Genomic DNA, 70686 nt, shown 5'->3' on the forward strand with positions numbered 1-70686 from the left:
GTAAGACACTGATGATGCTTTACAATAACTAATTGTAGCCAACTGTTAAAATAATGGCATCATGCTTCCCTATGTCCACACACCCCTTTGCAACGCGGCCTTGCGGTTAAGAGGCTAATGTTTCCCCACCTCCTGAATCTGGGAGGACTTGTGACTGTCTTGACCAATAGCATGAGGCGGAAGTGACATGGTGTAACTTCCGGGGCTATCCTGCTACTTCTGCTGTTACCCCATGCACGTATACACACACACAAATATACCCAAACACATACACACTTACACAGAAGCATATATGCATACATTTATACACACATAGGCACACATACACATGTGAAAATATCCAACCATGTATATATGTGTATATATATATACACACACACACACAAATATATGTACACATACATACATTTACACATGTGTATACACAACATACAGACACATACATATACACACACAGAGAGAGATTCATGCCTGGATATAAACATGTTTTCTCTTTTAGAAGGAAAAAGGAGAACCCGTTACAGTTGTTGGCTTCAGCGGGAGACAGAGGAGAAGTAGGGTGGGTGGTGGTTTCTATTTTCAATGCTACACTGCTTGAATGTCTAACACTGTGCATACCTTATTTTAAAATGTCTACAGGGACTATTTTTGCAGTGGGTTAATGGGTCGTTTCTTGTTTTCTTCTTTATATGGATCCTTATGAAATAAAAACCAAACTATCACAACCTAAAAATAAAATGTGTTGGAAGCCAAGACTGCATGATTGGCTGCAGCCAGTGATTCTTTTTAATTTCTTTCTTTTTTTCTGCCTCCCCCCTCTTTCTGCAAGTCTGATTGCTCTTGTAAATCTGTCACTGAGTAAAACACATATAGCCCTAGCTGAATAGCCTGGCCCAGGCACGTCCTTGCCTGTGAGACTGTTTAACCTCGCAGCTGTGACCTCTCACATTCCTCAGGCTCCAAGGACTGACAAGAGCATCTGCTATGGATTTATTCAGCCTTGTGACATAAGAGCTTTATAACAACAAATGACTGTGTAACAAGTTTGAACACAAAGGTTTGCTATTCTAGATGGCTTCATGCTGGCAAATTCAGGGCATTTTCCTTGTGATTTTCTCATTTGTGGTAAGAAATGACAAGAGTTTCACAATTCCGTTCAGGAAAAAACAAAACAACAAAACCAAAAACAACTCCCCCAAGAAACTCCCCCACTGCACCCCTTTGAATCCTTCTGGATCTATGTAACTGAGATTAGAACCAGCAGCTGTTTAAAAACTGTTACCAAGTCACAGGAGCCAGGACATTGTTGAAAATTGAGACCAGCTCATTTGACAACCATTAAAATGTTAGAGAAAAATACAATAATGAGAAGATTTTGGAAATAGAGAAAAAAGAGAACACATCCATGGAATGATTTCAAATATATGCATTCAGTTTGTCAGTTTTTTAGACGTTATGATTCTTTGATCATATACAAGCCTTAAACATTTTTTTAAGTTTTTGCTTTTTTTTTTAAATCTCCAAATACAAAATGCAGGTACCACTGATCATATATAAGCTTTAAAATTCAAATGTATCAAGCTTGCCCTTCATAGCTTCTGAGTTTTGTTCTTCCGCTTAGAAAAATATTTCCCCCACTTCTAAGTGCATATTATTTTGGGGGGTGGGGAGGTAATTAGGTTAATTTTATTATTATTATTTAACAGAGGTACTGGGGATCAAACCCGTAACCTTGTGCATGCTAAGCACGGCACTCTACCACTGAGCTATGCCCTCCCCACTAAGTGCATGTTATTAATTCACCCTTTTTTTTTGGAATGCTTGATGGCTTCCTGATTTGCATTTACATTTTTTTCTATTTAACCAATGTTTATTCAGCAATTATTTTTTAACTGAAGTATATAGTCGATTTACAATGTGTTAACTGCTGGTGTACAGCACAGTGATTCATTTGTGCATATATATTCCTTTTTATATTCTTTTTCATTATAGGCCATTACAAGGTATCGAATATAGTTCCCGTGCTAGACAGTAGGACCTTGTTTATCTGTTTTATGTATAGTAGGTCATATCTGCAAATCCCTAAATTTTTGATCCAATGAGATTTCAGCAGAAGGAACATAGAAACCCAGCTTTTATCCCCTCACTCTCCAAAGAAAGGTTTGGCCACTTCGTCCTTGTCTTGCCTGCTGAGTTGCAACTCTGTCTTCATCAAAATGAAAATTCTCATGCCTGGGGGCGTTAGCTATCCATAATGCACTTTACTGTCAGATAGGGCTTCCTCTTGCCCACCATATATTGTGCTTCTTTGTCAAAGTTTCTCCATTACTCTCATGTGGTAACAATTTTTCAATAGCTTATCTTGCACGCCTATATTAATCTCCAGGAGGTGGACAAACAGCAGTGGGAAATTCCATTTTATAGTTGTTACTGACTCTCAGCTGTTAACATCGCTTAGCCTGAAAGTCAAAGTCACGGGGAGGCAGCCAGCCCCCTTCCACCACAGCACGTGATCACACCTCACTTGTTATACAGTCACTTGTTTTTATAGAACAATTACTCAGGGACTGGAGCTTTTTCACAGCAGCTGAGCCCGTGAAACTTACTTGTCATTGAGTGGAGCGTGACAAGGCATGTCCTTTGCAGAAATAGTTGGTAGAGTTTTTCACACATGGACGTGCCCCTACCAAAAATGTTTAAAAGCTAACTACTGTCCACAGGCATACACCTTCCAAAACAAAGACGCTTTATAAGTAGTGCAAATATTTGTTTAGAAATGGCAGGAAACACTTCCAAGAACAGCAGAGAAATCTGGTTAACTTAGCAATATCTGCAAATGTGGTCTGGGGGTAATTTCACTTAAAAAAAAAAACTACAATTTTTTTAATGCAAAGAAATATAGGGAAAATGAAAAATTTCTTAATTATTGTGCCACATCGGCATTCTAAAAAATAATGTGTTTTCAAATGTGAGAGTTACAGAGAGGAATGTAATAAAGCCTGCTACCCACACCCCTTCCACTCAGTTCCCCACCAATTTGTTTTCAAATTTGTTGTTTTTCCTTCCAGGAAAAAAATAAAAGAATTGTTGCATATACTACCATTTGTAACCATGTCATTTTTTGAGGGGGTGGGGGGCAACGGGGAGGTAATTGGCTTTTATTTATTTATTTATAATGGAGGTACTGGGGATTGAACCCAGGACCTCGTGCATGCTAAGTACGCGCTCTACCACTGAGCTATACCCTCCCTGCAACATCACGTTTTTCATTTACACAAAGGTGATCCCATGGGTCCTACTGCACCTTGGTATTTTTCACTTAAAATATTCGCCAAGTTGGTCTACATCAGCAGGAGACAACTAAGCGTTTCTTTTTAATATCTGTAGAGTGTCCCATCCTCCCACGACAGTGCCCCAGTTCATTTAATTGGTTCCATACTGATGGACCCTTGGATTACTTCTATTTTTCACTCTTACAAACCCTCCCCTTGAATGCTTCTTGAATGAGTACGTTGGCATATACCTGAGACTAAAACTGCTAGAAGCTGGTTCCCTGGAACCCAAAACAAAAGTCACTTTGAAAATTTGACGGCTATTGCCAAATGGGCGTTGGACCGGTTCACACTCCCAATAATAGTGAGTAATACTGTTTCATCACACCCTGGCCAGCCTGGAGTATTACACAACTCTTGTGAACTTTTGCCAATCAGATCTGTGGAAAATGGTACCTCGTGGTTGTTTTCCAGACTCTCGGCTCTATTCCATTCATCTATATGTCCATCTTAACCTCGTGACTGTTACTGCTTTGCGTTTGATTAGTGTGAGGTTGAGCATCTTTCTATGTCTTTACTGGCTGTGGGTGTCTGTTTTTTGGTAAACTTCCAATTCTGTTCCTTGACCATTTTTCTCAGGAATTGTTCCTCTTTCTCTTGATCATTTACAGGAGCTTTCTGTAAAAGGAAGTATGAAACCTTTGTTTCCCCAAGTTTGTCACTATCTTTTGACTGTCATTTTTTTCTCGTATACAAAATTTAACTTTTCTGTTAATCACAGTGGCTAAGAAGCCGGTTTTCTTTGAGGGTTTTGGGTTACAGGAGACTGGAATCCCAGCTTTAGCCCATATTCACAAGAGGGCAACCAGATCTCTGCACTCTGCAAATTCACTTGGCTTTGAATAGCTTCCTCCCCTCTAAGATGATCAATTATGAACCCATCTTTCCCTCTATTAACTCTTACAATTTTATTTTATAAATTTTCAAGTTTTATTTTTTTAATGGAGGTACTGGGGATTGAACCCAGGACCTCTCTCCTGCTAAGCATGTGCTCTACCACTGAGATAAATCCTCCCCATCAATTTATACATTTTTGAACTGTCTGGAATTTATTTCAGTGTAGGGAGTGGGCTCTGTTTCCCCAGTTAGCTTGTTGTCCCAAGACCACTTTCTGAATAAGTCATCCTTCCCACAAGGATTTGAACCCTCACAACAGTAAACAGTACTCGTAGATTGAGGTCACTGATTCTCCCATTCTTCGGTGGGTACCGAGCTGTTTTAATGATGGCCGGCTGATCACACAGTTGAGTATTTATCAGAGCCAATCCCCTTGCGTTACTGACGTATCTGTTTTCTCGTTGTTTATTTCAGATTTTTTTTCCTCCTTAGTCTCCTATGTTGACATTTTCAAAAACAGCTCAGCTCGCACTCATAGAAGATGCTTCCCTTAAGCACAACGGAATCTTGGAAAAGCGGAGGTAAGTAATTTTTGCTTCAGAAGTTCACTCTTGAATGTTCTGTGACTGCTCACGTTTCTTATCCGAGTGGGAAAGTCATAGGGGAAACACCCAGAACTTGCCTTGAGCATGAACGTGGACTATAATCGTTAACGTTAGCTACACATTCACTGTTGTTCCAGAACGTTCTCACTGAGGTGGGAGCCCCAAGGCTTTGATTTACTTGAGCGTGACTAGACTTGTACACTCTACAAGGCCTCTTGCTTTTCCAGTTTTGCAAGAATGGAAGAGCCCAGGCTGGAATTTTAAAAAACTGACCCTTGGTTCTAAAAAAATAACTCTTCCGTTATTATGTTCTTGAAGAAAACAAACACTTTAATTTGTCATATTTTCATTGTTTGTACCATTCCCTCTCATCAACTCATGGGCTTAAACATAAATGAAAACCAACCTGAATGAACTGTTTTGTAGAAAGTTCACTTTGTAATGTAGTAACAGGAGTTGCAGAAGCAGGCAATTAAGATGCCGAATAGCTTTTTTAAAATTTTGGGGTTTTTTATTTTTGTTTTTTAATTAGAAGAAGCTTTGAGGTTATTTAGTCATTTTCTCTTCTTCTATTTCTGTAAATGGGGAACGGAATGACTCTATTGCTCATTTCACAGCACACAGGTAGTTTGTGTCAGATTTATGACCATGATTCGCATATTCTGACCTTAGTCAATGCTTTGTTTCAGTATCATTTTTAAGAAAAGTTGTGTCTTCACATTTTATCTGGAAGACCACATTCTTCCAGCCTTATCAGTATCAAATAGCTGCTAGGTGGTTTAACTAAAACTTAGTTATAAAAGAAAAATAAAATTAAGTTCTGACCAAAAAAAAAAAAAAAAAAAAAAACCTGACCCTTGGGAAGCGAAAAACTTTCCAACCAAAAACATGTTGATTAAAACACTCAAATACACATCTAAAGATGACAGCCAAAGCTTTCTTCCAAGATCTGCGGCAGAGTTAGATTCCCTGGCAGCGAGGGGTGATGTGGTTTCCACATCTAACATGTGTCTGGCTTTGTGGTTTGGTTTTTTTTTTTAATTCAGGGGAAAGTATAAAGAACTCCCACTGCACGCCCCTCAAAAAAGGTCTGTCATCCAGATGCTAGATTTTTTACTGCTTAAAAAATTTTTTCTTTGAAATTCACATGACATAAAATTAACCATTTTAAAGTGTATAATTCACAGGATTCAGTAGATTCACAATGTGCTCCAACTACCACCTCTATCTAGTTCCAAAACATCTCTATCACCTCAGTAGGAAACCCTGTACTCATTAAGCAGTCAAACCTCATTCCCCTCCCTCCAGCCCCTGACGACCACTAATCTACTTTCTGTCTCTACAGATTTCCCAATTCCGGACATCTCATATAAATGGAATCATACAATATGTGGTCGTTTGTGCCTGGTTTCTTTCACTTAATGCTTTTGAGGTTCAGCCACATGTAGCGTGTATCATGCTTTTTTAGGCTGAATATTGACTCCTTAAAAAAAAAACCAAACCAATATGAGTGCCTGGGTAGAAACTGACAAAGTACAGGAAACCAAAATAAACCCTGAAGGCCCCCCACCTTGCATCCCTTCCACCTGCCCTCTACCCTGTCCCTCACTCCAAGGGCAATCACCAAAACCAACCAAACAAAAAACCCTATACCTTCCTGAAACAAATTTACCTGTATGCATTAACAATGTATTATTATACCTTCTTAAAATATTCAACAAAAGGGATCGTAACGTATCTTCTTTGCAGCAATTTGTTCACTAAAAAGTATGGATTGGACAGAAACTTCGGGAAGGTATAGCTCAGTGGTAGAGTGCGTGCTTAGGATGCATGAGGTCCTGGGTTCAATCCCAGTAACTTCATTAAGTAAATAAATAAACCTAATTACCTCCCTCAAAAAAAAAAATTAAGAACTTACTTCTGCATATGGGACTGAGGTGGGGGAAGGGTGAGGGATGGGCAGGGCTCTGAATAGAGGTTGCGGGGCAGGGGGCGGGGAGCCTTAGGTGTGTCTGGGGGCCCGTTACACAGGTGTGTTCCATTTGTGGAAATGCATCCAACTGACCACTTAGGATACACTTACTTTTCAATAAAAGGTTTTAAAAATATGGCTGGCATTCAGCACTCAGATCCACTTCATTCTAGCAACTACATGGTGTTCCTTTCTGTGGTGTCCCATAACTCATTTAACCACTGTTTCCAGGTTTCCCCCTCCCTTTTACAAATCTGTTATAACAGCATCCCTGGTATATCTCAGCACATTTTGATGAATATATTTTAAACCTTGATTACTAGAATCATGTTGCCCTCAGAAAGATGTACCAATTTCCATGCCTTTTAAGAATATCCGGGCACCTACTTTCCCAAACCCTCACCAGCACTAGGAGTCCCTAAACTTTTGCATTTTTGCCAAGTTGACATGTGATTGTTGAGATCACATGGCTGTTTGGCCTTGCACTTACTTTAATCATTCATGAGAGAGGTGGGAAGTGTAATAGGGAAGAACAAATCTGACTCCATACTGGGTTTTTCTTTTACTTTAACCTTTGTATTCTATTGCTTTTGCTACAAGTTAATCACTAAAGGGATATTGCCTACAAGCTTAAATTATACATAAGGGCCCACCTCTGGGAACCCTGCCACCCTGGTAATGAGTGTTAAGCTAAAATACCTTTGTTTAGCTCACAGGAATCATCCTAACCAGGCCCCCCTGTTAATGGATGCAGGAAGGAAGAAATTAACACCTCCCCTGCAGAGGCTGACCAGCAGCAGGAAACGTTTGACTTTGCTCCTCCTCTTAGCATAAAGGAAGCCTGAACTCTAACTTGGGCAGGGTGGTTCTTTGAGACATTTGTCCACCATCTTCTTGGTCGGCTGGTTTTCTGAATAAAGTCGCTATTCCTTGCCCCAACAACCTGTCTCTTGATTTACTGGCCTGCTGTGTGGCGAGCAGCACAAGCTTGGACTCGGTAACAGAAGTAGTGTGGCGTCCTGCTTAAAAGCCTGTCTTGCAGACCAGGGTCCAAATCTGGGCGCTACCATTTGCCAGCAGAGTGACCTTGGTCTGGTTATTGACCTCTTAGGGTGATGAGTTTCCTCACCTGTAAAAATGAGGACAAACATAATAGCACCTCCCTCCTCATTTTATTTTAGGCTTAAATAAGTAGATATTAGCAAAATGCTTACAAGAGTGCTTGGCACATTGTGTTATGTAAACGTTTGATAAATAAGTCAACCCTTTGTTGGCTTCTTGTTGTTTTTTTTCTGTGAATTTCCTATTGAGATCCTTGCCAGACTGTTTTATGTTTGTCTCTCCTTTGACATGTACAAGCTCTTTGTATATCGAGGTAATTCATCTTGAATTCATCCTACTCATGGTAAACATGTTCTCCAGTTTATTGTCTTTTGACTTTGTGGATTTTTTTTTTCCTTTGTAAGATTTAAATGTTTATATTAATCAGGTTGATTCATCTTTTCCTTCATGACCTCTGGGCTTTGGGTCCTTCTTAGAAATGCCTCCTGCTTCTGGAATCATAAGTAACATTACTCCTGTTTTTATCTAAACATTTCTGATTTCTTTTTTATATGTACATCTTCGATCCATCTGGAAGGTATCTGGGCATACAAACAAGGAAGCAGAGAACCCAAATTTAGTTCCTTTTTTCCAAATGGCTGGCCAGTTTTCTAAGCACCAGCTATGCTTAGAAAAACCCCTTTCTCCACTACTAATTTAAATAGCACCATAGTCAGAGTCTAAATTCTCAGATGTATAAAGTTCTACTTCTGAGCTCATTATTCTGTCCCACTGCTTTGCTGGTCTATTTCTTCAGCATAAACGAATGAAGGGATAGCGCAGCTTCATAATCCACTTCACTATCTACTAGGACCCACTTGCCCACGTTAGTTTTCATTTTCTTGAATGTTCTGGCCATTCTCAGAGGGCAGCAGATTTTAAATAGTTTGCCTTTATAATGTCAAGATGTGGTTCGGTTAAACCAATCCAGGCGCCGCTGACCAGTCAGGTATGGAGAAATCTGTTTCATCTTGAATCATTAACATCCTTTAATAACTGAGCACCTTCCCCTCAGAAATATCAAGGTCACAGGATCCAACAGGAAAACCCATTTCAAAAGCCCCTCAGGGCTGGAAACATGTTGCAGTCTCACCCAGGACCAAGCAGCCTCCAATCGGCTGTCTCAGCCTCCTGACCTTGAACTGAATGTAACTTCCACGTGCAGAGTTTTATAAGAATGGACGTGTCAGGCTTCAATTTTAAACAGAGAGCCATGCCGGGCTGCAAGAGTCTTAATCCACAGCAAGTTGTTCGGTAAACAGGCTCAGAGAGCGGGCGGGAGCTGGCTTACCACAAGATGTAAAACTGCACACAAAGTGCATTAAACCCTGTTGGTGGTGTGGCTTTAGTGTTCAACATTACTATGGTTTGGGCTGTAAATTATTCAGTGCATTGAATTATAAAGATGAACATAAAGTCACTCTCTTTTAAAAAAATTGTTTGTACTGAGGTATTATTTACGTTAAGGGAAATGCACACATTCCAAGTGTGCAATTTGGTGAGTTTGGACATCTGCGTACACCTGTGCAACCACCACCCTGAACACAGAGCATTCCACCACACCCCCTTGGGACCAAAGCCCTTCCTCCAAATGAAGCAAGCACGGGTCTGATTTTCCTCATCACAGATTATTTTTCCTGTCCTAAAAATTCTTATGTCATGCTATGGACTGAATGTGTGTGTCCCCCTAAAATTCATATGTTGAAATCCTAACCCTCAAGGTGATGATATTAGGAGGTTGGGGCCTTGGGGGGATGATAAGATCATGAAGGTGGAGCCCTCTTAAATGGGACTAGTGCCCTTATAAAAGAGACCCTAGAGATACCACTAACCAGAGGACACAGGGGAGTCCGCTGTCTGTAACCTGGAAAGGGGTCCTCCCCAGAATCACGCCGGCATCCTGATCTCGGATTTCCAGCCTGCAGAACTGTGAGACATAAATTTCTGTTACTTACAAGCCTTCAGCCTAGGGTATTCTGTCCTACCAGCCTGAAATAAGAAAAGTATGTATACATATTTGCATCTGGCTTCTTCCCCTTAAAATAAAGCCTTGAGATTCGTCCATGTTGTTGTGGGTATCAGTACTTCATTCCTTTTAATATTGAGCAATATTCCATTGCATGGATGAACCACTCCTAGGTAATCCAAGAGAAATGAAAACATATGTCCACATAAAAGCTTGTTATGTGAATGTTCACAGCAGCATTATTCACAATAGCCAGAAAGTGGAGACAGCCCAAATGTCCATTAACTGATGGCTAATTAAAACCTGCACAGCCACTGTACTTCTAAATGAATTAAAATACACATGCTTACTTTTTATGTGTTATGTACCTTTGGGGGGATTGTGTGGTCACCCCTACTCGATACGTGTTTCCATTATCTTCTCATATGATCACAATTTTTCAATAGCTCACTTTGCAAACCCAGGATACATGGAGCCAGAAGCTTGAAAGCGAAGCTGCAGGTGGTCTCATAGCGGAGCTGCTAAGTCTATTTAACTGCTCCTTACTTTCCGCATCCAAATGGCAGAAGCCACAGAAGAAATACCAAGTCTTACACCAGGCGGGCACTAAGAGTGTCCCAGTATCATGCAGTCATGCTGAAACCTGCCACGCATTCTTTTGCTGTTACGTGGTCATTAGGACCCAATGGACCTGCAAGAGCCCTGCCTGATGTTTCACTGAGTGGGACAGATGTGCTGTGTAGACCCAGGACTCCTGGGGCCAGTTTTACAAGCCTGAGTGTGCCCTGCGGTGAGCTCAGACACAGATCCACACAGCCCTCCAACCTTCTCCATCACCCATCCCATTGAAAAAAGTGCAAATCTCTAGGCAGAGGTGGATAGAAAAAATTACTGTGGAGGCACAAGTTCATCTCACTGCACTGGCTCATGTCTGGATTGAATCATGTATTTGTCTGGGTGCTTTTAAAATGTCTGTGGTGGTGTATTTTTTAGTATCAGGGAATAAAAAAGAACAAATTTTGTATGCCGCATAATCCCACCACTCAAGTAGCATCACCAAATTGATATTCTGTAAAAGTAACACAGGTTCACCAGTTTTCTTTGAAAATATTAGTTGTGATTGCCAAATACCAATAAAAACTCCAGAAAGTTGGCATCAACTTAAACAAATATGCTCTATAAAGCTGCCTTTCCCTAATTGCCAAGAGGGAGTATGTACAATGTAAGAGGTTTGCCCATTAGGTGAAAAATGCTATCCTGTTTTGATTTGCACTGACTGCAGATTGAGTGCAGGGAGCTTCCTTTTTCACATAATTTATCAGTCATTTGTAATATTTTCCCAGTGAATTGCCTGTTCATATGCTTTGCCCATTTTTCTATTAGGTTGCTCATCTTTTGCTTACTCTCACTAAACAACTATCTCTTTACTCTGATATATATTAGAAACATTTTACAAACATGTCATTTGTCTTTTTTTTATACTAACATTTGCCACAGGTTGATTTTTAATTTTTGTGTTGACGAATTAATTTTCTCCCTTGGTTTGGCCCCTAGGGTTTGAAACCTGCTTAGGAAGATCTTTCCGATGCCAGAATGATGGACAGATTCCCTTGTATTTTCTTCCACAACTTTTGTAGTTTTATTTTTTTTAGTATTTTATTCTTTGATGTATCTGGAATTTATTTTTTATAAAAGGAAAATGCCCTCTCTTCCCACTGCTGCCCAACACCACGTGTTCAATAATCTCTCTTTTCCCACTGATTTGAAAAACCACCAAACAAAATTTCCCAAACCTGTGTGTCTACTTTTCGATTTGCCTATCTGTTCTACTGCACTATCCGTTATTGTGGATTCATAATATATTTTTATAATGTCTTTTAATAACCCACAAGGCCCATCCGCTTTCCTGGCCTGTTCTAGAATTTTCTTGGCTACTCCAGCTGTAAGAAGGTTAAACTGTTCACCCTGCAATTACAGGAAATGCTCCAATTAAGCAGATCTCAAGGCTTGGAAGGAGAGTGGTAGATTTTGTTTCAGCATTGAATTAACACTAACAACTGCTCACATTCCCATAAACAAAGGGTCTTAGGAGAACACCTCAAATTTACAACACGTACCAGATTCACATATCAGGCCAGATTATGCCGGCAAAATCTGTTCCAGGTTCACTCATAATTATCACAGTGAAACTGGAGCCCACAGGTGGGCTGGAGAGGTTTCTGCCATGTGGTCAAGCTTCTACAATTTTGCAGAAGAGGGCATACTGGGATTTTAAAATCAAGGCAGCACGATGGAAAACACTGTGACAGTTGCTCAAAAAAATTAAAAATCAAATTACCATATAATCCAGCAACTGCACTTCTGGTATATACTCAAGAGAACTGAAAGCAGGAAGGCAGAGAGATATTTGTACATCCTTGTGTACAAGGTTGCAAGCAGCACTATTCGCAATAGCCAAAAGGTGGAAGCAACCTGGGTGTCCGTCCACGGATGAATGGGGGAATGCGACGTGGTACACACAGGCAATGGAATATTATTCAGGAAGAATAATAATATCTTCCTTTTTAAAAAGAAGAAAATTCTGACACTTGCTTTAACGGAGATGAACCTTGAGGACATTATTCTAAGTGAAACAAGCCCAGTCACAAAAGGACAAATATTGTGTTTACACTTATTTGAGGTACCTAGAGTAGTCAAATTCATAGAGACAGAAAGGAGAACGGTGTTTGCTGGGGGCTGGGGGGAGGCAGCAATGGGGAGTTATTATTATTTAGAGTTTTAGTTTTACAAGATGAAAAGAGTTCTGTGGACAGATGGTGGTCATGGTTGCACAACAGTGTCAATGTCCTTAACGCCACTGGACTGTACACCTAAACATGGTTAAAAGGCTAAATTTTATGTTATGTGTATTTTGCCATAATTTAAAAAAAAACCAAAGTAGCACAAAGTTACCAGCTTACCTACCCAAGGCACATTTAACACAATGTCAAATATTATGTTCTCATCTCAAAGGATAATCTTTACTCCAAAGCCTCTAGAAAAAACAAGTTACCCGGGCAACCTGAGTCAACGTGCTTTAGTTTACAGAACACAAACACTGGGGAGGAAAAAAATGGCCTCTCATGCCACCTCCCAGATATCAGCTCTACTGATATTTTACAGAAGCAAAGAATTCACATGCAAGGCTAAAAATACAAAAGGTACCAAAAAAGGAACAAAGTGAAAAACAAATTCTCCTCCCCTAACCTCCTAGTCCCTCTCCCCAAAGACAACCCCGTTTAAAATATTTACTTTTCTCCTAGTGATGGTGTTTATCATAACAGATTTTAAAGGACCCACAGCCTGACCCATTACTGTAGATTGTCTCCCACCTTGGGAGGGCTCTGAGGTTGATGCCTATAAGCCCCATTTTACAGATAAAGAAATGAAGAACAAGGGACTGGCCCAAGTCAGAGAGTGGAGCTGAGATTCAAACCCAAGCAGGCTGTCACCCCTACCCACTCCTCTCGGCAGTGTCCTCCCTCCAGCCCCGTCCTGTGGCCCACACTTCAGGGTCTCTCCAAGCCTTCTCTCCAAGCTGGAGGCCTAAAGATTTGTCCTGAATTTCTACGGGAGTCATTCATTAACAATTTTGTCCTCTCTGCACCCCTTCCTCTTGAAAACCAGCTCCTCCCTTCTTCCACTGATGTCCAGAGGGGCTGGCTGTCAGTCAAAGCACCTACACGCCCTGTCACAGGGACATGTGACCCAGGCCGGCCAATCAGGGCACTGTGCTCCTACAGTCACTTCAGTTTGGAGCTAGACACATTACCCAGTGGGAGCCTATCAGAAGTCTACCCTGGTGGGGTGGGGAGGGATAAATTGGGAGTTCAGGATTTGCAGACACCAACAACTATATATAAAATGGATAAACAACAAAGTCCTATTGTGTAACACAGGGAACTATATTCAATACCTTGTAATAGCGTATAATGAGAAAGAATATGAAAAGGTATATATATATATATACATATATATATATATATACATATATATATATATATATATATGTATATATATAACTGAATCAGTATGCCGTACACCAGCAATTAACAACATTGTAAACCGACTATATGTCAATTAAAAAAAAAAAAGAAGTCTTCCCTGGGACATTGACTGGGACCATCGGAAAACACATCTATTTCTACTGGTGCTCTAAGGATCAAACTTTATGGGCTGGCAGCTACCTTTGTCACCATGGAGAAGCTGGCCTGAGGATGGAACCAACTCAGAGAACAAAGTTTAGAGTGGCAGGCGAGCCAGATTCCTGAGGCTTCTCTTTGAGCAGCAGGTTACAAATGTACCTGAAGCCACTCACCGAGTCTATGCAGCCAGATGATGAAAAATGGAACACTATCCAAGATATGTTCCAAGATACTTTAGGTTAAGAAAAATGTGCATAGTATTCTACTTGAGTGAAAAAGGAGATGAGAATATATCTGCATGTGAATGCTATAAATCTACCTACGGAGAGCTTCTCTGGAAGGATATAAAAGAAACTAGTAAACCTCTGGAATCTAGGGTGGAAAGGTGATTTAGTTTTCATCGTATGCCTTTTTGTAGTTTCATTAATCAGGACAGTTTCACGTATGAAATAAGCTAATTCAGGTTGCTGGAGGAGGGGAAAGAGGGGATGGGCAAAAGAAAGAAAAGAAAAAATAAGGTATTTATTGATTCATGTAACCCAGAAATCCAAGAGTTCTGGCTTTCAGGCATGGCTGGAGCCAGCCTCTCACACAATGTAAACAATATTCTCTCTCTCTCTTCTGGATCTGCTTTCCTCTGTATCACCTTGGGTTCAGAAAGTCAATCCTCTCTGACCTCTCTTCCTGCTATTTGCCCTCCTGCTCACTGTGCTCCAGCTGCACTGGCCTCCCACACACAAGAAATACTCCTGTCTCAGGGCCTTTGCACTTCCTGCCACATGGTGGCAAGATGGCTTCCATCAGTAGCAAGCTTCCCTTCTACTATTAGTTAGGAAAGAAGAGAGTGGAAGGAGGGAAAGACAAATCAGCTTGGTGGGCTGAACTGCAGGCTGTTTTTCCAACAGTGGTAGAATTAAAGTGGTAAAATCCCCTATGTTTGGGTTTTTACTGACTCATGAGTGATGGCCAATGGCTTGGCCATATGGTCAGGCAGGAAGGCACTGGAAATCTGGCCTATTAAAGGGACACCCATGTGGGATACATGTGGAGATCCCTAGGGGAATTTGAGACAGGCATTCAGTGGGACATGCCACTGTCTCACTGTCAGAACTCCCAGGTTTGGAAGGTGGCTGGAACCCACAAGCAGAAATCCCCACATGCTCCCTTGAGATGGTGTCTGGGGTCCAAGGGATGAGTGAGTACAGGGCACTGTAGCAGTGCTGAGATGGGCTGAATCTAGACATAGTCCTTCTGCACCCTGAGGCACAAAATGCCAGTGAGAACTGTATCTGTCAACAAGAGAGACAGGGGCTGGCCGTGTGGGCAGTTCTCTGTTGGGAAGGCCCTGAACACTGCTGGCGTGAGACTGACGCTGGCAGCCCTGGGGGCTCCACACGGGTCTTGATGGGAATGGACACTGATTCTAGACTGGGCTTTTCCTACCCAGTGTCAGACACAGATGCCCAGGGTCCTGTAAAAGAACCAGAAGACACTGCACCGGCTGGGGTGCCTGAGCATCCCTTCTTCAGATCAAGGATGACACTTTACCACCCACAGGTCCAACAACGGGCAGAGAGAGTGCCTCCTTGGAGCCATGGTTTGGTGGAAAGTGGGAACGGGCAAGGGAGCCTGTGACAATCTAAGCAGGATCACATCTCTTTCATGGCTCCTGACTCACTCAGATTAAAGTCAAAGCCCATCCATACAGAAATATCTCCCTTCTTCCCCACATCCCTCCGTTCCTCACTTTTTCTCAGACCAGGCACCCTCCTGCCTCCTTTCATACTGATTGTTCCCTCTCCCCAAGACGCTGTTCCATTGGCCAGCCACCTGTATCACCCTTCAGCTCCTTCAGATCTGTTCAAACGTCACCGCCTCAGAGAAGCCCTCCCTGACTATATAGAACAGCCATCTCTCTCTTTCTCTCTCTGTCTCTTGCATACACACTCACCTTGACCCTCCCTGCATCACGTCTCACCGCAGTACTTAACACCCCTTACACACCATCCTATCTCTGTATGTGTGGTCCACCTCCCCACAAGAATGTCAGCTCCAGGAGCACAGGACTGTCTGGTTCCTGGCTGTCCCCTGGCAGATGCTCAATAAATTCTGGCTAAACGAAAGCACGATGAATGAGGAAGCTTTACCTTCAAGCCCTCCTGGTGGTGGGCACAGCCTCTCCTTGGCACCTCTGGCTGGGCCTTGCTCCGAGGCACAGCCTGGAACAGAATGCCACCCCGTCCAACAAGTGGCCTGGGGGTTTCCTTGGAGAGCTGACCTGTACCCCCACGAAGCCCCATCCCTGGATCTCCCCCAACTAGGGGCCAGGTCAGCCTTTCACCTTTACTGATGGACTGGGTATAACTACAGGGAAGGAGGGTTCGTGGGAGTTACTTAAAGATCTTGGCCAAATATGGCTTTTCTCATAGAGGCGCAGAGGAAAGGACCCAATAAATAAACCTTTGACCTGGGTCTTTATGTGTGTGCACTCCAGGGCCTATTTAGCTCTCCTGTCCTCAAAGTCCAGCTTCCCTTGGGTCTTCTGTCCATCAGGTGACTCAGGCAGTGGCTGGCGCTGGAGTCCTGGTTCTGGAGTCCCTAGCAGGGGAGAGGGAAACTCAACTCAGTTTTTAGCTGACAGCCCTCAGCTTCTATTTGAGAGGAAGACACAGTTTCATCTACCAGCTGCTTTAAAAAATAAACTAGCATTTTCAGGTAATTCACATCACCAGTTACCTGTTCTAGAAACTTCTGGAAACCCCAGGATCTGTGGGGGAGTCTTTCACAGTGGTGGCAGGCTGTATAGCAATGAGGACAGACATCTCGATGGCTTCTTCTCTCACAGAAAACTGACGACCCTTGTAGCTTGAACCCAGCTCTGACGACAGCCCACACAGGGCTGGGAATCTAGGACAGTGTGTGTTGTTCAGTGGGGGGGACCCTTTTCTCAAATTAAATAGTCCAAGCCACTTCCATCTATAAGAGACTCGACAGATACTTAATTTGGTAAACTTTATTTTATAACACATACGTTACACTTACTAATCATGATGTCAGTGTGTTCACACAATGAAGCCCTAATGGACCTGATTCTGAAATCAGGAACTGGAGAGCCACAGGCATCCGTCACCTTGAAAATCCAATTCACTCCTGAGTTTTCTTTTGCTCAGACCCAAGTAAAACCATGATGTACACAGATGAAGGGCTACAAATAAAAACCATTTCTTTCTTCCCTGCATCCTCAGATTCATCCAGGATTTTGAAATGCATTGTCACGAGAAATTTGTTTTCAAAGCTGAATCACTAACAACATCTAACAACTGTTCACATTCTTGATCATAAAAATCCAAGTCATAAGAGAGACCCTGAAAACGCAGAGGGCTGAAACTCTCTCTGATAGACTGATTACTATGTGCCGAGTTGATGTATTTACTTCTATCACAAATGAATATCACAGCAGGACGAGAGCATGTGAATTACAACGGGAAACTTCTTTCCGAGAGTTATATGACAGGGCGTGCGCAGGGCCTAACTCCTCCCACTTCAAACCTTTCCTATTGGTTGCATTTACAAGAAATTCAATCATACGCAAATAGATGGCGGAATCAACAGATCGGACACCATTACCAAACAAGTTCACTTCTGAACGTGAGGTAATGTTCGGTAGTCTCTGATGTGACAGGTTTGGCTTACGACATATTCAAGTAGTCATTTTTCCCTCTTTTTTTTTTTAAATACATCAAAAAATAGACTCGGATGATTTCTTTGAGCACTCCTTGGGCCTACCCAGGAAAACAGTTTGGAAACCACTGATCTCAGGCAACCGGCCCCTCCCCTGCCTCCCACACACACAGGAGACATGGTGTACTGTCAATCTGGAGGGCAGAAATTAACAGCTAATTTTTTAAAGAGTATTCTCCCCTCTCTTCCTATGTGAGATGTGGTCTTCAGCCTCAAAGATGTTGAGAGCTTGGGGGCACTGGATAGAATTAGAAGTGGGAAAGCAGGAATGTCAGTCAGAGTCCTTCCCGACCAATCACTCCTCTTGCCTGCAGGTTTCCTGCAAGGGTCTAACCCCACCTGGGAATCTAAGTACCATTTTTATTAACAGAACCTAAAACTGAACACTTCAAGGCCTAAGTGGACATTCTTTTTCTCCAAAATTAACTCTTGGAACCTTACCACCCTCTGGTGAGATAACTGGAGGATGGACATTGCAAACCAGTAGAAGCAAGGAAGTCAGATCTGCAGCGAAGATCTTGGCTTAACTTACTAGGTAGTGGAAGCTCGGAGAGCAAGGGAGGGAGAAAATGGCCCTCCTGCTCTTTAAAACGCCGGGCCCTGCAGAGGTTGACAATCCAGAAGAGGAAGCAGTGGATGGGGAGAAAGGCTGAACATGGATGAACCTGAAAATGACCTTGACCACGTTTAAAGGTGAACATTCTAAAATTTTCCCAATCCGCTTAGTGACCCTCCAACCTCTGAAGGCGCATCTGAGAGGAGGGGAAAAAGCAGGCCTGGCAGGGGAAAAGGCATAGGGGAACACCTCCCTCCCCGACTTCCCATCCCAAGATCTCATCTACCCTTTACCTCTGAGAACCGGATCCCTACAAGAGTCCAAAGTCATTCGGTGACTAGAGAAACTTGGTTCTCGACTTGGAACTTCTTCCCTGGTCTTCGTTCAACTCCTCTGGTATGGGTGGTCCCCCATATTAGAGCTTTCTGGGTTCTGTGGATAAAGGAGAACAGCTCAAGAGGGGGAGGGGGGAAGGGTGTCACTGGAAAGTGTTTTCGCGTCCTTTAACTTTCCATGTCCTTGAACATTCCTACCTCCCAACCAGGCCTCCAGAAAACCCCACCCTCAAAGCCACCCACCCTGATCAACACTGTAACCCCAACCGATTCAGTTCTTATTGAGGGAGGTGGGTTGGATGAAGCAGCGGAATGACTGGAGAATACCACAGAGACACTTGTCAACAAACGACAGGTCAGTGGGTTTGCTCTGCCACCTCCTGCCCCTACAGGTGTCCCCATTGTCGGCCTTCCCTGGGGCTCTTAGGACTGGGGAGGGGAACAGGGTTTTCATCCTCTAAAACCTCAACTGATGTGTCACCCGCCTCCTCCATGGTGCTGGGGTCCTCCTCAAGGACCATTTGAACCGCCGCCCCCTCGGGTTCCTCTGGCCCCACCTGCCCCTGCTGCCCCTCCCCTCGCATCCACTTGCTGACACAACTGCAACACCTTCTGCTGTCATTCTCACCATTGGAAGTGTGAGGGGAGCCTTCTGGCTTGGCCTCTGGACCCTGTGAGGCGGAGGCAGGCGACTCAGCGGGCCGTGGGCCCCGAGGGGCCTTCTGAACCGATGTATCCCTTCGCAAGCCTGGCCCTTTCTTTGGAATCACAGGCTTCTTCTTGGTGTCTTCCGAATCAGCAAGGACATAAGAGACAGGGCCCAACCTCACCTTCTTTTTCTTCCTCACGGGAGCAGGGCTCTTTGTGGAGGCCCAGCCCACGGCCTTCTTCTTGGGTGGGCCCTCGGGACCACCATCTTGGTCTGACTCAGAGGCAACACCAGGGCGTGTGGCTTCCACCCGGGCAGTGTCAGGTGGGGTGCTGGGAGACTTCCAGGCACATTTGGCTATGGGCTTCTTCAAATCCAACTCCTCCTGCTTCACTTGGGGTTTTCTGTTGCTCCTGATACATTCAGACATCTCCATGTTTTCAGCATCACCAATCTCAGGATCCTCCAAAGAAGCCAAGCTGTTGGAATGGCTGCCTTTGGATTTCTTCCAGGCCGCTGGTTCCTGCTTGGGAGTCTTTTTCTGCTTCTTTCTCCTGGAGCGAGTCTTAGCTCCAGCCTTTCGAACCAAAGGTTTGGGAGGGTCACCATCGTTTTCCATGTCATTCCAGCCATCCAGATTTTCCATCTTCAAGGCAGAGCCTACCTCCACAGCCCACCCTGGCTCCTTTTTGACCTTCTTCCCTGCTGCTGAAGCCAAGGATGCTACTGCCTGGGCCTCAGCAGCCTCCTGAGCCCTCACTTCCTCCCGGCTGCGGTTCTCAGCATTCATGTAGAAGACAATTTGCACCACCGCCCCCAAAAGCACCCCCAAAGCTTCTGCCCAGTTCTCTGGAGGCTGATTCTGGTTCTGGGGTGGTGGGGAGTGGTTAAGCTGGAGCAGGCGGACCACATCTTCCCAGGTGCGGCCCTCTGCATCCAGGAATTTATTCAGGTTTTTAAAAAACTCAGCATCCTGGGTGGGGTCCCTACAGACCACTCGCCAGACACCCCCTCTTCCTGGGAACTCCCGGGGTATAGCCCTCAGATTCACTCCCTCACCGACCTTAACGAGAGCAGCTTTGGTATTCTCTTCTCTCAAAAAAATCTTGTTGAGCACGAGGTACGGGCCCAGTGGAGAGAGGACCCCATTCAAGGTCTCCTCAATTTCCGCTTGGACACAGTCCTCTGGGATGCCTGTGACCAACAGAGACCTGTGGATGTCCACTTCCATTCCCCGGCACCAGTCCTCCAAAAGATTCACCGCCATGGTCGTGGACACCTGTGTACTGAAGAGTCTACCAGGTGAACCAATGCTGCAGCGGTCCCTAAGTATTAATCCTGTAAGGTGACAGGAGAGGAGGGTCAGATTCCCGGGAACACGGCAAGGCTCAGAGATCTCAGTTGACCCCTGCACGGCTGGCCTGCAGGAGGCCTCGCGCTTTCCCAGGGCCTTCCTCCCCACAGGGCCCCGGGTGCTCACACGTGTCCTGGATTCGGCTCCTCCCCGGGGCCTGGCTCTCCGCCCGCCCGGCAGGGATCTGGCAGCCCCGCCTCTGACCGCCCAGTTGGGCCAAGGCGAGGCCGCTGGGATGGGCCGCCGGCCAGACGCCTGCTCAAGCCACCCCCGCGCGGCTGCTCTGGGCCAAGGGCCGGGACGCCAGCGTCCAATCCTACTCCGGCCCCGGCGTCTCGCCCCGACCCGGGCAGCTGCGCGCAGCCAAGGCTGGCGTCGCAGCGCGCGCTTGCGTACTTGCTCCCGCGCGGCCTGGCTGCGCAGAGCCCGCGGTCTCCATGGCAACCGGTGGTTACCTGCGAGCGCGTTAGCCGTGCTATTGGACCTGGGTAGCCTGGTGGGAGTGTGACTGTTTAGCTGTTTCCCAAGCCAGGGGCCTGCATGCTCTCCGACTGCCCCTCCAGACGCAGTCTTTCCACCTGTCTCTATTCAACGTGGAGCTGGGATGGCGGTGGGGGTTGCTGACTTCTATGGCTGCACCAACTAGCCCTCTTCCCCTCTACCTTCCTGTTGGGTTCAGCCAGCAGGACTCTTGGGAGACACCGGAAATCAGACAGTGAGACGAAAGAGCAGCTTTAATAACGAAAGCCACAGTAAAGAAACTCGTAGATGATTCTACCCCCAACCATTCATTCAGCTTCGGTTCTTAGGTTACAGAAATTTCCAGAAGCTTCTAGAAACTTTTAAGTCCCTACCCTTTCACGTTTGGGGATAGTGCTTCACCTTTCTTTCCTCAACTCACTGCCTACAGACAACACCTTTGTTGACAGTTAAGAAACACTCCTCAGGGAGGGGGTGGATATAGCTCAGTGGTAGAGCACGTGCTTAGCATGCATGAGGTTCTGGGTTCAACCCCCAGAACCTCCATTAAACTAAAAAAAAAGAAGGAGAAGAAGAAGAAAAACACTCCTCAGTGTCTCGGTTTGAGTTGTCACTAATACATCTAGCAATACCGCTTCCTAACTGTGATCTTACACAAGTAATCTGAGCTGTCTGAGCTCCTTCCTCTCCTCCACAATAGGAATACCAATAAAAAGTTTCCTGATCTGGACATCTTGAAGATTCAGGGAGATCATGTATGAAAGATGCAGTGGATCTGGGTATTCAACCAAAATCTGTTATTTGAATTCCATTTTGGAATTCCTTTGCAAGGCCAGATAGCCAAACATCCATTTCACTGTCATCTCTGGCATGCCTGAACTTGACACGATCAATATCTGTGTGATTGATTGCCCAAGTTCCCATCATATTTTGATGACATTCAAATTGTTCAGTCTGAATATTCACATTCCAGTAAACACTCTAGCCATAACTAGAGTTTAAAAATCCCATGTGTTTTACATGTTGAAATTCTATGAATCAGCTGAAGAATGAATGTGTATCATTATGCAGTGATTTTAAAACATAGCAATAAAATCGTTGACAAACCTCCTATGGAGAGATGAAGATCTATGTCCCCTCCCTTTTGAATCTGAGCAGACTTGTAACTGCTTATAAAGGAGAGTGTGGTAGACAGGAAATGATAGAACCAATAAGGTATCTTGGAAGGAAAGGTATGTGACTCTTCAGGCTAGGTTATAAAAGGCCATGCAACTTCTTCCTTGTTCATTGGGACAGTTTCATTCTTGGGTTCTTGAGCTTCCAAGTAAGAAGCACAATTCTCCTCTGGCTGCCATGCTGTGAGGAAGCCCAAGCCACATGGTGAAGCCAGATGTGTGCTCCAGTCAACAGTTCCCAGCTGGGCTCAGCCTTCAAGTGACCTCAGTCCAGGTACTGGGACATGGGAGTAAAGAAACTTGTAGATGATTCTACCCCCAACCATTTGAGTCACCCCCCAACCATTTACATCATCCCAGTTGAGGACTAGACATGGTGTAGCAGAAACAAACCATCACTGCTTTACTCTGTGTAAATTCCTGACCCATAGAATCAGTGCCTGTAACAAACAGTTGTTCTGTGCCACTAAGTTTTGGGTTGACTTATTAAGCAGCCATAGATAACAGAAAGATATTGCAAAGGGAAAGTGCAGCTAGGATTGTTGATGATTGACATCACTTCAAAAGACAACAAGAGCAACAATCTCTAGTCCCTGAAAATATTCCCCAAAGTAGCTTTTTCTAGCAGTGCACAAAGTTTCACTTCATGGGTTTGTTTCAATGAAATAGCGTCATTGCCATCACCTAGATCTTCTGGCTTGTCAGCTGAAGAGAAGATAAATCTATTTTTGTCAGTTACTTTTAGCAAGGAAGGAAAAGTTGATAGTTTGGTGACAGGTCATCATCAGCAAGCAGAGCTCGTCAAATATGTCTTGTTCCTTCGTCAGCCATTTAGTGTCATAAATGGGCAGTAGAGTAGCCAGAGGAGCAAGCTAGTAGCTGACTGTGTTACAAAATTATACTGCCAAATGTTAAAAATTGGCTACTAAGTTAAAAAAAAAAAAGAATTGTGATAAAAATTTTAAAATTTGATAGAATTTCAGATTTTTTCTTACATTCCCTAAAGTTCATTTGATGATGGTGATTTTTTTTGCCTGTGACCAAATACTCAGCATTCAATATTTTGTAAAAAGAAAAATATGTATTTGGTCCTGACACATAGTAAACTATTATTATTGTAAAGACAAGAGTTCCAGGGGCCCTTCCGCTGCTGAGTAACATTCCTCTTAAACCATCTTTCCCATGACCTGGAATTTGTTCTGGGATGCTTGAACTATTCCATCTAGGAAACTAACAAGAAGACTGGTGACATAATTGCTGCCCGATGGGATGGTCTTGTTAGAGGATTGTAGCAAGTTGTACTGAAATCCAGTGGTAGCTCAAAGGAGCTGTTGATATTTGCTGATTGAAAATGGATAAAATGAAAAAGTCAAAAAAATACAAAGTTGGGAGGAGGGCATAGCTCAGTGGTAGAGTGCATGCCTAGCATGCACGAGGTCCTGGGTTCAATCCCCAGTGCCTCCATTAAAAAATAAATAAACAAACCTAATTACCTCCCCTCTCCAAAAAGGAAAAAAAAGTGTTTTGATCAGATGATCAGTTGGAACGCTTACTGAAACTCTTTCGCTATATCAACTAAAGCAAAGCATATGCAAACCCTGCAACTTAGGAACTTCACTCCTAGCTACATGTGTACCCAACAGAAATGTGTTCTCTAAAAGCCATGGGCAAGGATAGTCATTGCAGCACTATTCCTAATAGCCAAAATCTAGAAGCCACCCAAACACCAATCAACAAAATAATGGATAAATTGTAGCACATTCACACAATAAAATACTAAACAATGAATGATCTACAACCACTCAGAACAACATAGATGAATCTTGAAAAATGTTGAGTAAAAGAAACTAGAAGCCCAAGAGCACATACTGTATGATTCCTTTCATATGAAGTACAAAAACAGGCAGAATTAACCTAGTTGTTAGAAGTCGCGAGAGTGGTTTCCGGTGGAATGTTTACTGACTTGAAATGTGTGACTTCCCTGGGGCAGGGAGAGCTGGTAAAGTTCTATTTCTTGTTCTGGATTACAGGTGTGTTCTGACTGTGAAAATCCAGCACGCGATATGCCTATGATAGGTGCACTTTTCTGTAAATATCTTATACTGCAGTATTTTTAATATAAATACCCTCCTTTTGCTGTTTTTGCTGATGGAATAGGATGTGAGGCACAAGGGAAACTAAGCAAGTATGACCTCAGGTTTCTGGGGTTAGTAACTAAAAGGAGGGTGATGGCACTTATTTTGATATGGAGAAGGTCTGATAAAGAACAGATTTGGGGATGAGAGGAGAGGGCGCGTCAGAGGTGTAGTTTGGGCCATGCTGGGTTTGAGATGCTGTGTCAAGACCACCCTTCAGGTTCGATGATTTTCTAGGAGTTTTCACGGGACTCAGAAAAAGCATTGCTGTTTATTAAAACAAAAGGATGCAGATTAAAATCAGGAAAGGGAAAAGGTGCATAGGGCAGAGTTGGGGGGAAAACCAGGTGCGAGCTCTGCTACCCTCTCCCAGTGGAGTTACATGGACAGTGCTTACTTTTCCCAGCAACAAAGTCTGACCACACATACAGAGTACTGCCACCTAGGGAAGCTCACCTGAGCTGTAGTGCCCAGGAGGTTTTTTTTTTCCTGGGTCAGTCACATAGGCATGGAGTACCTGTGTGGTTGACCTCCAGCCCCTCTAAGAGGTGTAAGTGATACTGCATGGCCCGAGGCCCCCAGCATAAATTACATCATTGGTATGGGATACTCTAAGGCTCAGAGTTTATCCAGGAGCCAGTCAAGGGCTAATCAGCTCTTTAGAATGTACAGGGTTTGGACAACTCAGGTCTGTTACCTCTTTCTTCACTGCATGGATGCCTAAGAGTGTTTCAATCAGGGTTCAATCAGAGAAGCAGATCCAACGTGCTTACAAGATAAAGAAATAAATACTTGAGGAAATAAAACCTTTAAATTTGTTCATATATATAAAGGAATATATAAGTATATATTTATACACATACGTGTATATGTATGGATATATGTGTGTATATGTGTGTGAGTGTATGTGTGTAAATGTGTAAGCAGAGTCAGCTGCCTGCCCCTTTTCCTGTCACTGAACCACCATGATTACCAGTGGATCTAAAAATAGTTTTGAAGCATTCTTGATCGGAGACTGCACTGTGGTTTCCATGACAACACTTGGAACTGCAGTTTCCATAACAACACATCCCTGCAGCCCCAACCCTTCCACCTACATCTACACATTTGGGTTACCTTTGCACCTTCTTTCTCTATGTATCACCTTTAGGTGTTTATTTGTCTTCCTGTGTATTTTAAATGAGAACCCACAGTATTCCGTGAATATTAAACACAAAGAAGGTCCAGGAGCTCGGGGCTCCCACCCAGATTCCCTCTCCTGAGTAAGTTGTAATAACCCACCGTGCTGGTTCTGTGACTCATCTGGCTTATTCTATCCAGTTTGTGCAGTGAGAGCTCCTTCTTGGTCCAGTTTCTTCAGTTTGTCCTTGCTAAAGTCCCAGTGACACGGCTTTTCCCCTCACCGCTAACCCCTAGATTGCCAAGCTCAACATCTGGTGTGAGTCACAGAACCAGAACGGCTGGAGTAGAAAACTGCTACAGACGGAGGTCATTATACTATTCTCTCTACTCTTATTTACATTTTAAAATTTCCATAATGAAAAACAAATTTTAAGGAAAGAAAGAAAATGCCTTCAATATTCGGTATTTTTTTTTTTTTTTGCTAACATGGTTTACAGAAAGAGTAAAATGCATCCCCATGGGATTTTATGGTTTTAATCATAATTGTTCTCATAAAATATCCTCTACTATAACCTTTAAAAGGTAAAATTCATCTTGTTAACTGGTAAGCAAGAGGCACCCTTTCCTTCTTGTTTTATTGAAATTTTTAACCAAATGAATCTGTACCATGATCTCTATTTAAATAATTATTCTCATAATCTTAAAAAAACTGTCATTATTAAATACTTAGATATGTGAAAAAGGTATAAATAATAATAGAATGAGTGCTTACATGCCATCCCAGCTTAAGAATCAAAACATCTCCCTGTTCACTCAAGTTTTTTCCAGCCATGATCTTCCATGATTCTCATCTTGGGATATTTGCACTTGCCGTTCCCTGCATCCTTCATGTGGTTTCATCCTTGTCATTCAAGCCTTGGTCCAAATGTCACTCCTCTAAGAAGCCTTACCAGACTCCACCTGTCTACAGTAGTTTCCCCCTCACACACATTCCCAGATACCACTGTCATTTCACGTTGGCTTATCAGCGTATTAGCATCACTGCATAACAAGCAATCCCCAAAGTGTTTGAATGATAGTCCTTACACTATCTAGAGTTGTATTCCCCATGACAACATAAGCCCCCCAAGGCTAGGCACCTCCCCTGTCTTGTTCCACCACTGTATCCCCAGAACCTAGACAGTGTTCACCACAGAGGGACAGTTATTCATTCTTTGTTGAATGAGTAAATGAGTGTGTCCGCTGAGTGTCCTGGGTTGGAAACGGAGTGGGTCGCTTGAACAACCACTGTAACTCTGAAGTCATAAAGTGAGACACTCCCTTTAAAAATAAATAAATAAGAAGAAAGAAAGAGGGTTTTCTGTGTCTGCAGTGCTGGGAAGGAAGCCAGCACACAGGAGAGCTTATTCATCAGTGTAGACAGGTACATAGTAAACTCCACATGAGAGGCTCCCGCCCTCCTCTGCCTCGGAGGGAGACTTTTTTCCCCTATGACAGTCAATGAGGCCAGTCACTCCAGGTGGCCATAAATCCTGTGGGTGGCCATTCCTGGGAAACTTTCCAATCTGCACTCTCTCTGCCTCCTCTCTCTAGGCTCAGGTCCCCCAGTCAAACTGAGGTAGGAGTATTCACAGCTCAAGTCCCTTCTCCCCTCTCCCCACCACCATCATCCCACACACATACATTTTTTTAAAAACTCCACTGCTTATAACAGGCCTTACCACAAAAATGTGTTTTCTAGCCTGACAAGCTTTCCCAGGAGACTTCTGAAATTCCCTCTCCCTGATGGTCCAGTTAAAAGAATCACCAGACACTAGGAGCCAATAAGAACCATATTCTATGACAATCCCTGTAGACCTGGCTGCAGTGCACGCTGGAAGGGCCAGAGGTAGGGGGTGAACTCAAGGATTGGGCTGAGGGCTTGAATATACCAAGGGACTCTTGTAATAATTACCACCATCACCATTATTATATTAATATAATATAAAATCACTATTATGATTATTATTATTAAGCATGGTTCTAGCACTCTTTATATAGCAGGGGACAAAACAGACAAAAATCTGTGAGCCTTGCAGCTAGGTGGAGTAAAGTTTTTCCAGACAAGGAAAACAGCCTGCTGGAGCTAGTGAGATGTCTGACGAGCAGCAGGGAAGCCAGTGTGGCTGGTGCAGGGTTGGGGTTGTGGGGAGAGGGTAGGAGATGTGATCAGAGAAGGGGGATGAGGGTCTTGGGAAGACTTGGCTTCCTCTCAGAGGAATGTGGGAGACACTGTGGAGATCTGAGTGAAGGTGTGATCTGATCTGAATTTAACCCTCATAACAGGCACGTGGAATAGAGACTATCAACCCATTATGCAGATGAGACTTCTGAGGCTCAGAAACCACACATCTAGTTTGTAGGGAAGCCAGGACTGTAATTTACATCTGTCTGGCTTGCTGTGCCAGGGTCTTGGACCCCCAGCAAAAAGGATCATGGCAGCCTGGGGACCCTGGCTCTAGAACCTAGCAGAGGAGGCTGGGGAGGACAAACATCCACAGGGCTCCCTGAACAGGGCTGGGCCTGGCCAAGACTGCCAGCTGCTCTCATCAGAGACCCTCCTCTGTTTCACCACCTGCCAGCCAGAGACCAGACCTTATGCCCAGTACTGAGATACATGATTATCCAAAAGCAGCTCTGGCAAAGATCTGGAATTTTCCCTTTCTTGTTCAGCTTGGACTCCTTCACTCACTGAAGGTTTTTCTAGACTTTCTCAAGTGCCCTGGGCTTCTTTCCGCCAAGCCTTGGTCACTCTTGACCTGGATCACACCTCCTTGTCCATCAGGTTTCAGCCTCCTCCAGGAAGCCTTCCTTGACTGCCTAAGCTGGATCCACAGCCCCCTTGAGGCATCTTCATCCCACCTCTGCCTACTCTGGCTCACCACTGTCTGGAGATGGGTCTGTCTCTCTTACTGGATTGTGAACCTAGGAGGTCAGAGCTGGGGCTATCACTGGTCATTGCTGTGTCCCCAGCACAGGCTGGACACAAAGGAAGGGCTCAGGGAATAGTCTGATTGAATGGATTTGCTATAAATTCTCCAAATACACTAATGCAAGAGAGGAGGAGGTTTAAGGTGATGGTTATGACAACTCTGATGGATCAGGCTCAGGTTCCTACCCAGATTCCATGACCTCAGAGCTGGGAAACCTTAAGCACATCACTCCATCTCTCTGAGCCTCAGTTTCTCTGTTTGCAAAATGGGGTGATAGTAGAATTCTGGGGATGTTGCATATGAATCAGGGACTCAGAACACGCCTGCTTTCATTATTATTCTCAGCCAAGATGGGGAAATGAATGCTTTTCCCCACAGGAGGGAGGTGGTACAAGTATGATAAAGCATTTATACCTGGTTGTGGAACACCAAAAAGAGCAACATATATCTCATATATAGAGCCGAGAAAATACTGAAAAGTGGACAGTAAAAATCTCCCACAGATTCATGCTGCATGGAGAATCCTGTTACCATCTTTTTAAAGGCAAGATATTTCTTTTCTTCTTTTCTATTATATTTATTTTATTTAAACAATTTTTGGAGTGTATCTGTGTGTTTACTACCATCAGAAGTTCAATTAAATAAATTTTCACTGTTTTTTTGGGGGGGAGGGGCATTACTATGATTTGCATGATTATTCCCCAAAACAGTTTTGTTGAATAGACTTTGGGGGTATTAAAAGTGATCTGCTCAGGGAGGGTGTAGCTCAGTGGTAGAGTGCACAAGGTCCTGGGTTCAATTCCCAGTACCTCCATTAAAAAAAAAAATATCTGCTCTGGGTATCAAACACACAAGGTTCACCACCATGTCTATTTCATTTATATTTTCAAATTTATAGGCATTAAATTGCTCATAATTTTATCTGTCTGATGTCTTCAGCACCTGAACTGATTCCCTTTTCATTCCTGCTGTTAGTTATTTGTGTCATCGCTTATTCTACAGAATTGACATTGGCTTTGTCCTCCCTTTCTCTTTGGTATGTTTGCTTTGTTTCATTGATTTCTACTGTTCTCTCTTTTCTAGGTCCCCATCTCCTTTTCCGAACTTTTTGAAATGATGCTTAACTCATTAATTTTTCTCTTTACTAATAAATACATTTTAAGGCTAAAACTTCCTGCGGGTTAGAGTGTACAGTATTTCCATTGTCTTTTAGCTCCAACTGTTTTCAAATTTCCATTATTATTTCTTCTGTGATCTATGGTTATGAATATAGTAAAGATAAAATCTTAACGCTCATACACCGATAAAATGGACATGCGCCAAACGTTCTACTAAACTCATCAGATAACTCAGTAAGATAGTACAACCAGTTTAAAAGGAAAAAGCCACAGGGAAGACACACAGGTAGACCATTAAGAAGGCTGAAATGAATTACCTACATACATAGAAAACTGGCTTTTCCCCCAGTGGGAGAGGGAAGGAATTTGTCCACCAGATACTTAAGTATCTATGGGCAACGACATTTGCACTGCTGTTATGTGCAATTTACAGAGGAGTAAAGAGCTCAGATTCTGAGACGCCATGAAATTGGAAAACATGAAAAGGGGAGCTCGACAACCCCGAATTTTCCAGCAAAGACTCTAGTCATTTTTTTAATACACTTCAAGGTCTTTCACAATTTTCCCCAACAGAATAACAGAATACAAACTATCCGAATTCATTTTGTGTAGTAATATGTTTTATGAAGCTTTATTTTCTACTGTGTGTGTGTGTGTGTGTGTGTGTGTGTGTGTGTGTGTGTGTGTGTCCTGGGTCACAGTAAAATGTATTTCTTACCGTGGATCATGGTCAATGACCTGTGACAGCTGCTGAAATCAGTTAATTATCTCTTCCCCTGTGGATGGATATGTGGATGGATTTGTTTTTTGCTGATTTTTGTTGCTATTTCAAAGGAAAAGCTGAGAAGAGTTGGTGTGTGGTGCCCTGTGGGTTTCCACGTTGGCTGGATTCAGATGTGACTTCTCAACTTGTTTGCAATGATGCTGATTTTTCAAAGACATAGTGTCTGGTTTGTTTGGTTCATTGCCCAGAACAGGAATCCAAAACATAGCCTCAGGCTTCAATACCACAGGCCTAGCAACTCTATCCTCTCCCAGGCCATTCTGAACTCTCTCTCTCTCTGGACATAATTGACAAAACCTCAGGGATTATGCAGAAGGAGAAGAGATGTGTTCTCATCTGAGCTGGGGCTCAGGTTACAGCCACCAGCTGCAGGCCCTGAACTTTCTCCTGACCGAAAAAAAACACAAAAAAATTGGGCAGCTGTCTCCACCTCTCTTCAGAGAAGGAACAAGATTCCAAGTGAGGAAACGTGCCCAGAAACTGGGAGGCCCACGTCCCTTTTCTTTGCTTAATTTATTTTTCCTATAAAAACAACCACACAGCAAAATAATCCATGTGATAAGATTGCATTAATATAACGTTCAAAAATAGTCAAATCTATAGCGTTGAGAGATGCATAGTTTGGTAATAAACATACAAATCTACAGAAAAGCGGGAAGTGTTTATGACAAAACTGGATATTATTCCCCCTTGGGGAGGGAGGAGTTTGTGATGAGCAGACACTGTTTCTTGATGGGTCATAGCATCATATATTTATTTGTTAAACTGTGTTTGGGGCACAAGTTGTATGCATATTACATATTCCACAACTTAAAAAAAAAAGTCACAGATTCGGGGTACAGCAGTGAAATCAATGTTACATCTATTTTCTAGAATGTTCCACGCATGAAAATCTGAACTGAGCGGTGCAAGTGTGCATTAAAAAAAAACACCTCATCACCTAAAGGCACAACACAGTCACGTGAAGGCTTCTCTCTTGTGTGTTGTGGAGGCTGATCGTATTTCTTCCTAATGTCTGGAAAGGGTCACGTGGTGAGAAAAGTCCTGGCTGGTGACTAATCCTGTTTTTTTTTATCGGAATCCCTTAACCAAAGGAAAAAACAGAGAGAGAGAGTGAACAATTTTATTTATTTTTCTAAAACAAGAAATGTATTGTTGTCTTTGAATTCTTTGAATTCTCAATGTACGTTGATGTTCGCCAAACGTTATAAATACCTACTGGAAGATGGCAACGTGGCGGAAAGATAACTGGTAAACCAAACTGAAGCTACAGTATGAAGAGAGAGAGATCATATTCTCTTGTGGGCTTGGAAGATATCACGTGGAGGGAACAAAAATCACAGATATGTAAGCCCTAAGTGCAAGGAACTGGGATGTGGAGGACATTAAGACACAGGAGTCACCCTGATGAAAAATGTACATCTGGCCCAGGACTAGAGAGATTTTATTTCAACTGAAATAAGGTTTATGCAGGAATGAGGCTGCTCTCTGGGGCCACCCACTCACACAGCAGGAAGGTTTTTAGCTTAGAGGTTGAAGGGAAAAGTGAATCATTTGTACATCTTTCTTTTCTTTTTTTTTCTTCTGGCTAGAGCTGGCGTTTCCATTCAAATGCTCCATGGCCGTCTCACCTACTTAGTCTGCCTGTTTTTGTTTTGTTTTGTTTTCTTGCCTCCGGTGTCATTTATCTAGATATTCTTTATCTGACTATAAAAGTAATGTACAATTACTAGAGAAAAACCTCGATAAATATGGAAAAATTCTCCACAATTTTGCCACCTGGACACCATTTTAAGATTTTACTGCAGAACAGTTTGCTTATTAGAATGTTGGTTTTAATTCAAAGAATATAGGAGCCTTTAAAGTTAAGCCATATCAGTCCTTCCATGGCATACAGTAATAATAATAATAACAATAATAATAATAATAATAATAAATAACAACAGGGCTCAGGGCTGCCATATGTAATGAAAGGAAGCTTTAAGTGGGAATCGGGACTGCTGGGTTCTACTTCCACTCTGTCACCAATTTGCCCTGGGGACTTAGCAAGTTCCTTCTTGCCTGTGAAATGGGAATTTTGGAGTAGAAATTATTCTCAGTCCTGGCCACATGGTAGAGTCACCTGGAGAGCTTTGATTATTAATATTTTTTAATTATTAAAATTATTGATGCCTACTCCTCTCCCCAGACCACCAGCTTCAAACTCTCTGGGGGTGAGGCCAGGGCATCCCAGTTTTTAAAATGCTTCCCAAGGAATTTCAGTGAGTAGCCAAGATTAAGAACCATTTCCTTTCTCTGGGGTTCTGAGTCACCAGTTTCTGGGGAGGGGACCCAGGCTGCTGCAGCTGCGCCCAGAAACACAATTTGAGAACCAGTGCCATAGATGTTAGTTAACTCTCTCCCCGTTGTGACATCCTACAAGTTTTTGTCTCCAGTTGTTATAAACAGGACTGATGCCTGGATGAGCACACGTTTTTTATAGTGAGGTAGTTTTGTAGTTACCCCACAAAAGGTGATTTTGTGGTTGGGGGAAATCAATGGCTCACCTCAAATCAGGATGATGATGCCACAAGCACCAAGAGGGTATCAGATTTCTGACTCACATGCTGGGATTTTTCCAGAGAGTCCAGGGCAGGCACAAGCCAGTCTGGTGGCTTGAACAAAACTGGAGTGAGTGGGTTGGGCCTTTACAGTGGGTTGGGCTGGAGGGTTTGTAAATTTTGACCTTTGCCAAGGGCAGGAGTGAGTGGACCTTTCTGTGAGCTTTCCCAGACATGGGGCGGGTGATCTAAAAGCTGTCGATGGTCAAACCTCAAAAAGAGAGTCAGCCTCTTTATTACAGACATTTAACTTTTTGAGCGCACTTACACGATTACAAAATATAACTGGCACAAGGAACAGGAGGACCTCTCTCGGGGTGGGTACTATTCTGAGTCCTTTGTGTTGAGTATCTCACTGAAACTTCGCGGTGCCTGGCGAGGGAGGGGCTTCGTCCGGCATCAGCCCATTTTCAGACATGGAAGCTGAGGCCACGGACCTGAGTGACTTTGTCTAAGGTTGCCCAGCCAGGGAGTGGGGAGGTTGGAACTTGAACTCAGGTTAGGCCTCTAGAGATTAAATTCTTGCCCACCTTGTTGTTCTCTCTCTCTTTTTTTTCCATTTCATTTTATTTGTTTATCTATTGAAATCAAGTCACTTTACAATGCTGTGTCAATTTCTGGTGTACAGCATAATGTTTCAGTCACACATGTACATACATATATTCCTTTTCATATTCTTTTTCATTATAGGTTACTACAAGATATTGACTTTAGTTCTCTGTACTATACAGTAGAAACTTGTTTATCTATTTTATGTATAGAAGTTAGTATCTGCAAATCCCGAGCTCCCAATTTATCCCTTCCCACTTCCCTTCTACCCTGGTAACAAGTTTGTTTTCTATGTCTGTGAATCTGTCTCTGTTTTTAAAATAAGTTCATTTGTGTCTTTTTTTTTTTAGATTCCATGTATAAGTGATATCACATGGTATTTTTCAGTCTGGCTTATTTCACTTAGATTCATGATCTCCAGGTCCATCCATGTTGCTGCAAATGGCATTATTTTATTCTTTTTATGGCTGAGTAGTATTCCATTATATAAATATACCACAACTTCTTTATCCAGTCATCTGTCAATGGACATTTAGGTTGCTTCCATGTCTTGGCTATTGTATGTAGTGCTGTTATGAACATTAGGGTGCATGTGTCTTTTTTAGGGGGGGGTGCATGTATCTTTTCTAAGTAGAGCTGCCTGTGGAAATGTGTCCAGATCACACCGTAACTCTATTTTGAGTTTTTAAAGAAATCTCCACACTGTTTTCCATAGTGGCTGCACCAAATTACATTCCAGCCAACCATGTAGGAGAGTTCCCTTTTCTCCCCACCCTCTCTGCATTTATCATTTGTGGATTTTTTAATGATAGCCATTCTGAACGGTGTGACGTGATACCTTATTGTAGTTTTGATTTGCATTTCTCTGATAATTGGCGACATTGAGCACTTTTTCAGTGCCTATTTGTCATTTTTATGTCTTCTTTGGAGAAACATTTATTTAGGTCTTCTGCCCATTTTTGGATTGGATTGTTGGGGTTTGTTTTTTTTTAAGATTTCACATATAAGTGAGATCATATGGTATTTATCTTTCTTTGTCTGACTTATTTCACTTAGCATAATACGCTCAAGGTCAATCCATGTTGTCATAAATGGCAGGTGGTACAATAGGGGCTAGTGGGGTCTGTGGAAAATTAGAGAGCAGGTGCTTGATCTAAAGGGAGGCAAAGCTTCTCAACCCCAACAGATTTTAACTAGGTGAGAATGAGGGTTGATTTTGATAGAGTCTCTCATTTTTAAGGGAAGCTAGAAATCTGTAATTTCTTATAAATTTTGAATTTAAAAGTTGGCTATGGATTCAGCTGTTTGGAAAATAGTGTTGGCCAAATGAAACCAATCTGAAGACCACATTGCCGTGTTAGGTTTGCAGTTGGTGGTCCCTGACTTAAACATTTCCCACCAGCCAACAATGGATCTCCCCAAGGCACTGTCCAAGGTCATTCTATCACCATCCACTCTTCCTCAGATACTGCTCACGTTCTCACTGATGTAACACACCCATCATTCAGTGCTGGTGCTCATGGATGGATGGGGGCGGCATTGTCAGGTGCTGGTGTAAAGTCTCACAGACAGCCCAAATATGCAGTCCAGGTTGATTCTCAGGTAAAGGATGTTTCCCATCCTGGGTCATCCCCAGGTCCCTGCCAGTCATGCCCTCAAGTTCAAGCATTCACTTGTCTGGTCTGCTCAAGATGACCCAGAGGAGAAAAGACTTTGAGAGTTGGGGAAGCATCTTTGACATTTAAGAGAGAGAGAGAAGTTTCTCAATAGATGCTAGGCTAACATTGTGCTGCCTCTATTGCAAAAATAATCAACTTATGGCCATGACAATCATAAAGCGTAAAAAAGACAAAGTAAAATGTTGCACACAGTAAATAATCATAAGTTTTTCCATGTTTACGCTGTAATTCAGTATTTGTTGAATGAATGAGCAACTAAATCAAACAGTATCTAACTCATAGACTGGTAAAAATTCAACCACTTAATACAGATACTTATTTTATTCAAGGAGTTATGATCTGTTGCTCTCATTTTTAACGTTGATGCTCAAATTGTCCTAGATTCGGCCAATGGGAACCCTTCAAGCTGGCTCTGTGTCCTTCACCTGTTGTCATCATTCTTTGAGCATTTCCTTACTTTCCGACCCCAAAACTGTTCTAAGCTCATCTTGTATCTTCCCTGTCCCCTAGAATCAACTGTTTTCTGAGGAGAGAAGAGAAGGTAGTTCTGAAGGTGGGAGGCTGACCCCTCACCCCTGAATGACCCCCTCAGACTCTTGATTTCAATGCGGCTGACCCAGGCCAATGGCAGAGGCGTTGCTCTAGCGGTTGCCATGGTGACCGCGGGGCGCAGAGAGGAAGGAGAAGGTGACGTCACTGCGGGAGCAAGTGCGGCGGTCACATTCTTGTCTTAGCCAGGCCACAGGGCAGTGAGGGCAGCTTTTGGGCCAGCGGCAAGAACTAGCCGCCCTGCCTGCCGGGCACCCACCCGCGACACTCCGGTGACAAAAGACACAGGGTGATCAGCAGTCCCAGGTCTGCTGAGATTGCCAGGGCCTGCGAGACCTTTGAAGACAACCGCCAAGAAGGAAGGAACAGCATCTTAAGATCCTCAATGGTGTCGCCTTGCCTAGGACTCAAGTTCCACGAGCCTGCTGGCAGATAGCCCTGCTTCACTCTGCGTAAGTCCCTAGGAATTCCCAAAAGCCCCCTCAGAGGAAAGTGACAGAAGGCTGGACACTGTGCAGGGCCTGAGGATCCTTGACAGAGGTGGACAGATTGGGCCCCGGAAGGCCTCTCTCTTCCTTAGCTTTTGGGAAGGGATCATGGCATCCTGGATAATTTTTTGGATTCTCAAGGCAGCTCAGGTGTGCACCAGCCAGCATACTGCTGCCTCAGAGAGCTGGGCAAGGTGCAGTTCAGCGTCCAGGAAATCGCACTTTTGGAGCATGGGTGCAAAGCCCTCGAGGTGGACAGTTCCAAGTCCCTGATGATCCTCGGTATCCCGGAAGACTACAATCATGAGGAATTCGAAGAGATCATACGGGCCCCCCTAAAACCTCTGGGCAAGTTTGAAGTGGCTGGGAAGGCCTTTCTGGAAGAAGAGAGATCCAAGGCAGCCATCATCAGGCTGGCGGAGGACGTCAATTATGCCGTGATGCCCAGGGAGATCCAGGGCAAGGGTGACTGGTGGAGAGCGGTCTATCTGCCCCAGAAGCAGGATATTGAATCCCTGACCAAGCTGAACTTCTTCCTGCAGAGCGACGGCAGGACGGTGGAGGATGTGGCCTGGGTCTTGAGGCAGGAACTGTGCTGACAGTGACGGGCCTCAGAGAGCTGCCTGCCAGAAAGTGTGATGGGCTCGCCTGGGGGAGACGCCAGGGGCTGGGACCACCGCCGCGGTGGACCGGTTGCCACCTCTGGACTTCACTGGTAAGGAGAGCAAGGCTGGTGATGGCAAGAAAGACAACTGGAAGCACAAGAAAAACCAACAACGGCACCATGCATATGACAAGAAGTTGTGAGGTGACGTGGGTTGAGCGTGGGGATGGCTGAGTGAAGGTGGGTGTCAGCTGAGTGGGTGTGTGGGGCGACTGTGGGATGGTGGGTACCCTTTGAGTAAGTTTGAGGAATGCGAGTGAGGATGGCTATCATCCAAGTGAATGGTTGACTATTGAGTAAGAAAGGGTAACGACTAGTGTGAATGAAGGTGGGTATTTTTCTCTGCGTTAACATGTGGGTTCCATCCGAGTGGGCGTGGTTAATATCTAGTTAAGCGTGGATCACTCATCCATTCATCCAGATATTTATTGCACACCTACCATGTCCTAGGCACTATCCTAGGAGCTGGGGGTACGGAACGGAGCAAATCCAATGCAACTTATTGTCTTCACGGCACTCATAAGCGCGTGGGTAACATTTCAGTTACCCGCACACATCTGAGTGGGCGTGGGTACCCTTTGAGCAGACGTGGATATGAGCTGGTTGAGTACGGATCATTTATTTATTCGACAAATATTTCCCGGGCACCTACAGTGCACTAGGGGCTATTCCAGGCACTGGGGATACAGCAGGGAACAAAACAGACCCAAATCTTGCCCTCGCAGCACTCATATTAAATATTTGAATAGCTGCGGGTAACATCTGAGTTGTTTAAAACTTGAATACATATGAGTGAGCGCGGGGACCTCTTGAGCGTGTGGGTAGCATCTGAGAACGAGAGTAAGCTTGAGTGGGTAATATTTGAGTAGTTGTGCACATTTAAGAGCGTGGGAGTAACACCTGAGCATGCGCGTGGATATTATTGGAGTGGGTGAGGGTAACTTCTGAGTGAGGAAGGGTCTCAAAGATCAGCATACAACGTCTAATAACCCGGAGACCCCGCGAGAGCAGCTGCGCAGTCGCTGTCGGAGCCAAGCAGCGCGACAGACTGTTGCCATGGAGACCGCGGGCTGCTCCCAGCGCCTGCGTAAACAGGTGTTTGCGGGAAATCGAAGAGAAATAGGGTCCGGAATTCCAAGGTTTGACAGAAGGTCTGTTACCAGAGTTAAGGAAAAGCTAAGCAGGAAGAACGTGTCAGGGAGATGGGTGCTGAGGAGAAAAGCCGCCATCCGCTTCGCCATACCCGGCGGCCTGACGCTGGGGACAGCCCCTCTTGCTGGATGTGTGCTGGGAGGAGGACACCCAGCCCTCTCCAGCTTTGGGCTCTGCTGGATATCCTGTCATTGCGAAGTACAGAACCGTTGTTTGTCTTTTATAAGGATGTATCGCGAATGTACCTCTGGCACAAACTTGTCAGGAGTGGGCCACTCTCCTGCACGTGGCAGGAAGAAACCATGGCTAGAAATTGACCTGCCTCCTCACCATGTCTGAGGACCTCACTGCTCTGTGTGACTCTGAAAAAAAGCTGTCACTGTTCTCGACACGCTGATTCTCCCTTACAGAGATGGTCAGACGTGAGTCTTTTCTGCTCTGATTAGCACCTGGGGTGAGGATAGGGGTCTCCCCAAATTAAATCCCAGAAGCTCTAACTTGTGCTCCACTCTAAAGAACAAAAGGCGAGCCTTCCAGGGAATGTTCCAAAAGGAGATAATTAAGAGGTCACCTTCAAGAATTATCGATTAACAACATATAGTCCCAAAGTCTACAAGTCCCCTGTAATGGTGAAAAAAAACCACAACAAAAAAGCCAGTTGAGTAAAATCCATATGTCCCTGGGTAGACAGAGCTCTTGTTCAGGACATCTGACCTGTGAGTTTGCAAATTTCCATTAGTTTAGGGATTTGCAAATGTTTGAGCTGAACTTCTTTTCTAAAATGCAATTTTAAAGAATACAATCTATACACAGAGAAACAGGCTCAGATTGTTACCTACCAAATTGTAGTAGTGGAGATCCCCAGTGTATTACCGTGGTGGGCATCAGTCATGTCTGTGAATTCCAGCATCCAACCCCCTTTCTTATTTCTGCAAAGCTACTCTATTTTGCCCCTCTTGCAAAGCCAAAAGATGGAAGTTCCTTCACTATAGCCCCACTTTGGCAGCCAGGGTGCAGACAAGCAACCCACCCTCAGGCAGTCAGAAACTCCCCTTAGGTCCTTGCATTCGCAGCAGATGTCAAGACAGAGGAATTTCTAGAGTTCACTTGCTTTGACATCACCTAAAACCTGGAAGACTCTGATTTTTGTCCATTCCACCAAGCTGGTTCTCTACTATCAGCCTCAACAGCTTTTTTCTTTGTGCAATGGTTGGGATAAAGCTTTTCCTGCCATCCCCACACATATACTGGGACTTCTTACAAGTGCATCCATGGTCTAGGAGTTTGTATGTTTCTACTGATCTCTGTATTCCTTGTAAATTTCCAGCTTAGGTGTCCTCACTCAGAATATTGTACAACTTGGTTCATTATTTCCTCAGTTTGAATAAACGCTACACAAACCTCAGGTACATTCCTTCGTGGCGTGCTAGTCTCCCATCAAGGCACAATCGTTGTATAATAACAAAGGACAGCGTAACATTTCCGATCATCATATTGCAGTATTAAGACCGCGTTTTGTGCTTCTTGTGGGCTTGGGGTGTTTCACATACAATGTTCACGTTTGTATCCATACTGTGAGTGGTTGTTCAGGGTTGCCCATAAAACCCAAATCTCAGACCATTTCTCTTTGGAGTTTTTCTGGACCAGTGGAAGAATTTCCTGAGATTGCAAAACAAGCTGTTGCATAAAATGGGTTACCATTTGAAGCTACTTATCTACGTGGATCAAGACATGGCTGGTACACAGCAAACCCAAAGTAAATTGGATGTGCTGAAGGCTGCAGCTGGCCTTTGTAAACCCCCATTTTCAAACATAGTTTAATGAAAACTCTTCATTGTTCTTTGTGGTTCATGCTATATTGTACATATATGAGCTTATGAAGTAAATGTATGCTAATACAATTATAGCTTGCTATTTGATATGTTGGAAGGCTCCACAGTAGATTTAATTTGGAAAACAAATTAAGTTAATCTATATGCTAAAAAAAAATCATGAAAACCACTTCTATGAGTTGACTGATGTTTTCCAGGACTGCACTGTTTCAAAAAGTGGTGTTATCAGAGCTCACGGCCAAGAAGACACAAGACACACAGTTCTTTTCTATCCCTCAGGCTTCCAGTGACTGATGGGAAAGGTGAAACAGTTTATCTAGAATAGAAACAATACGAGCTGTTCCAGGCACTGTGCAAAGTCCTTCATACTCATCACTTCATTGTATCTTCCCGTCCCTGGAGGTATGGTGTTGGAGGTCCACAATTCTGGATCCCAAACTCTCCGGCCAGATGTGTTTCAAAATTCAGAGAGGTCTGGATTTTAGAAAAGTGATACAATGATTGTATCTTATTTGTGTAATTCACCCCCACAGAGGGGTTTGGGCAGCTCCTGTAATTAAATCCATTGGTATTCTAATAGTAGGGACATGTAGGATATTGAACATTAAGTGAAATAAATTAAGACCAGAAGTAGCCTCATCTCAGTCTAGATCTTGCTTCCAATTCTTTTTTTTTGTAATTTTTTCTTTCAGAACTTTTTGGATTTCAGAAGAGGAGATAAGTGATTATGAACTGTACTTTTATCATGATCTTCTTCTCATTCTCTGGCTGAAGATAGTGATGCTCAAAGAGGTTAAGTGACTTGCCTAAAGCCATGCAAGAAAGCTCAAGATAAATTGAAACCCAAGTTTTTCTGACCAGAGTCTGTGCCCCAACACAGATTCCAAGAGAAGGGGACATGTTACACCATGGGGGAGGCCACCTGAAGAAGCACCAGGTCCATCCAGAGGCAGAGGGTGAGGGAGACAGGGAACAATGGACAAGAGCATTTATTGTGGTTTCTGCAGGGAAGGAGTGGGTGAGGCAGGGTGCTTAGGCTGAGAATTGGCTAGATTGAATCATTTCAGCAGGTTCTGGGGTAAAGGGGCACCCCTAGTTGTCTGGGAGCTGGCCCTGGGTGGATAGGGCAGGTGGATGGTGGCCCAGGGTGTGAGAGCCTGATAAAGGAGGTAGGTGGGGGTGTGGGCTCTGGATTGGTCGATTGGCTTGCATTTAAAAAACTTTCAAGAGCAAGCATTGTTCCATTTCTCCAGTAACTGCCCAACCCTGGGAGGAGCATCAAGTCCCAGATGTCAAAGCATAAGAGTAGAGGAAAAAGACTTGGTTAATACAGTGATAAACTTACAACAGATAAATGTCTGTGTAAGTGCAGAGCGGAACTAGATATGAAATTCCTCTCATCAGCTTGCTCACCAGGCAACAGGCAGCAGACACCTGTCTTGTTTATGGAGGTTTGGAGGTGAAGAGGAGTAATGGACACACAGATGGCTGGGTTCGAGTCCTGGCTCCTTCATTTCCCAGAGTGGGAGCCTGAGAGCAAGCCACTTGACCTCCTTGTGCCTCGGGTTGCTTATCTGTAAAATGGGGATATTTCACCAGATTTGGGGGAGAAGTAAATCTGTTCAGACACAGAAACAACTTAGTGCAGTGGCTGAGAGGCAGAAGCTGTTGGGTTGGCTGTTGGGATCTTGGGTCCAGTGATAGTTGTGTTTTGCGTTGACAAAGAACACATCAGCCTGGTTTTAGAGCTCAGATTCCTGAACTTGATAAACATGGGCCTAGTTCCCTCAGGAGACAATATATTCTCTGAGGGCTGACAAAAGGCTGTTATGGAAACTGAGATGCTGAAGAAAGGCAAATGGGTCAATCCACCAGGGTAATGCCCTTCAGGAGACAATACCCACCGTGCCTTGGCAACAACAGAACACATGATGGAAGGAGTGTCAAAGGATTTGGAGCTGCCCAGGGTTGGGTTCAAATCTTGACTCTGCCACCAATTAGCTATGTGTCTTCAGGGAGCTGACTTCACCTCTCTGGGCCTCAGTTTCTTCATCTGTAAAGTGGGGCTAATACTACCCACCCTTAGAGGTTCTTTGCAACAGAGAGAGTGTACACCTTGCAGTGAGAAACATAGGCTCTGAAATAATCATAGCAGCTTTAGTCATAATGCTGCTGCAACCCAGTGTCCACTGACAAGTGAACACTTGTAAAGTAGACCACTTGTAAAGTATTCACATAATAAATTATTACATAGCAAATAAAAGGAATGAACTACAGGAGGGTGGGCATAGCTCAGTGGTAGAGCGCATGCTTAGCATGCAAGAGGTCCTGGGTTCAACCCCCAGTACCTCCATTAAAATTTTTTTTTAAAAAGGAATGAACTACAGATACACAGAGCAACACAGATGAATCTCCAAATCACATGCTGAGTGAAAGAAGCCAGATGAAAACAACAGATGCTATATGATTTTTTTTACACAAAACTCTAGAAAAAGCAACACTTGAGGGCCAGAAATCAGATCGGTGACTGAGGGGAGGCAGAAGAGGACCACCACAAAGGGCATGAGGAAACTTTTCGGGGTGATGGAAGTGACCTATATCTTGGTTGTGGTGATGGTGACTCTAAAACTTACCACAAACTTAGGTTGTCTAAGATATAAAGTATACTCTCAGTAAGATTGACTTTTTTTTATGTTGGTGTTCTTTTTTAAATTTTCCTTTTTAAACCTTTTTTTCTTTTTTGAGGGGGAGGTAATTAGATTTATTTATTTATTTTTTAATTGGAGGTACTGGGGATTGAACTGAGGAGCTTGGGCATGCTAAGCACGTGCTCTACCACTGAGCTATACCCTCCACACTGACCTTTTTTTTAATGAAATAAAGAGTAGGGCAGTCTGAAGGTGTGCTGCCTCAATTTTCTCATCTGTGAAATGGGTTGATAATAATAGTACCTATTTCTGAGGGTGGTCATGAAGACTCAAAAAGATGTAAGAGTGAGTGCTCAGGAAGGGTGAGGCGACTTTAAGGAAAAGTTCAGAGTGAGATATGTAAATACCAAAGGCTTACTAGATCCTGAGAGAAGGGAGGTCTAACCATTGGATTGACCTGGTGTGAGGCTAGCGACAAGGGGCAGGCAGCAGATTGAAGTTCCGCAGACTAGGAAGGGGGCATTTTCAAACACTTCCAAGGTTCCCATCATCCAAAACTGATTCCTGGGGGTCAGGACACTGCACAGGAATTCTTTCATTTCAAGGACAATTATTCTTGAGAGATAAGGTCAAGGAATAAAACTTGAATATTTTCATTTGGAGATTTCTTCATTAGAGTGTCTGGGGAATTGGTAGCCACACTAAAAAGTCTGGATCAGTGTCCTGTGGCTGCTGTAACAAATAACCACATACCAGCTGACTCAGAACAAGAGTGATTTATTCTCTCACAGTCCTGCCTGCCAAAAGTCCCAAGTCAAGCTGTGGGCAAGGCTGAGATCCCTCTGCAGGCTATAGGGGAGAAGACTTCCTTCCCTCTTCAGGTTTCTGGGTACTCGAGGTGCCCCTGGGCTTGTGGCCCCATCACTCCAGTCTCTGCCTCCATCTTCACATGACCTCCTCCGACTCTGTACATCTTCTCTGTGTCTAGGTTGTCTTCTACTGCTTCTCTCTTATAAGGGACACTCTTTGATAGCAGTTAGGGTCCACCCAGATAATCCATGACAATCTCGTCTCAAATCCTTAGTTACATCTGCAAAGACCCTTTTTCCAACTAAAGCAACATTTCCAAATTCCAGAGATTGGGACGTGAAATCTTTGGGTAGACATTATTCAACTTGAGAGTCCTCCCCTCCCCTTTAAAGGGATTGTCTATGTTGCTAAAATTGGAAAAACTCTAATTTCCAATCTGGCTCTTGGCAGGTACTGGGGGACCTCCAGCTGGCCATATTCCTTTGAGGACACTCAGTTCCTCCCTTGCTTCTGCCCAGCCACACTAACGATCATCTCTGTCAGAGTCATTTGGGAAGATTTTTTAATGTAGTACCCAACCCCCACCCTAAGACATTCTGATCCAGTAGGTTGGACTCAGGAAACTGGAATTTCTAAAACTCTCTCCAGTGATTCTAATGTGCAACCCGATTTGAGAATCACTATGTTAGAGAAATATGCCACATGAATGAATGAATGGATGAATGAGTGATTCTTCAACTATATGACCACTAACTTCCAGCTTTGCTTCCACATTCACCAAACCACCTTCAGATTTTGGATTGAGGAGGGTAGGACGTAGGGGTGATCCAATTATGCGGGCAGAGTGTGGACCATAAGGCTGCTTCCTGCTGTATTTGTTGAGGACCTACTATGTGCTGTCAACTAACCCAATGGTATCTGGTTCAAGACTGTGGATGATTTATATTCTGTTCTTTCTAGACAGGGATCTGATTTCTGGACACTTGAGACTGAAGCTAAATCTAGTGACAGTGCCAAGGTTACAAATGTCACCTGGGAGAGAAGTCTTCAGGGACTTCCTACCAACCTTGCTTCCCATCCCCAACCCACCCAGGCAACAGGGCAAATAAAAGAGTCTTAAGAGTGGGGTTGGAATCTAAGGAAACTGAGGGATTCAAAGCTCTGCCACTTCGTAGCTGTGTGGCGAATTTTGACCTCAGTTTTCCTCATCCTGAAAATGAGAATAATATTTGTTTAGGAGGGGTTGTAAGGATTAAAAGAGAAAAGGCACCGGGTCAGGGACAAAATAGTTGCTCAAGAAAAATGTATTATTATGAGTATTATCATGTTCCCAGATTGAGGGCTTATGGAAAGGTGGATGCTGTCATGAAAAAGAAAATGGAAATTGATCTGGGGGGAGGGTATAGCTCAGTGGTAGAGCACGTGCTTAGCATGCATGAGGTTCGAGGTTCAATCCCCAGTACCTCTATTAAAAAATAAATAAATAATCTAATTACCTCTCCTCTGTCAAAAAAAAAAAAGAAAAAAGAAAAAGAAATTGATCTGCATGAACTGATATGTAAAGACTTCAAGACATGCTATTAAGTGAAAAAAGTAAGTTTTTAGTACTAGATCTAATCCCATCATTCATTCATTCATTCAACAAATATTTTGAGCATCTATAGCACTGTCCTAGATTCTGCGAATTCAGCAGTGAACAGACCAGATAAATATCCCACTAATGAGGCTAGTATTCTAATAGAGTGAGACAATTAATAAATGAGAAAATACCAGGACATGGTAAGGGCTATGATGAATTCAGGATGATGTTAAAAATCCTCATGGGGTAAATTCTAAAATTACCCATGAAACCTGTTTTTTTTTAAAATTTTTTTGTAAAAGTACAGAGGTATCTAACTGTGGTTACTTTGGGGAGAGAAGCTTGAGGTTTGGGGCTGGAAGAGGGATTTCATTTTACATCTTTCTATAACGTCAGCATTTTCTTAATGTGTGTGTGTCACTTTCATTGTTATCATTATGTTTTAAAGCGGCAACCAACTATAGCTGGGTAGAGAGATTTGGACCGTGTTTTGTTTTCTTTCCTATTCTTTTTGGATTTTTCGTTTCTTTTAAACAAGTATAAAAGTGGGAGCTATAATTATCGGTTTTTTTTCAGGGGGGCTGGGGAATCTCGCCTGCCAGAGATCTGGGCAATCTAAAACATCCACAACGGAACTGTTTAGGGTTTGGCAATTTTTGCAGTTTGAGGGTTTTATTTCTAGGATAAAGTCCACCCCTCCAGCCCCCAACCTCGGCCACACACACAGAACTTTTACAGTTACAAAACCCAATGTCTTAGAGACTTTTAGTTTCGGGCCTCTACAAAGCAGCTTTTCAGGGAAGCTGATTTCGGGGATCAGGCCTAGGGCAGGAATAAGAAGCCAAGAAGAAGCGCTCCCCTGCCCCGCCCTCTGCCTGGGCCCACCCTCTCAGAGTTGGCCCGCGCGACGGAGCGCGTCTCCTCGTTGCCATGGAGACCGCTGGGCGGCAGGTGAGAAAGTGCGCAAAAGGGAGGGAGCGGTGGCTGGCGACCCGGCGCCGGCTGAGCGCCGCCGCTGGGACAGAGCTTGTGAGAAGAAAGAGGAGGAGAAAATCCAGAGAAGCCTAACGACCCGACTCTGCTGAAGCAAAAACAACCAGAATGAGCCAATAACCGTGCAAAGACCTCGCTAAGACCTTAACCGTCCCACGCCCCCGAGCATCTTTCTTTGTTCCTTCTTTCTCTCTCTCTCTTCCCTTCTCTCTCTCCCCCTTCCCTCTTTCCTTTCACATTTTTCTGGTTCCTTCTGGAGTTCAGTAAAATCACATGTCGTGAGTTAAACAAAATCACACGTGTTCATTTTTATACCTTATACTAAAGTTTACGTGTTTTGTTGTTGCTGTAATCTTTCTTTAATCGTTGCATTTCATTATAATCGGTCTCCTTTGAATCCAATGGATGCAATTCTATGCATAGAAAAACCACCCTGAAAGCGGCCCATAGCATGGAAAGGGTTAAGGATTCCTGGGCTCAAGGGTCATTAAGAGGGTAGAGGCCCCCCCCAAGTAGTTTGGGATCACTAAGTCCTCTCTAAAATGATGACATTTGAGCAGAGGGAGATTGCCAAGAGAAGGCAGGGCAGAACTTTCTGGGCCTCAGGAACAACAAGTGCAAAGGCCTTGAGGTAGAAGTAAGCCTGGTGCGTTGCATGAACACCACGGAGGTAGGTGTGGCTGGGGTAGAGTGAGGAGGAGAGGAGGAGAGAAGGAAGTGGGGGAGATCTAGTAGGGTTTTGCGGGAGATGGTGAGGATTTAAAAAGAATAGAGACAGATCTGACTTAAGTGGCTGAGTTGGAGATGGATCACAGGTAGGGAGCAGGAAGCAGGGAGCCCAATGAGGAGGCATTTCCGTGGACCCAGATAAATCATGAGGGTGGCTGGACAGGCTGTGGCTCTTTAGGAGTTAAACGGTCTGGCACTTTAAGGTAGGAGCAGAAGACCAGCTGTATCTGCAGAGCCTGAAGTTTATTCCAGTACCTAAGATCTGGTTCAAATATCTGGCCCCCCACCTAGTTGCAATTTCAGACTAGCCTCAGTTTCCCCATCTATAAGAAGATGAAAGTGACAGCACCCACGCTACCATGTAGCTCTGAAGATTCATAACAGGCCTGCTCAGCACATCGCAGGACGCCTGTTTCCAAAGAAACCATCCGTGCAAGTTAACTCTTATTATTACTACGGCTGTTGTTGCTGCATATGGTCGCTGAGCTGACTGTCTTAGAGTTAGGTGGGAAGTTTTGCAAATCCCGGTCCCCACGTGCCAGGGATCCTGACCTACCATGTCTGTGGCTGAGTATGAGGACCTTTGGCTGAATTTAACTTATTTTCATTAACATTTTCTTCAGTCCAATGCTCTACCATTGAGCTATACCCCCTATTTTCATTAACATTTTTGGTTGCTAAAAATCTAAGCAATCCAAAAGGATACAGAGTGAAAAGTACATGTCTCTGCTCGCTCTGAGGGTCCCCAGTCCCCCTCCCCAGACACAGCCACTGTTGGCAGTGCCTGTACATGTGAGGAGTACATGTACACACACCTAGGCCCTTTGGCGCACACACACACACACTCACACACATACTTACACACACACACACATAGGTCGGACTGTTTCAGATTCAAATTCAGGTTCTAATTCTTCCTGGACATGTGACCTTGAGCAAGTGACTTTACTTCCTCAGCTAGAATATAAGATCGATCATCATACTACCTCTCATGACGTTTTGCTGGGGATTTCATAAGTTCATTCACAGGAAGCACTTAGAATGGTGCCTAGGACACAGGAAGTGCTCCATGAAACGTGACTTTCCTCAGTCACTTCTGTTTTTCAGAGCTGCCTAGTATTTCACTCTAGGAACAGAGAGTACAGGTTAGTGTCCACTAAGTAACAATTAGGTTCATTCCTTCACTCAAAAATATTTCTGGAGCACCTATTGTGTGCCAAGCACCCGGCTGGGGCTGGGGCAAGGGCAAGAAGACCCATGTACCAAGTTCTCCACCGGCATGTCTGGGGATATAGGTTGGCATCGCTGATAGCAAAAGTCACGTGATTTTAAAATGGGCATATACAGTGCCAGTGGCTTTCAAAGGGACTGCCCCATGAGCACGCCCACCGCCAGGGCCTGGCTGGAACCCGCGTGCTTGGGATGGTAGGTTGGGGGACCGCTGCCTTTCTCGCGGAAAGATGCTGACGTGGGCCTCAGCGGGGCGTTCCGCTTCGGAGCCCGGGCCCCCAGAGGCCAGGGCGCGGCCACACCCCGTGGGGGAGGGGAGCCAGGGCGCCCCGAAGGGAGTGGACAGCCCCCCTGTCAGTCTTCCCGAGTCCGGGAGTGTAAGATGAGAAGGGGAAAGGTGGGCCTCACCCCGGGGGGAAAGCGAGGAGGAACTTCCTGCCCGCGCGCGCTCCTCCTGAGTTAAGCGCAGGCAGGGAGGCGGGAGCCGCGTCAAGGTCAACCTGGACCCGGGTGGCAGCCTGCCTAGGGCGGGAGACCCTCCTGGGGAGCTGGGCTGCGGCCTCCAAGCGCTTCGGCCATATTGAACAGCCATAGCCGAGCCGTCTTTGTCTGTGAAGTCCTCTCCCAAGTTCCAGGCACGTCCCGCGCACCCCCAGTTGGAGCCAGGACACCACGTTTGCAGCTGGCGGTGGGCTTGGAACCTCAAGGCCGACTTCCCCCCGGATCACGTAAGCATCCTGGGAATTGATTCCCACCAGTCCTTGAGGGGAGCCGGACTTGATCCAGACCAGACTTGTTGCAGGCAGAGAAATTGGGAGGTGAGACTCTCTCGGCCGCGCTGCTGGGACCCCACCCCTAAACCCCCAGACTCAGGGCTACAAGGAATTTGGGCTCATTGCCCTCACCCCGGATTTCACCCTGGAGATCTTAAAGACCCTCGAGAAAAGCCATGTGGGGGGCTGGTTCCCCTGGGGTTTCCTCCCTTCTCCCGACTGCCTGATCCTCTGGAGTGTCCCGGATGTCTGCAAAGATGTGGATTTGGACGTCCTCGTGGAAGCCTTGAAGCCCGTGGGGACCTTTAAGAAGATCGGCAAGGTGTTCCGCAGGGAGGAGGACTCTACGGTGGGGATGCTGCAGATCGGGGAGGACGTGGACTATCTGCTCATCCCCCGCGAGGTCAGGCTGGCCGGAGGCGTCTGGAGGGTCATCTCCAAGCCTGCCACCAAGGAGGCAGAATTTCGGGAGCGGCTGACTCAGTTTCTGGAGGAAGAAGGCCGCACGCTGGAAGATGTGGCCCGCATCATTGAGAAGAACACCCCACACCCACCCCAGCCCCTCAAAAAACCCAAGGAGCCCCAAGGGAGGAGGAGAGTCCAGCAGATGGTGACCCCACCTCCCCGGCTGGTCGTGGGCACTTATGACAGCAGCAACGCCAGCGACAGTGAGTTCAGTGACTTCGAGACCTCCAAAGACAAGGGTGACAAGGGCCACAAAGGCGCGGGGCGGAGTAGGAAGGTGCGCAGAATGCCTGTCAGTTACCTGGGCAGCAAGTTCCTCGGGAGCGACCTGGAGAGCGAGGATGACGAGGAGCTGGTGGAGGCCTTCCTCCGGCGGGGGGAAAAGAAGCCCAGCGCGGCGCCCGCTCGCCGCCGGGTGAACCTGCCCGTGCCCATGTTTGAGGACAACCCGGGGCCCCAGCTGTCCAAAGCCGACAGGTGGCGGGAGTATGTCAGCCAGGTGTCCTGGGGGAAGCTGAAGCGGAGGGTGAAGGGCTGGGCACCGAGGTCCAGCTCAGGGGTGGGCGAGGCCCAGCAGGCCTCACTCAGGGTGGAGAGGGATGGGGCCTCGGTGCCAGGCAGCGCCAGCCCGGGGGATAATGTGGGCAGTGCAGGAGATGGGCGGGTGCCTGAGACCCCCCTAAGACGGTGGAGGCCCAAGATCAACTGGGCCTCATTCCGGCGTCGCAAGAGGGAGGAAGAAGCATCTAGAGCTCAGGAGGCAGACGCTGCAGGTGATCAGAGGGTGGAGGCTGCTGCCGATCCGAGGGCAGAGGCCATAGCTGTCCAGGGGGCAGAGGCCCCAGTTGTCCAGAGGGCAGAGGTTGTAGATAATCAGAGGGCAGAGGCCCCAGCTGTCCAGGGAGCAGAGGCTGTGTCTGATGGGGCAGAGGCTGTACCCGCTGGGGCAGAGGCCATCCCTGATCAGAGGGCAGAGGCTGCAAGTAATCAGAGGGCAGAGGCCCCAAGTGTTCAGGAAACTGAATCCTCAGCTGCCCGGAGGGCCACAGGGGCGACCCCAGGACCTCGGACCCGGAAACAGGTCAAGACAGTGAGGTTCCAGACTCCTGGCCGCTTTGCATGGTTTCGAAAGCGCCGGAGAGCCTTCTGGCACACTCCCCGGTTGCCTACCCTGCCCAAGAGAGTCCCCAGGGCAGGCGAGGCCAGGAGCTTCAGGGTCCTGAGGGCTGAGGCCAGAGCAGAAGCAGAGCAGGGAGAACAAGAAGCCCAGCTGTGAGGTGAGGGCAGGGGGGCCGCAGAGGACCCCGCCACCTGCCATGGTATTGGCCACTCAGGACGTGTCCCTAACTCTCCCGCACCTGGACAGAGATGCTCTTTCTGTCTCCACAGTTGAAAATGGAGAAAGAGCGAGGGCCAGGCAGAGCCCCTCACCTCTCCGCCTAACACCCTCCTTTTCTTGTTAAAATTTTCTCTCTCATGCATTGATTCTTTGAATACAGTCTCTTTATAGTAATCCAAGGAATGTAAAGAAAGAAACCCATGCAGTGGGGTTGCATCACCCATGATTTTAACTTCCTCAAATGCAACTCTAGGTGCTCAGCTTTAAAAGGAGAGAGAGGCAGGGGAGACATTCCTTCCTTTCCCCCTTATTCTTTGCCCCCTTTCTGGCACATGTACACTGACTGTCTCCTTGAACTTAAAAACAGGGCGCAGGCCACCATGCAAATAAAAATGTTTGCAAACTTATGTCTTGGCTCTAGACTCATCAACTGAAGAATGCTCCAGGATGATTTTTGTCATGCCCTTGTGTCCTCTCCACTCCCACCTCCATGACAGTGACCTGGGTTTATGTCACTTTGCTTGCCATCCCCATCCCCCTGGGCTCTGCAGGCTCTGAGGGTCCAGGACCTGTAGTTTACACACCTCACACACTTTACCAGGTACATCTGGGAAATGTACCAGTGGAAAGAATCATCTGAGAAACTTGTCCCAAATGCAGGTTCTGGGGCCCTTCATGCTAGAGCTGTGAATTGTTGGTGGGATGTGTGGCCCAGGAATCTGTTTTGATCAAGCCCCACAAACATCTTCTGGGGCAGCATGGCTGCTGGACACATTGATAAAAAATCGTTGCAATAAGAACAGGCCAAAAAGGTAGGTTGCAGTGAGGTAGTGAGCAGTGTGCCGTAGCTGGTGCTTATAATCTGGAGAGACCCGGGTGCTACACGTGGAGGGAGCTGGGGGACATGTCTCTGTGTTGTCTTGCTCCCCGACCCACCCTCATGGGTGAAAAACAGCAGCCTCGCTACACGCAGGAGAAAAAGGGAATTCATGGAGGGAGGTCTGAAGGCCAGCTGGGTCCTCCTGAATAGAGCTGCAGTCCTGGCCTGAGTTTCTTTGATCTGATTCACTAAGTCTGTAAGTCTGAGAGTATGAATTCCTACGAAGTTCCCAGGAGATGAGGATGCAGCTGGTATCGGGACCTTACTTTGAGAATTGCTGCTCGACAGGAAAGTCCACTTTCTGCAGCCTGGAATTCAAAAAGATAGGCGGAACTTCGGAGCTTCGAGGCAGTGGGCCAGTGCCCCCACGCACCATTAGGGCTCAAGAAGGGCCATCGGGTGAATGATTTTAACCAACGGTTCCGGAGCGCCTCCTGGTGGGGACCGTGCTAGCACCCTGAGAGCCACCGCTGGCGCGCTTTTAACCGGCGGTTTTGGAGCGCCACCTGGTGGGAAAGTGGAGTACGGCAGCTCGCCTGAGTTGCTACCTCCCCAGGCCTAGAATGTGGGGGTGCGGAGCCTTCTGGGCACCCCGCTCTGGGGAACCCGAAGAGGGAAAGTGGGGTCCTCTTCTGTTCCTGGAGCCTGGCTTCTCCCTCTGGGCTATTGTAGGACCAGGTCACAGCCCTGGGAGTCTCGGAGAGCCCGGTCTCGGTTTGATCTGGTCCAGGGGCAGGACAGGTTCCTCCTCGAGGTCCGAGCCGGGGGCAGCCCTTGCTTGTCTGCACGCCGTGAACCCCCACCTTCGACCCCAGTTGCCTCTGTACCTCACAGTCTAAACTCCAGTCACGTGGAATCCAATTAGACAGCCACCCACACAAAGGCATGTGGACTGTTTTGAAGACACCGTCTCCCCTACGCTCAGCAGGGAATCCTGACACCGGAGGGGTCGGGGGTTACACGTGAATAAACTACAATCACCCGATTGCCACAGCCCTGGCTCGGGGCTTTTACACCCGCTGCTCCTGCCTTCTGAGTGCGCTTCCCTTTGGCATCCGCAGGCCTCACTCACATTCTTCCGGTCTCTGATCAGAGGCCACTTCTCAGTGAGGGCTTCTCTGAACAATCTTATGACTGCAAATCCTCTCCTGCTCCTCCTTCTCATGCCTCTGCCCTCCAAACTTTTCTGCCCTGCAGTCACCACTGCACAGGGCAGTACTTGTACTTGTCTGGGAAGTTTATGATCTGTCCCCCAGGTGATGCTCTCCCAGAATAAGCTCTTACCCGTCCCGCTACCCGAAGCAGCCGCGGCCCCAGGGCCTGGATACGCATCCTTTGTGGCCCGCTCGGCTTCCTCCGGCCTTTCTCGGGGTGCCGCCCTCTTTCCACATACCCACCCCCTCGGCCCCCGAGGCCGCTCATCTTCTCCGTCCTCGTCGGGGCCCGCGGCAGCTCCCGGGCTTCTCGCATTGGGACCAACCCGCTGCTGCGGGGCCTTTGCGGGGTCCGCCTGCCGCGCGGTCCAGGCAACATCTTGGCGCCTTGACGTGCGAGGACGGCGGGAAACGCTCCTCCCCGCGCCTCCTTTGGCTCCGCTCCCACCCGGGCGTAGCGTTCTAGCACCTTCCTCGCATCTCGGGTGGGGTTGCCACGCCCGCGCGATTCATTCAGTCCGTCAGTCATTCAGCAACTAGAACCTGCGCAGCCACGTGAGCGGGCGCTGTGCCGGCGCTGGGGACGCAGGGGACCCGACGGATCCCGGGAGCCGCCCTGGCCGCAGCGCGGAACCTGAACCGCTCTGCTGTCCGTCCCCCCTCGTGTCCCGTCCCTCCCCTCCCCCCTCCTCCCCCTCCCCTCCCCTCCCCCCTCGCTCCCTCCATCACCGCGGAGGACCCTCGGCCTCAGCCGCCGTCCCTGTGCAGCCGCGCTGCCGCCGCGGCTGGCGCATGGGCACTGGTAGCATTTGAGAGCGGGCGGAGAGGACGCTATCTGGAGGCTGTTGCGGTTGTGGTGGCAGCAGCACCGACGTGGCACAGGGGCTCCTGGGTCCCTCCTCAGACAAATGGGCTCCTATCATGGAGCCTGGGCAGCGGCAGCGCAGCAACCTGGGCTTGGGCAGCAGCACTTCCCCGGGGCGGGAGCCGCGGCTGCCTTCCTGTCTTTGGACAACCCGACCTTTTCCTTTTTGCATTTTGCCTGCAATACCCGTGTCACCAATGCCCTCTATTAATCCCCCTGACAGTCAGTGAGATGTTTAGAAACAAGTAAGAGTGACAGGTGGCAATCGGAGCTCTGAAAAAAAGTGGGGATGTGAGGGCAGGGTTAGGTTTTCAACAGAGTGGTCAGGAAGCCCTCCCTACGAATGTGATATTTGAAGAAAGACCCACACGAAGCGAAGGACAGAGATGTGCAAATATCCTGGGGAAGGGCACTCCTGGCAGCGGGAACAGCTAGTGCAACGGCCCTGAGGAAGGACTATGCTTGGTGGTGTGTTCCCTGAACATCACAGAAACCTGGGTGGCTGAAGCCACATGAGAGTGGTGGGCAATAAGGCAGAGAGGGGACACGAGGACAGAGTGAGTAGACCAGTGCTATCCAAGAGAAGTTTCTGTGATGAAGGAAATGTCCTGTACTTGCACCAGTAAGGCAACCAAGGGCCACGTGTGACTCTTAAGCACCTGTAACGTGGCTGGAACGACTGTAGAAATGGATGTTCAATGTTATTTAACTTTAGTTACATTTCAATTTAAATTGTCCCGGTTGGCCATTAGTTACCCTATTGGACAGAGCAAGTCTAACCACTATAAGGACTTTGGCTTTCCTATTAGTGACATAGGAAGCCATTAGAGAGCTTGAAGAAGGGAGTGATTGGCTGGGACTTAACTTCTTAGTCAAACCAAGTCATAAGACCAGCCCAGATTCAAGCAGAGGAGAAAGAGACTCCACCTCTTGCTGGGAGAAGTACCAGGCACAGACAGGGAGGGGAAGAATTGATGGCCACTTTGGAGACAGTTCTCCACGGTGCTCCCTCTGGCGGCGGCTGGCAGAAAAGCGACCGGAGGCCGGTTGATCCGCTCCAGAATCCACACAACTTTCTCTGCCCTCAGACCCCAGAGTGAGCTCCGATGTGGGCTGGACACTTTGGTGACCTGCAGGTGGCTGCAAGAATGTCGATTATGTTTAAGGCAAGGAGGGTTTAAATGGTGCTTGCACGGCCAGTCCCCAAATTCAGCCCGTAGACGCCTCTGGGGTTGTGGTTCTAGACTCAGCAGGATTTTCAAGGCGGTCACCACAGGAAACCAGGGTTTTCACTCCAGATCATTGTTTATCTGGAACGTCGCAGCCACCCCTCGCTGTCACCAAACAGAAAAACAACAGAACACAGACGCGGAGAGGAGAGAGCTTGCTTGGCTATCCCAGGACAGTGACAGGTTGAGGATGGTCTCTGTCCCCTTTGGGGAGGGAAGTCCCAGGACGGGAGGGGTTGACAAGAAATGTAGAGCCAGTGCGGTAGGGAGAGGGGTATTTTGCAGCGGGGCTACCTGGGCTTGCTCCCAACCGCTCGTCACTCCACCCCACCCATGTGTTGCCCCTTACTGCTTTGGGCTGCTTACTAATTTCTCTGTACCTCCATTTACTTCCCTGAAAATGGAGATCATTAGCGTCATCAGGAAGATTGAGAGAGGCTGTGGCGTACTCGTGCCCAGCGAACCCCCCGCAGCACTCAGCAAGTCCTACTGAGGTTATTAATCAGTGGCCGGATCACTTCCAAATCACCCACACCTGAACATGACCGCGCCTCAGGCCCCTAGTGATCTGCCCCAGCTCAACCCGGCAGCTCCCCTGGTTCTCACTCCTCCACACTCACTTTCCCTCTTCCCCACCACCAGAGTTTGGGGGGACAGCAAGGAAGGGGTCTGGTCACAGACTCCAGAGTCACATGGACGTGACTTATGGCAAGCCACTGTAATTGAAAAAAAAATCTGACTCCACATTAGATCTGTTCCTTTGACTTTACCCCTGTGTTCTGTTTCCCATTGAGTCAAGCTGGTTCTGCACCTTTTGTAAAAGGATATTGCCTATAGCCTGAAATACACAGGATTGCCCATTCTCAAGGCTCTGATCTTTAAGGGTATAACACTTTTCCATTCATATAATGATAAAACGTTGCAGAATAGAAAATAATATTTGTCTTGTTGGAGGTTTTCGGGAACACCATGACCTGACTTATGTGGACAGTTACAAGAACAAAGGATCCCGACACCAAGAAGTTTGCAAAAACCAAATCCTTCCCCTTTGTAGTACAAAGGAAGCCTGAATTCCGACTGGAGGAAGACGGTTCTCCAGAATGTTAGTCTGTCATCTTCTGTCTGCTGGCTTTCTGAATAAAGTTGTATTCCTTGCCACAACACCTCGTCTCCCGATTTATTGGCCTGTCGTGCAGCGAGCAGAACGAGTTTGGACTCAGTAACACCACCTCCCCTGAGTTCAGATTCCAGCTCTGTGTGACCCTGAGCAAGTCATCTACCCTCTCTGAATCTGTTTCCCCATCTGTAAAATGTGCACAAGTGTCTAAACTTAAGTTTAAACAGAGACCATGTAGCAAGAGATATACAAATCATAGTCATTGTCGTTCTTGCTGTCAGTATTGAACCCCAACTCCCCAGCTTTAGAGCTGAATCAACCTGAGCAAGTTATTTTGTCCCGCGCACCTGAGCGCCTAGGAAGCGCCTTCACAAGTGCGTCTTTAAGTAGCGGTCCTGGCGCGCCCCCTGGTGGTCAACGTGGGAGCCACAGCTTGCGCCACCCCGCACCCGCTCCAGGTCACCGCAGCGTCACAGAAATTCGATTACTGTACACAGAACACCCACTCTTCCTTCCCCACCCCGTTCTGGTACATCACTGAGAGGGGGGAGAATTTTAAGGGAGGGGGGTCCCAGGGAATCAGATCGCTCTCCCCCCTGGGACTGAAGAGGCTGGTGCTGGAGGTTTGCTAGGTTCAAGGTGAGAATGGCATGAGGCTCCTGTCAGCCTGTGTCACAATCACACTAACACACGCTAACTCACACACAACCAGACTCACACGGAAACCTACACACTCACCAAACACTTGCACATGCTCACACACTCACACAGACTGACATTTGACACACACGTGGGCTGAGCCATTCTAGTCCCACCTACACACGCAAACACAATTTGTACATGTCCAGAGACACGCACAGAATCCATTCGTCGACCCCCTGAGACTCACCCACAGAGACATACACCCCAGACATGCGTCCAGAGACCCAGTGACCCTCACTCTTCTACCACTCCATCTCCACTGTGGGAGCCAATAGGTTGCTTCTGCCCTTGCAGGGACATAGCCCACACAACGTGACCCTCCAAATTCTCCTTCAGGCCCACCAGGGCCAACCCAAACCTACCCTGGGGTGCAGGGATCTTGGACCCCATGGGCTGAAGAGGTGCCAACACCAACCCGAGCTCTCTGTGGGGACACTGGCCTGAAGACCTGGACCAGGTCCCTAGGTGCGGGTCTGGGAACCCCCATCAGATTACTAGACTGGGGACGACTTCGAGGGCGAGAGGGGGACTCCTCCCTCAAACTAGGAACAGGGTAAGGCCTGGGCCCTGGAGCCTCCCTCCTTCTTTCCCCATGCCAGCCCCTGATCCAGCCCCAAACCCGCCCTTCCCATCCATCTTCCACGTAACATCACAAACTTGACCCTATTCTACTCTAGACCTCTCTATGGCTCCTCAGTGCCCTCAGGAGAAAGCACAGGCTCCTCACCTTGGCCTACGATGCCCTACGTACTTCAGTCCTGCCATTCTCCTGAGTCTCTTTCTAGCCTAAACCCTCTGGCTCCTTTGTTAAGCTCTACTCAGGAGGGGTTCTGGTGCCCCACTCCCTCTCCATCAGTTTGTGAACCTCAGGAGGGCAGGGCCTGGGCTGTCTCAGTCATCCCTGGGTCTCCAGCTAGGCGGAAGCAGGTTCTGGGGGAACGCGTGTGGAAGCAAGAAAGGAAAGATGGCAAGGAGAAAGAGGGGAGGGAGGGAGGAGAGATGTTTAAATTTTAAACCTCTAGTCCATCTTTCTTCCCTGAGCCATGTCTTCCCTGAGCTCCCCACTAGAGGGAGCTCCATAAAACCGCTAATGCAGCACCCAGCCTGCGCTACATACCAAAAAAAAAAAAAAAAAAAAAAAAATTTATGAGGGTTAGATAATAGCTTAAGTGGTAAAGCGTGTGCTTAGCGTGCACGAGGTCCTGGATTCAATCCCCAGTACCCTCATCAAAAAACTAAATAAAGAAAGAAACCTAATTACCTCCAACCTGCAAAAAAAATGTTTTAAGCATTATGGTAATAAAGAGGATTAATACCAATAACGGCTACTTAAAGCCCTACTGCACCCCCCACCCCTGACGTGTGCTAAACCTTCCGCGTGCCTAACTCAACACAGCTCGAAGTATCTTACAAAGGAAGAAGGTGAGGCTCAGAGATGTTTTACTTTCCCAGTGTCACACAGCACCTAAACTGCAAAGAAGCTTCCAGCTCTGGCCTTGGTGACCCAACAGCCTTTCTGCTCCTTAGCCACATCCCTAGTGTGACCAGCTCACAACTCCCCGTGGGCCTGTCTCTGCCACTTTCCCCACTCCGTCACACTTTCCTCACTCCCCGCAGCTCTTCAGGTGTCCTGTCCTCCAGGACACCATCCAGCCACAAGGGTCTTTGTACACCCCCCCCCTTAAGAGCAATTCTTCCCTTTCCCTTCTGCACAGAGGGTCACTTTCTCCCTTCAGAATCAGTTCAGTGTCGCCTGTTTCAGGAAGCTGGCCCCGATCTAGAATCAGCTCCACCTCCTCTAACCCACCTTCCCTGAGAGCCCAGGCCTTTCCCTCCTAGCACTCACTTCTGTATGTGATCATGGAGGCTCTGAGCTCCAAGAGGCACAGCCTGCCTCAGTGTTTACTGTTCCCAGCGACTTAACACAGGTGGATCCCAGAAAGACACTAGAGAAGCACTGAATGAATGAATGAATGAATGAATGAATGAATGAATGAAGTCTCTCAGCAGGAACGACTTCAGTGAGCATGTGAATGGGTGAGTGCTCTTCCCCCAACCAGGGTTCCAGAGGTTCTTCAACAAACACCCTCAGCCAGGAAAGGGTCACATACTCCCTTTCAGACCCTCCATAATCCAGGTACAGTGAGTCTCACTACTGCTCTTCACTCCCTTGGGACAGAGTCTCCTGCTTTCCAGCCTGGCATCCACCTCCCATCTCCTAAGAGTCACCTCCATTTCTCTTTGTGGAATCTCCTCCTTCACCTCCCTCCAGGTGGCTCATTTGGGAATCACTAACCCTTATCCACCCAAGCCTGACCAATCAGAGCACTCACTCTCTCTCCAGTCACTGTGATGGGTGCAGGGGCAGGCACATGACTCAGCTGATCCAATGGGAGTTGGCCCTGAGTCTTTGGCTGAATAAACAGATGAAGGGGCCCTGGAACGAGCCATACCTGAAGCTAATTCAGCCTTAAGTTTATAATGAGTCAATGAATTCCCTTGTCTGCTTAATCCAGGATAACTTGAGCTTCTGCACAAAGGATCCTATGGAATCTGCCTCCCCCCAGCATTCTCCAAGCCTTCCCCCCCAAGAAGAAGGGGTACAGGGAGCCTCTAAGTGCCCTGCCAGACAGTACCTCTGGCTCCAAAGGCTAGGGCAGGATTTGAGGGGACAAGGAAAAGCTCTTCCTGGTTTTTCAGACCTGGCACCAGCACTTGCCATAGGTTCCTGAGGCTTTTTGCCTCATTCTTGGTCCTTGAGTGAGTGGCACCTAGTTCCCTGTATGAGGCCTGCCTCCCTGAGTCACAAAAGCAGCCAGAGAACCAAGACACACATTCTCGTTTTCACTGGGCTCCTTAGAACAAATGCTCAGACCCTGGAAACGGCCTAAAAGCAGTTACCATGGAAACAGCGGCAGCCAGTGGTGGAGGGAGGGATGCCAGCGCCCAGGAGCCTAAGTGCTGCCTACTCTGATGTTGGTGCAGAAAAGCCAGCAGGATGAAGGCGGAGAGGGTGTGGGTCACACTTGGATGGAGCAGGAGGGAGAGCAGTGACTCCTCACCCAGGAGGTCCAGATGGGTGCAGTGGGCTGGCCGTGGATGACGGAGGCAGACAATGCAGTAACTATAAGCCAAGGAACGCCAAGTTCACCACCAGAAGCTGGAAGAGGCCCGGGAGGATTCCCTTACAGGTTTCAGAGGGACCATGGCCCTGCCAACACCTTAATTTTCGACATCTAGCCTCCAAAATCATGAGATAATACATTTCTGTAGTTCCGAGTCACCCAGTTTGTGGTATTTTGTTACAAGAGCTGTAGAAAATGAATACAATGAGGAAAAGAGGGATGCCAGAGAGAGACAGAGAGGGAGGAAACATGACGTGGAACTAGAGGTCAGAGAGAGACTGGAAGATGCTATGTGGCTGGCTTTGCAGATGGGGGAGAGACCACGAGCCAAGGAAGGCAAGAGGCTTCCAGAAGCTGGAAAAGGTTAGGAAATGCATTCTCTCCAGAACTTCCAGAAGGAGCACAGACCTGCCCACACCTTCTTTGAGCCCTGTGCACCTCGTGTCAACCGCCTCTGCTCCAAAACTGTCGGATAATATGTTTGTGTGGTTTTACGCCACTAGTGTGTGGTGATTTGTTACAGCAACAGGACACTGATACAGCTGGGCTGGGGACAAAGATGCAGGCAGGGAGGAAAAGTCTTAGAGACAGAAGCATGGGGATGACTGAAATCAGATGAAAAAGTGAAGATGTTGAGAGGGTCTAAGCACAGGGCAGCCGGGAAACATGCACAGACCAGGGAGGAGGAGGCCCTGAGAGAGGCTGGTAAGAAGCCATCAGAGAGATGCCCAGAGTGCAGAGGACAAAAGCCTGGGGGCTGACAGCTGTCAATCATGTAGACAGTGGAGAGCTCCCACTTCTCAGGGAAGGTCCCAAAGTCATCTCTGTGCTGATGGCTTCCCCATGTGGCTCTCCCACCCAGCCCTGCTGCCGGAACACCAGGCCCCCTTCAGCCTTGGTTGCAATTCCATGGAAACTGTGGGTTACGAGTTCCAAAGGTACACATGGGAAACCTGAATGGAGAGACTGGGGACACAGTGTTTCCCAGTGAATATATGGTGAGTGTGCTGGCTCAACTGTAAAAACGTAAAGCCCACAAAAGCAAGAATTTATCTATTTTGTCCACCTCTGGATTCCAAGGGCTTAGAACAGTGGGTCTTGACAGGGGCTCACCCAAGAGACAGTTGGCAATGAAAACCTTTTTGGTTGTCACAGTGGGGGTCGAAATGGAGGCGGGGCTACTGTAAGCTGGTGGGTAGAGGACAGGGATGCTAACTGTCTTACAGTGCACAGGACAGCCCCCACATACACACCCCAAAGAATGATTCTGCCTGTGGCAGACAGAATAATGTCCCCCAAAGATGTTGGTACCCTAGTCCCCAGAACCTATGAATATGTCAGATTACATGGCAAAGGAGAATTAGGGTTGCAGATGAAATTAAGGCTGCTAAAGCAATCTAAAACAGGGAGATTCTCCTGGGTTGCCTGGGTGGACCCAATGTAATCTTAAGAGTCCTTTAAAGTGGAAGAGGGAGTCAGAAGAGAGAACCAGAGAGACAGCTGCTTGAGAAGGACTTGGTCTGGTGTTTCCAGCTTTGAAGATGGAAGAAGAGGCCACAAGCCAAGGAAAGCAGGTGGTTTCTAGCCATGGGAAAAGGCAAGGAACCAGATAACAGATTCGCCACTAGAACCACCCCTCCAAAGGAAGACAGCCCTGTTGACACCTTGATTGTAGCTCATTAAGACCCATGTTGGACTTCCGAACTTTAGAGCTGTCAGAGAATAAATCAGTGTGGTTCCAAGCCAGTAAACTTCTGATCATCTGTCACAGAAGCCACAGGAAACTAACATAGGTCCCAAATGCCAACAGATTCAGCGTCAAGAAGTCTGGCCTAGAACACGCATGACCTCATCTAAACCCAATTTTCCATACAGAGGGCCAACAGGCACATGAAAAGATGCTCAACATCGCTAATTATCAGAGAAATGCAAATCAAAACTGCAATGAGGTATCACCTCACATTGGTCAGAATGGCCAGCATCAAAAAGTCTACAAATAATACATGCTGGAGAGGGTGTGAAGGAAAGGGAACCCTCCTACACTGTTGGTGGGGATGTAAATTGGTGCAGCCCCTATGGAGAACAGTATGGAGATTCCTTAAAAAACTGAAAAATAGACTTACCATATGATCTAGCAATCCCACTCCTGGGCATATATCCAGAGAAAACTATAATTTGAAAGATACATGCACCACAATGTTCACAGCAGCATTATTTACAATAGCCAAGACATGGGAGCAATCTAAATGTCCATCGACAGATGAATGGATAAAGAAAATGTGGTATATATATGCAATGGAATGTTACTCAGTCATAAAAAAGAACAAAATAATAGACCTAATTACCTTTCAAAGGCCCTACCTCCAAATACCATCACGTTAGGAGTTAGGGCTTCAACATATGAATTTTGGAGGGACACAAGCATTTAGTCCATAACACTCAAGCAAGCAGAAAGTAATCATAATGATAATTCCTATCTCATTGACCACATATGTTCTTGAGGTTGTGTGTAAGTTACCTCCTGCTGCGTAACAAATCAGCCCAAGACTCAGTGGTTGAAAACAACACCAAGCATTTATTATCTTTCACAGGGTCTCCTGTGAGGTTGCAGACAGATGGTGGCTGGGTCTGGGATCATCTTGAAGCTTGCTTAATCCACATGTCTGGTGCCAGAGGCTACCTGTCTTCTTTTCTGTCCCCATGACAGCATGGTGGCTCAGGGCTCCAAGGGCACAAGTCCCGAGAGAGAGAGAGACTCAGGCAGTGGCTGTGTCACCTTGTCTAACACAGCCTCAAAAGTCACTCAGCATCATATCTGCTGCATGCTATTTGTGAGAAGTAAGCCAACAGGGCCAACCCATTGTCAAGAGGATAAGAATATTGGACTCCACCTTCTCAGAAGAGGGCTGTAAAGAATCTGTGAACATGTTTTGCAATCATCACAAGTCGGTACTATTTTATGCCCATTTTACAGATGAGCAAACTGAGGCACAGAGACGTTAAGTAACTTGCCCAGCCACAGCTTGGGATTCACACCCAAGCAGCCTGGCTCCAGAACTTACATTCTGTGGCTTCTCTGCCTGTGGCCACGCTGAGTACAGCTCCTCTGGAAAACTGTGAGGACACTGAGGAATGACTGCGTAGATGTCTATACACTGTTGAGAGAAATTGCTCAAAGTTCTGCCAGTAAAATTGAGCTCCCCAGGCCTGCTTTTTGCCTGTGATACTGACCAAGGAGGTTCAGAGCCAGCTCTTTAAAATGCAAGTCCCCAACTCTTAACAAAGGGAGTGTGAAAAAGTGATTTTTAATTTTTAATAAAATGTTTAAAATGTAAAAAAGAGGTGAAGATGTTCTCTCTTCCCTGCAGCTACACAGAGAGATACTGTTTTGCATCATAAAGCCCATCTAAAGAATCTGCCCCATAAAGAAACAGAGAATGTTCCCAAAAATACCCATCTGGTTTTCCCATGCAATCTGGAGGCTTAAGTTCCTGTCGCCAACCTGGTCTGTTCATTTAAGACTGTCCTTGAGGAATAACTTGAACAAAAGAGTCTTTGAGAGTCTCCTAGAAATTGTTGCCATATCTTGAGAAAAATAACCTCCCAGAGAAGCCTGCAATTTTGATTGGTTGTTGTCCTTGATCATTTGTTGCCATGGCGATAACATCATCTCTATTATTAAAAGGAATAAATACTTGCAGGTTCTCTCTCAATCAGAAGAGGATCGTTGGCACTTTTCTCCCACAAACATAAAGGAAATAAAAGCCTATAATTCTGCTAGATTCCTTATTTTTAACAAAGACACTCAGAATCCTGTCTGATTTAAATGAACCAAGGCTCTCAGCCCGGTGCACAGTCAGATCTGCACAAATGGTGGTAGAGCTGCACTCAGGGTGATGGCGGTGAGCTGTAATCTTAACTTTATCAGAGCGCCCGCTGGTGGGGAATGGGAGAACAACAGGGCTGGCCCTGCTAGGAGACCTCCCTCCCTCTCTGGATGGCTCACCACCACCACTCACCTGGTCAGGCTTGAGGCAGAGGGCAGAGCCAGGACAGAGATCCCTGGAGATTCTGCAGAGGGTAGGAGAATATCCCCTCCCTCTCTCAGCACACACTATGGATGCCTACTGTGTGCCAGGCATTATATTATGCCTTCCACACTATCTGTCTTCACTGCAACCCCTGAAGGAGGGAATATGTCCTCCTCCCTTTCAGGAGATGAGGATCTGAAAACCAGAGAGGTTAAGCCTCTTGCCCCAGGTCACACAGCCAGAAACTGGAAGGACCATGAGTTATTTAACCCAGATCTCTCAGAGTCTAGGCAGAGAAATTCAGCATAGAGGAAGCATGGTGGAATTCATTCAGAAGGCTCCTAATCTACCTTCAAGAGTCTATCTAGCAAGTGCCTCTCAACATCCAGCCGTATAATAAATAGTCCTGGTGAATCATGGCTAATAGTTGTTGAGTGCTTGTTATGTGCTATGTTCTTGGCTAAGTACTTAAGATACATAATGTCACTAAACCCTCCTGATAGATTTGGGAAGAAAAATTATTATTGCTCCTATTTTGTAGAAGAGGAGACTGAGGTCAGAGAGGCCCATGAAATTGCCCAAGGTTACACAACCAGGAAGTATGGGAACCAGGATTATGAACTCATGTCTGCTTGACTCCAAGGCTTCAATTCTTCTGCACTACACTATTTAGGAAGAGAAACAGGATTCGGATATGAGGGTAGGCCTGACTCAGTGCAAAAAGCTCTTTCTGGGACTAGACAACAGCTGTGCCACTTTCTGATTACTGTCAGCCATCTGTATCCATGGGTTCCGTATCCATGGGTTCCATATCCATGGGATGAACCAACCTTGGATCAAAAGTATTTGAAAAAAAATTCCAGAAAGTTCCACAAAGCAAAACTTGATTTTGCCATGCTTCAACAACTATTTACATAGCACACACACTGTGTTAGATATTATAAGTAATCTACAGATGATTTAAAGTATACGGGAGGGTGTGCATAGATTATATGCATACAACACCATTTCATGTAAGCGACTTGAGCATCCGAGGCTTTCAGTATCCATGGGATGTCCTGAACTGTATTCCCTGTGGATACCAAGAGACAACTCGCAGCTGCTTGGGTTTTCTTTTTGTTGTTGTTGTTCCAGTTATTTACTGCTGCATAACAAATCATCCCCCAAAACCTGGTAGCTTAAAACAACAATTATTACTTTGCTCACAAACCTGCAATTTGGAGAAGGCCGTGACAGTACTCTGCTTCACTCTGTATCACCTGAAGAACATCAGAGTCTGCTTTCAAGATGGTGCACTGGTGCAAGCTGTCTTCCAGGAGCTCTGCTGGAACTGAGGGCTTAAGACCTTGTTTCCTCCTGACGTGGCCCCTTCCTCCGCCTGCTTGAGATTCCTAACAACATGGCAGCTGGATTCTAAGAGCAAGTGTCCTAAGAGAACAATGAAGTATGCTGCATTTTTACAAGCTAGCTTTGAGATTACACAACATCACTTCCATTTTATTGGTTGAGGCAGTCACCAAGACCCTCTCAGTTTCCCAAGAAGGAGACACAGAGTCCACTATTGATGCAGGAGTGGCAAGGTTCTAGAAGAGCATACAGGCTATGAGACATTGTTGCGGCCATCTCCAGAAAATAAAACCTGCCATACTCCTGAAGGCAGCACAGATTAGGGTGAAATCCCCCATTTGATCTCTCCTTGCTTACTCTCTGGTAGGAGGGAGTGTTTTCCTGGGGAAGGATGGGAAGCTGAAGGCCCTACATAGCCTTAGCCTTGGCCTTGGCAGTCTAAGAATACGAGAAACTAAGAAGTGTTTTGAGGACAAAAAGTGTAATTCGGGGAGACGGTATCTCTTGGGGTGGGGAGGATATTTAAGGATCCATGGGCTAGAACTGCCTCTTATTGAATGACTTACCAAAGACCTCCAGATAACTCAGTGGGTAATTCCAGAGGCAGAATAGCACCAAGGTCAATATCTTAGCCAGGCAGGCCAGTGTCCAAATCCCAGCTTTGCTACTATCTGTCCATTGCAACTTCAGTGTCCAAATTTGTAAAACGGAAATCAAAAGAATATCCAGTGGGGCTCAGGTGAAGACTGAGGTGACAGGAGTACAGACCAGAGCAGGATCTGCAGCAAGAACCAGTATTGGTGTTGCTGGCAGGTGCCTCAGGCCCACTGTGGTTAACATCTAGTTCCATCAGTGCCAGAGCTGTTCCCTGCCACTGTGGGAGCAGAAGCCGCTACAATTGGGTCTTCCAGGTTCACAGTCCCTGTTCCCAACAGAACTGCCCCAAGCTAGGATGGGCACCACATGAATGGAAAAAAACTACATCAGGTTAATCCACAAGGACAGATGCCCCAAGGTAAAACATGCACTGAGCTCACAGAGCATAAAGCCATCTCCTCCAGAGATTTGGCCTCTGTGACGCTTTCGCCAGGAAGGAAAAGAAAGTGGTAGAAATCTGTGCAAATGGTCCCATGCACTACAGTCTAATGGTTACAGACATGAATAGGGACCCCTGGAATCATCTTTGCTGCATACAGTCCCAGCCATTTCTGTACTGGGAGAGGGGCAGTGAAGGGATTGAGATTAAGCTGTCCTACATTGTCAGGGTGCAAAAGATGTGACGAAGGTTTACAAGTTACACACAATTTATATAAAGACAGAAAAGCATTAATTCTTTTTGAAGAGTTCTATACATCTGGGACCCCATCATTTAAACTGGATGGTTCTTGAGTACCAATATGTGAAAAAATGAAGTAATCTCCATTTGATTAAATGCCTGGAAAGTTTGGTCTCCCCAGCCCAAACAAGCGCAAGTCCCTGCATTACAGCAGGCACCCAAGTCAGGCTTATTTAATGAATGCCCTGGTCCTGGAGGCAGTCTGGGGCCGCCCCAATTTCACAGACCCAGAGACAATCACGAGTGAAGCGGGTATAGGGGTTCTGCAAACCTGCGGAGTGTGTCTCAGAGCGCAAACACCTTCCCCGACGGGCGGAACCTTTAGATGACGACCCCAACCTTGAAGACCCCGCCACCACGTAAGGCCCAGTTGGGGGCGGGGCTTCCAGACCAGCATTTTGGATTGCACCATCTTCTATTTGTTAGAGGGGAGAGCCGAGAAAGTGCTTCTGCATCTTTCATCAGCCCTTTTATCACTCCTTGGCTACGAAGACGATGTATTTACTTCTCTAACAGTCATACAGTCTTCTCTTTCGCCTCGTTACGCCTCACAGCTCCACACAGCCACACATTTCAGACTCCTCACCACCACCACGCAGTGGCTCGCCCCAGTTTGACGCATTGCAGGGAAGGCCGGGCCAATCGGCACCGCGCTCTCATTTCCGCCATGGCCCGGGCCCAATAGAGGCACGGCTCACACAGGGACGCTTCACGCACCGCCGAGCGGTGCCCCTCCGCCGAGGAGGAAAGTAGAGAGGACACAGGGGGCGGGGCGCGCGGAGACAGAAAGTAGTCCCGCGGCGGGTACACGCGCGCGCGGCCGGCCGTAAACCCAGCCCTGAGCAGGGTGAAAGCAAGAGATCCGCGGGCCCGGCGGTGGGGAGAGACGCGCGGAGGGATCCGCGGGAGCCGCAGTGCGGCGGCGCGCGGACCGGGCGGGGCGGGGCCGGGCGAGGCGGGGCGCGCGCGGCGGCCGTTCAGAGACCGTTGGGGCGGGCGGCGGCGGCGGCGGCGGCGCGCGCTGCGGGCAGTGAGTGTGGAGGCGCGGACGCGCGGCGGAGCTCGAGCTGCTGCAGCTGCTGCCGCCGCCGGAGGAACCTTGATCCCCGCGCTCCGGACACCCCGGGCCTCGCCATGGTGAGTGAGGCTGAGGGCTGCCGAAGCTGGGGGCGCTGAGGCGGGTGCGGCGGGGCAGGACCCCCGAGAACGCAAGTAGACCGAGAATGGGGGGAGTTTGGGCCCCGGCGAGCTCCCCTGAATCCCTCTCTGTCCCCTTCTCGGGAGCATTCGAATACAGAGCGGAACGTTTGGCTCCCAAATGGGGGGTGAGGGGCTTCCAAAAGCGACTTTAGCACCAGATGAGGTGTCTAGACCCCAGAATGGGCACCTGAGCCCTCAAAGGGGGCATTTGAACACAGGATGGGGCATCTGGACCCTCAGAGGGGAAGGGCTTATGGACCCAGGATGGGGCGTTTGGTCTCTAAGGTAGGGTGTTTGGGTTCCAGGAGAGCGAGGTAAGAAACACTGGCTAGGGAAGAGGGTGATTTGTGCTCTGATAAAGGCTTTGGGTCGTGAGAGGATGCAGGGAAGGGGGATCAGAGGGAAGCCTGGCTGCTGGGGAGCTCCCTGGGAGGGGGCCGTGGGTAGCTGGGCCTGGGTGGGGAGGGGTGCCCCTGGAGGGGAAGGGGGAATCACTTCTGCAGATCAGACCCTTGAGGGGAGAAAGGGGCTTCTCCAAAGACCGACATTGCAGAGGAAGGAGGAGGAGGGTGAGGTGCGAGTAAGAGCCTGGGGTGGGTGGCAGCAGAGGTTAGAAGATGCTCTTGAAGCCTGCGGGGACTGAAGACGATTGGGGTCAGGGAAATGGTTAAAAGGGGATGGAGTGCTTGCCAGTGGTGGGAGAACAGGGGACCTCGTGGTTGATTGGGGGGTGGGGACAGCCAGAGAAGGTTGAGGTTACTAGTGGGTTAAGGCTATTGAACTAGGAAGGGAGGTTAGGGTTTTAGGGGGAAGGGGGAGGAGTGTTGTGTTTGGGTCCACGAGGAGGTGGGTTTCCAAGGCGAGGGATGGGAGAGAACTGGCTTGGGTGGTGAGAGGTGAGGTAAAAGGAGATCTGGGGATGTGTTGGAGAAAAATGAATGGCAGCCAGAGTGGGCCTAGGTTTGGAGGTGGATGTGGGTAGCTCCCTGGAAGTTTCCAGGGCAAAGCTGGGACGATGACTGTTCAGTCTGGATGGGGAGTGGGCTGCAGAGGCCAGAGGGAGGGGCTCTAGAGTCCCCTTCCCAGGAAGAACAGGGCTGGGCAGAAGGCACCAGGCAGTGGGGGCAGGTGGGCGGAGTTGCTCCAGCCCCTATTGCGCACTGAAGCTGCATGAAATGGGGGTGGGGGAATCAAAGTTTGGGATGCATCAAATGAGCCAGCTTTTTAAGCCTTGAACCTCACCTCCTCGCTGCCCCCTTTCAGACCGAGAGCTGCTTTTTCCAAACAGGAGTGCTGGTTTTCTCATGATCTCCAGCTCCATACACTGTTCTGCATCTCCTCACTTGTGCCAAATGACAGTGCAGTACAGTGTGGCGTCGGTGACAATCGGGCGCTTGTTCCTATGGCCTCAGGGTGGGGGCTGCAGAGCTGGACCAGAGGGGACCTCCAGAGGGACCCCTTCATCGACCTGAGGGGCGACTTGTTCTGTTCGGGGCCGTCCATGAGTGCTTCTGTTAATCCACAAAGCTCGAGCTTTGAGAAAAAACCAGCAGACTAGTTCTTTCCTAGTCCCTGCCACCCACAACACCCACGGCCCCCCCCAGGCTCAGCCTCAGAACCGTGCGCAGCCATCCTCCCTGGCAAGGCTGGGGAGAACAGGCAGCCGCTGCTGTGTATCAGATCTCATACTTGCTGACACAGACCTGATGGCTCCTCTCGCCGCTACCCCGTTTCCCCCCAGCAGAACCTTGCTAAAGGGGCCCAGAATCACTGGCAAGTGCCAAGAGGTCCCCTGCCTCCCAGATAGGACCCAAGCTTTGGCTCCAACTAGTTTCTCTTTCCATCTGTAATCAGCAAGGTATGGGTGGGACAAGTCACTGTTAACTGGCCTTGGACTTTGGCCTGAGCACTGTGGCTCCTCCTTGGCCCGGGTGAGGGGCCCTGGCCTTGGTTTCTGATCTCATCTAACACTGCTGTTTGGCCTTGGCTGGGGGCTGGGGCAAGGCAGAGAAATAATACTCTCTTCCCTCCCCCATCCCAAGATTTTTTTCTTTCTCTTGTCCAGCCCTTGCTAGAGCCTAAGACGAGGGATAAGGAAGCAGGAGACCAGCTGGGTTATTTTGGGGGCAGTTGTTGGTGAAAGCTGAAAATCTTCAGCTCTGAGAAGGGAAGAAGCCCTGAGAAGGGGTCCCCAGCAGTGATCGCTTTGCAGGTGATCAGTTTTCTGAGCAGCAGCTGGGCTTTGAGATTTCTAGCTGGGAGCTGGGACCTTCCCTTTCCCAAGCTGGGGAGAGGGTCTCCTATCCCCAAGGGAGAGGTGTGTGACAGGCCTTCCAGGCAGAGCCACGCCTATTTGCAGCAACCCGGTAACAGAGTGGCAGTGCCTCCTCTGCGCCCTGCAGCTCATCAGTGGGAAGTCAGTGGGGAGCGGCAGACATCAGCCTTCAGAGCCACTCTCGGGCATTCTGCAACCTGTCCCAACCGCCTTAGCCCCAGCCCCTGACAGTGCTGCCTTCAGGCAGGGAGAAGTGGGCTTCTTGCAGCGTGGTGTGGAAGGGGTGCGAAGTTCCCTGCTTGGACTAGCTTGTTCCATCTAGGCCAGGGGAGGAGAATGAAAGCCGAGGGGGTGGCAGCCCTCCTCTCCAGGCTGCTGCTCTCCCCTCTTTATGCCTCTTCCCCTCCCCTGGCATTGCCTGGCCTTGGTAACCGGAAGCCCATCCTCTCTTCTCACTTTCCCCTGAGCAGCTTCCTCCGGTGTCAGCACCTAGGGGATCAGCTCAGACTTCTTTGCCCATGAAAGCCAAGGGAAGTGGGTGGAGCGTGGGGGGCTTGTGGGCCAGGGGCTGCCAGGTGGGCATTCAGGAGCCTGTCAGCCTGGGTCTTTTGGGGAAGCAATGCCAAAGCGTCTCCTAACCTTCTCTTTAGACTTTGGACTTCTCCAGAATGTGCACGTGCAGTGTTTTTCCTTCCCTACCTTCCTGCTTCCCCCTCCCTTTGCCATCTCCCCTCTGTCATCATCACTTTGATTTCCCCTCCCCTCCCATTCTGCCTATTAGGGGCTTGGCCTCAAGTTTCTCTTTCCTTAGATGTTTTTTAAAAAGAAAAAAGACATTTTAGACCAATTCTTATGTGACCAGTTCTTAATATTTGGGATGGGGTTGGGGAGGTGGTTGTTGCTAGTTTTCCACAGAATCTCTGGAACC

At 46.9% G+C, this 70686-nt stretch overlaps 4 protein-coding genes, 1 long non-coding RNA gene and 1 other non-coding gene across 8 annotated transcripts in view; 4 read left to right on the forward strand and 2 right to left on the reverse strand.

Annotated features, from left to right (window-relative positions):
* Positions 1–6565: 6565 nt before the first annotated feature.
* On the forward strand, positions 6566–6636 carry TRNAP-AGG (transfer RNA proline (anticodon AGG)). Its single transcript has one exon. It is a non-coding gene; the product is annotated as a tRNA-Pro (tRNA).
* A 7282-nt stretch (positions 6637–13918) lies between these two features.
* PNMA8A (PNMA family member 8A) lies at positions 13919–20981 on the reverse strand. Of its 3 annotated transcripts, XR_004138995.2 has the most exons (4): positions 20759–20981; positions 19258–20616; positions 18588–18726; positions 13919–16595 (listed from the first exon to the last, which is right to left on the reverse strand). XR_004138995.2 is itself a non-coding variant. In XM_064489434.1 (3 exons), exons 2-3 carry the CDS (start codon positions 20543–20545, stop codon positions 18679–18681), a joined length of 1134 nt encoding a protein of 377 aa, XP_064345504.1. In that variant the 5' UTR covers positions 20546–20616; positions 20759–20981; the 3' UTR covers positions 16996–18678. The 3 variants fall into 3 exon arrangements, 2 of the variants coding, with proteins under 2 accessions (XP_064345504.1, XP_031314791.2); XM_064489434.1 differs by lacking the exon at positions 13919–16595 and having other exon boundaries at positions 16996–18726; positions 19460–20616; XM_031458931.2 differs by lacking the exon at positions 13919–16595 and having other exon boundaries at positions 16996–18726.
* PNMA8C (PNMA family member 8C) lies at positions 20544–40648 on the forward strand. The gene is given in 6 exon segments (XM_064490016.1): positions 20544–20618; positions 20706–21128; positions 36376–36877; positions 36880–36921; positions 36924–37127; positions 40624–40648. Coding segments are annotated over 5 exon segments (1209 nt in total). The 3' UTR covers positions 37091–37127; positions 40624–40648.
* A 7600-nt stretch (positions 40649–48248) lies between these two features.
* On the forward strand, positions 48249–50904 carry CCDC8 (coiled-coil domain containing 8). Its single transcript, XM_010997703.3, has one exon. It carries the CDS (start codon positions 49049–49051, stop codon positions 50432–50434), a length of 1386 nt encoding a protein of 461 aa, XP_010996005.1. The 5' UTR covers positions 48249–49048; the 3' UTR covers positions 50435–50904.
* An 11220-nt stretch (positions 50905–62124) lies between these two features.
* LOC105104025 (uncharacterized) lies at positions 62125–66886 on the reverse strand. Its single transcript, XR_004138999.2, has 2 exons — positions 66555–66886; positions 62125–65028 (listed from the first exon to the last, which is right to left on the reverse strand). It is a non-coding gene; the product is annotated as an uncharacterized LOC105104025 (long non-coding RNA).
* A 368-nt stretch (positions 66887–67254) lies between these two features.
* The window catches only part of CALM3 (calmodulin 3), a 9461-nt gene continuing 6029 nt past the window's right edge, over positions 67255–70686 (forward strand). The window contains exon 1 of the mRNA XM_031458932.2: positions 67255–67420. Coding sequence (XP_031314792.1) covers positions 67418–67420 — 3 coding nt within the window. The 5' untranslated portion in view covers positions 67255–67417. The remainder of the gene's footprint in view (positions 67421–70686) is intronic.

This window comes from Camelus dromedarius, chromosome 9, assembly GCF_036321535.1.
Source record: "Camelus dromedarius isolate mCamDro1 chromosome 9, mCamDro1.pat, whole genome shotgun sequence".
NCBI classification, from domain to species: Eukaryota; Metazoa; Chordata; class Mammalia; order Artiodactyla; family Camelidae; genus Camelus; species Camelus dromedarius.

Bases quoted from the DNA above. Each gene is read 5' to 3' on its own strand.
- PNMA8A (XM_031458931.2), bottom strand. From the start codon at position 20,545: ATGGCGGTGAATCTTTTGGAGGACTGGTGCCGGGGAATGGAAGTGGAC.
- CCDC8 (XM_010997703.3), top strand. From the start codon at position 49,049: ATGCTGCAGATCGGGGAGGACGTGGACTATCTGCTCATCCCCCGCGAG.